The sequence below is a fragment of the Carassius auratus genome, unplaced genomic scaffold (assembly GCF_003368295.1).
Source record: "Carassius auratus strain Wakin unplaced genomic scaffold, ASM336829v1 scaf_tig00216099, whole genome shotgun sequence".
NCBI classification, from domain to species: Eukaryota; Metazoa; Chordata; class Actinopteri; order Cypriniformes; family Cyprinidae; genus Carassius; species Carassius auratus.
Genome location: NW_020528408.1, coordinates 1 through 72089, shown reverse-complemented (window position 1 = coordinate 72089; position 72089 = coordinate 1). Strand labels below are relative to the sequence as shown.

The following is a 72089-nucleotide window of genomic DNA, read 5'->3' as shown; positions in this document are numbered from 1 at the left end:
TTGCTAAATATTGGTGGGGACAAATTTGTCATCTCAAAATACTGATACGGACTAGTACCTAGCGTTCCCCCTAAACCTACACCCATGCATGAGGCTAAAACTTATCAATCTTTTTTCCAGTAGGTTTCACATGGCTATGAAATCTCTTGTGCAATCTCAAATTACAGAGCCATTTAAATTGATTTCCACATACAGAACACACATAGAGTCTCTTGACTGTGTGCCTTTTCAGGTGTATCTTCAAGTGTGATGACAAAGTAATTTTTTTATTACATTGATCACAACTAAACGCCCTTAGTCCAGAGTAAATGCAGACATGATTTTTGAAATTTATATTTTCTGTAAACCTCTTGCCACATTCAGAACACTGTAGTTTCTCTCCAGAATGAGTTTGAAAATGACTTTTCAGCTGTCCTAGATAAATGAAATGATCCTTACAGTGAAGACATGTGTACAGCTTCACTCCAGTGTGAAGTCTTAAGGTTTCCACTAATTGTGAAACTCTCTTCACAATGAGGGCAGGAGAAAGGCTTCTCCCCAGTGTGAATTTGCAAGTGAACCTTAAGGTTTGCTTTGCATGTACAAATCCTTCCACAGTGATGGCATGTGAAAGGCTTCTTGCTTTTGTGAATAATTACATTACTTTTAAGATGTATCTTGTCTGTGAAACTCTTTCCACATAGTTGGCACTTACAATCTTTGTCTCTTTCGTGAATTTCCATGTGACTATTAAGGTGTCCTTTATGTATTTAACCCTTTCCACATTGAGAACAAGTACAAGGTTTCTGTTCAATGTGAGATCTCATGAGTCTTAAGGTTTCCTTTAAGTGTGTAACTCTTTCCACACTGAGAGCAGGAGAAATTATTATTATGTGAATTATCACATGCTTGTTAAGGTCTTCTAAAGACATGAAACGTTTTCTAAACTGATGACATAAAAAGCAGTTCTCTCTTGAGTGAATTCTCATGAGATCCTTTAAAGTCTTGCTTCGAGTGTAAAACTTTCCACACTGATTGCACTTAAAAGGCCTTTCTCCAGTGTGAATACACATGTGATCCTTTAAGGTCTTGGTTTGAGTATAACTCTTTTCACACTGATCACATGTGAAAGGATTTTCTCCAGTGTGAATTCGTATGTGGACTTTAAGGCTTCCTACAAAACAACAGAAATCAAGGATTATATTTGCAATGTTAGAAGTGTTTAACAGTGGCTAAGTTTACATGCACACTTTTTGGTTCAATCGGACAATTCATTCCGATTGATGAATCTGATTGTAGTGTTTACATGAATGCTAAATAAAGTGATCTGGTTGATGCGTGCGTTTATGTCACAAGCTTCAAAACGGAATCGATTTTTTTAGACATGAGCATACTGCTCAAATAGTGAAAGTAAAAAGTGAAAGTGACATATAGATAATATTGAGTTTTTCACTGTTTGCACATAATAGCCACTCTCCTATTAGAAACTGATTATTTGGTGCATGTAAACATAGCCAGTGTAGCCACAGACATTTATAACCAACAAAGTATTGAAGACATTGTAAATAAGAGATACGTTATGCAGTGTTAATTTTGACACGAAATTTTAATTTAGTTTTAGTCTTAGTCTTTTGACTATAATTCTTTTTAGTTTTAGTCAAGTTTTAGTCATCTGATTTGTTTTAATTTTAGTCTTATTTTAGTCGACTAAAATTGCTTGGTATTTTAGTCGACTAAAATTGCTTGGTATTTTAGTCGACTAAAATTGCTTGGTATTTTAGTCGACTAAAATAAGACTAAAATCAATAACAGATTTACTAGACAATTTTTTACAGCTGGTATAGGAAACAAACTTAACCAAAATATATAAAACACAAATTCAACTTTATTTCAACACAACTGTGTCTTTATTTTGATTCAAAAGCTTTTATGCAGCAACAAACACTGTCATGATAATGTAAACAATAACTAGCTGCCAGTTGACCATCAATAAAAGAAAAATAACGTTAGGTCCAGGACCTTAAAGCTTACAGCTGAGCTGAACAATAAGTGCATACATTTAAAGTAAATATTTAATAAGTTGGGTGGATAAAAAAAGTAACAAGATTTTATAAGGTATTCATTTGTCTAGCAATATTGTATGTTTTAAATACTACAATATTGCTAGATTTGTATGTATAATGATAGGATGTGAACATTCATGTTTCACATGACTAATATAGAAATATTTGTGATATTGTCAACAAGTAGAACATTATAAAATATACTAAACATTAGTATTAATCAAATGTATTTATCATGATATTACGTATTAGTATTGTGCTCGCATCTAATTTGAAGAAGGGGCTATTTTACAGTACTTTTCAGTTCGTAATATTTAATGCTACAACATCTACGCACTGCACTATTCCAATTTTGCTTAGCTCAATAAACAAAAGAACATCGTTGTGAAATTACATTTGAGAAAATGTCCGGGTGGCTCGTCTGTAAATGTCTTTTCAAATTGGTTGTGTTCTTGCCACGAATGAGCGCTCTGCGTGCTTTACACTTTGTTTTGTTTTGTTCGTCGTCAAACGTGAAGTGAGCTGAGGACATTTTGTCGCTCTTTTAGACAGTAGGGACTTTAAGCAACAGCTGCGAATGGAACGGCCACAGCGACCGGAAGTTTGCCGTCACACCGCTGTAGCCAAGAACGTAAAAGTCACTAAGCAACGGTAAAACAGAACAGCGCAACGCAGCATTAATTCATTTATTGAGATCCAAAAAAATATATAATTTAAAAAAGCAAGAGAAGGATTGCTTTTGGCGTTAAATGACAATCTTTTGTCAGAAGAGGAGTTTTTAATATTGTATGATGTAAATAAGTCTAAAAACATAACATTTATTTACCTAACCTCTCACGTTGTAGCGACTCCGGCAAATCAGCTGTTCTCCCGTAGTAGACCGTTAAATTAGAACGTCACAAAGTAGCAGTTAAATTCGCGCAGGCGCAATACAACGCCAGAATGGCGTTGCCGTTCCACCAGAGGCTGTTGCTTAAAGTCCCTATCACCTCTTCGAATGCCGACTTCCCGGGAGCTCATAAAAACTGAAAACCTTCGCTTCACGTCTCAATAAGTCAGGCTCTGATTGGTTCTCTTCTCTCATGCAGTCTGTTCTGTTTTGCCGGTTCTTTTGCTCATTCCTCGCATCTCTCCCGTCTGCTGATTTGATTTTCGTCACAGTCTATTTTCGTCTCGTCCTTTATTCGTTGACGATAATGTCAATCAATTTAGTCATAGTTTTAGTCTCCATCAGTGCCTTCTATTTTAGTTTTCGTTTCGTTTTCGTCGGCAAAAATATATTCGTGACGAAAATAATGACGAAAATATTTAGTCAACGAAATTAACACTGACGTTATGGAATCCAGACAGATTTTTTATTATAACATGACTTTTGTTTGTCAGTGAGCTTGTGTTGACATGAATTGACTGATAGATTTTGTTGTTTTCGGTATGTAACCCATTCACAATTTGTTATTTTTTATGCTGCTAAGTAGTACACACTGCAAAGTTTTGGGAGTGATAACCATATTTAAGTTTGGATTTAATTGGAATTGCAATAAGTAAGGTAACAGCTGAAGAAACAGATGGGACAAAAAATAAAATAAAAATAAATATATGTACATTAAGTCTAAGAGATTTTAGAGTGGATTTTGATTATTAAAAATTACCCAGCATTATATCAAAAAATAAAAAAAACTGATTAGAAAAACCAATAAGCTAGGTCAAAATAACCCAGCATGTCCTCTGTCCAATATTTACTGAGTTGGCAAATAATGCTTTGGTTACTTAACATAGCGTCGGTTCCCTGAGGGAACAAGTGTTATGTATGGGAAAACTCATTTTTTCCTTTCTACTGAATCCTGATTTGTTCATGTCTGTGTAGCTGCACAAACCAATGGCGCTTCAGCCTGCCAAAAGGGGCTAGGTTGGCCGCTATATAAGACGGCCCGTAACGCCATTCATATTAAGATCATTAGACAGAAGCGATGATCATCGATTCATGCAGCTTGTACTGCAGCAAGTGACATAACATTCATTCCCTTATCTCAGGGAACTGAGGTTACATTAAGTAACCGAAATGTTCTCTTTGGAACTGAAGGAGTGGATGCCGAGTTGCCATATCCTTCATACTGATATTAATTATATTATTACATGATTTTTATTTGAATATTAATCAAGTTATAGCAAGAGTGAAATGTGTAACCTTATGTGTGCAGTATTTCTTTTCCTCAAGATTAATGTCCACATATTATGTGTGTGTATCCAACCATAATGATAAGACACTCACCACTGCTAGAAAGCCTTGAATTTTAGATAAGTTCTCTGTGTATGTGTGTAAGTATCTGTCTGTACAGAGAGAAGCTCAGACAGTCCCAGGACAAACGATCAACTGCCAGTGCCCAGCGTCAGATATACGTCTTTGGAGAGTTTATCTAGGTTTTGGAACCAGTCAGAATTTTGTTGACTTATCTATTGACGCAATTAGTATCCTCTGTCAGGGTATAACTGTGGTTGATTATGGGTTGTACGGGGGCGGCCTACGAACTCCATCGAGAGTATTGAAGCTGACTTCTGCTGATGAAATTGCAAACTATTTTCTTCAAGTAAAATTATTATTATTAATTGAACTCATCTCTGACTCCTGGTCTTCATTGCGACATATCTGGTCCTTGGGTTTTTAACTGTCAATTCCCCTACAGAACGTTCACTCTCATTCTGTGTGGGAACGAATCCAATCACTCTGCACTGTGAGGAACAATTACACGCTGCTCTGCAAGCCCAGTGTTAGAGCACTAATAAGGGCCCTATGGGACCTAAGGGCATTATCTTGCCCCAAACTTAGCTGAGGGCATGAGAAACCACTACCCACATGGGAGGTTTAAACAGATAAAATCTGTGCTTGAAGGGCGGGGATGTCTTAGTTATAGGATCTGGCAAAAGTGGACAGCGACTGTGGACGGCCACAGAGATCTCACTGATAGATATGCCCATGAGGAGGCCATTCCTCTTGTGGAGTGGGCTCTCACACCAATAGGGCATTTCAGTCCTAACAGGGCAGAGAGCATTCAGTCCCTGCTCGCCATCTGCAGTGGCAAGCACCAATAGGGATATTACTTGTGCTCTAAAGGGAGTAGAGAGCACTTTAGGAACATAACTGTGTCTCAGTTTCAAAATGACCTTGCAGTCGTTGAGCCCAAACTCAAGGCACGGGGCAAGCCAGCTGAACTGAACAGCTCAAATGGGGGCCTTTTTAGGCCCAATGGGACCATGAAAAAGTCCCAACACAGCACAGTCAAAGCGTTCAGTCTCCTTGCGTCCTTCAGAAATTCAACAACCGAGTCGTTTCTGCCATTGGATGGCCGGCCTCGGGAGAATGATCCGCAGCGATGGCTGCCACATATACCTTGAGTGTGGATGGGGTGTGCCCCTTATTCAGCAGCTCTTGCAGAAAAGTCACCACCCAGGACGCGTCACATGAGTACAGTTCCACTTGGCATGCAGAGCACCAATTGAGTTATACTGACCATTTTTGGCCATAGAGCCGTCTCGTGGATGGTGCCCTAGCCTCAAAAATGGTGTTCCTTACTCTTGCTAGGAGCCTGTCAGACTCCTGTCAAGGCATCAGACATGCAGGCTCCACAACTCTGGGCGGGGATGCCAAATCATGCCTTGCCTTGCCCGTTTTTGCATTATTGAGACACTGTTTTCCAAATGAATGTTGTTCAGTGCTTTGGCGCAATGTATTTTGTTTAAAGCACTATATAAATAAAGGTGATTGATTGATTGATTGATTGCCTGGTCCCTCTTTAACAGGATGAGCCATGGGGCCATCTTCCTTGACACTTCTGGAAGGGAAAGCGTTTCGCTGGCCTGGATTGCGGTGTTAGCCCAGGTTCCATCTTCCTCTAAAGCTGATGCTGTGATCGCTTTTCAGGCTGAAAACCGTTCAGGGAACCCATGAACACCGGAGCCAAATAGCCTTTTTGGCAAGACTGGCGAGTCAAGGAAGGCCATTTTCTCAGTGTCCCTGACCAGAGGTGGCGCTCCAGCACCACCAGGCTGGCAATGGTCTTGCCGATCGCTTGGGTTGTGGCATTTGTAAGGCGCAGAGCGAGATCCTGGTGCTCTTGGCCAGACTCGTCCAAACTACGGAGAAGTTTGGCTTGAAACACTTGAAGGATTAACATTGTGTGCAACACAGAGCCGGCCTGTCCGGCTGTTGCATAAGCCCTGTTGGCGATGGCCGAGGTGGTCCTGTAGGGCTTGGATGGATGCGCTACGTGGTCTTTTAAGCTGAGGGCAGATGGTGGGCACAGATGTGTGGCGAACGCTTCCTCTGGGGGTTTGGTGTTTCCCCTTTCATTAGCGACATCAGCGGTGATGAAAGCTGCTGTAGTAGAGGGGTTCACCTGTGCCGAGTAGGGGGCTCGCCACTTTTTTGGTGAGCTCATCATGGATGCCTGGCAAAAACAGGGCTGGGCGCTGGCAGGAGGATTGCTGGCGGGTCTCTGGCAAGAACTATTCGTCTAATTGGCCATGGGCGGGCTTGTCCGGAGCCGACCACTCGAGGCCCAGATCCTCCATGGCCTTTGCGAGGATGCGGAGTAGCTCAGCGTCTGGCTTTTAGACTCAGTACCTGGGGGGGAGGGGCTGCCCAGTGCCATTGGAAAAGATCCGCTGCCACTCTGTTTTTTCCTCTTAGGGGAGGAAAAAGACGGGAGGGCCTGGCAGGGGCATCGCTTTGATGGAACGAGGCGACCCGTGAGCATAAACGGAAAAGGTTCATGTTCTCGCAAAAAGAGCACGAGCCATCAGCAAGCACAGCCTCTACATGGGCATGGCAGAGGCAGGCAGCGCACTTGCTGTGCCCATCTTCATCACTCGCAGCACAACATTTGAAGCAACGCATGAAATTAGCTCTAGTAAATATTAAATGAAATTAGCTCTGATAAATATGCTCTTGCTTAAGATGCCGGTTGCCTGCAGTGATGCTTGCGTTGCAGCTTTGGCTTCTCCAAGGCGGTGAGCAGAGCTTGAGCTTCTTAACAGCTTCTTGATTGCAGAAGAATCATTGAAAAGTTGATCCTCGTCGCGAAGGAGAATGATCTGATGAATGGCGCTAGGGGACGACTTATATAGCGGTCAGCCCAGCCCCTTTTGGCCTTCTGAAGGTTGGTTTGTGCAGCTACACAAACGTGAACAAATCAGGCTTCAGCAGAAAGGAAAAAAAGGAGTTTTCCCATACATAAGGAGAGTGAACATTCGAAAGAGAACCCAGCATTTTTAGAGCACACTTATTCTATTACATGTCATTCTTTGTTCTAGTTATCATTGACTATTCACATGACTTTCATGTTCATTTAATTTAAAATAATTAAAGGCTACATATTACTTTTTAATATTTTAATTACTTAAATTATCATCAAAAATACTCATTTATTTTTAATCCTAAAAAGTTAAAATAATAAAACCGTGTAAGAGTTCAGATAGTTTTGTTTTAAACTGAAACTATTACTGAGAACAGTGACATTTTACTGCTATTAGCAACTACTTAAGTTTGGCATTGTGACAACATAATCTTGTAAAATGACACATAAAAAACATGTAACCCTGCATTACTCATTGCCCACGGTGAACGATTATGGCAGTATTGCACTATTATTTTCGACCATCTTTACATGAATTTACATGACATTTTGATGTTATGATTTTAGTAAAGAACAACTTATATTTGTGAAAATTAAAATATTTACATAATTCACATTTGAATTGTTCGTTCCTCAGTATCTTCACGTTTCACACGGAATGGCTCTGAAATGCTCATGTCTTCACTCTCTTCTTAAACCCCTGGTCAGAGCCTGACTCCACCCACTGACAATATTTGAAAAATGCTGAAAAGTGGGCAGAGCACAGCGAAGATAGAGGGGACAAACCTAGGGCGGGGCTGAGCGAGTGCGGTGTGAACCTGAGACCCGCAGTGATGGCTATTGGCTCAAACTGCGGTCTTAACTCTCGCACCGCGTTTCAGCGCGGGCTGTGTGGAGAAGCCCATTTCCACCTCCATTGCATTGGAGAAGCAATCCCATGTAAAATGCAGTTTGCACACTCCAGCTCTAGGCGGGAACTCGCGGTCTTCCAGGCCAAGTGCATGCAACCAACCATTGCCGCCTAATTTTAAAGTCTGCTGGTAAACTATGCAGTCCAGCAGTGCTGTCGCAACCAGCAACACACCTACGTACCATCCTGACCACTGTACTAAATACAGATAAATCTACGGTAAATGGAAGATCTAAATAACTATATAATTGCTATGCTAAATAGATGCTATAATAGTCTATCCTGATCGTTTCCAATACTCGCAATTCCAACTCCTGACTCACTACAGTGATTTTGACGGAACAAGATGTTTTTATGCTGCCAAGGGCGTGGTAGCTCGTACCAAGGGGCGTGGTGAGCTGGAAACTGCTTACGTCACCTGCCACCGCTTACGTCACTTGCCACCGCAACATCCAATAGGAAAAATCATCTGCAGTAGCCACCATTCAACCTGAAGAGGGCAGCACTCAGACGTTTTTACACCATATATTATAGAATTAAAACACTTTATACTCAAATGTCAAAAAAGTTACTCGAATCAATGAACAGCACTAATAAAGCCCCATTCTTATAGTTCATTAACTAAAAAAAGTTGGTTTAGGGTTTAGTTACTCTTTAATAAACGCCATCTTAATAACAGATGGCAGCTAATCTCAGTTGTTTCAACAAAAATTGCTTTCTCCTCTGTATTTTTGGACATTATGTCATTTTTAGAATGAGGAAAACAAATAAAAGAAAGAAATATGATTCCATACAATTAAAAAAAAAAAAACTGAAGATTTAGGGTTTATGTAACGCTTTCTTTCATTTTTTAAAAACCGTATCAAACATGTTATATGTTCCACATAATGAAAAAAATGTTTGTAAAGACGTGAGTTTGAGTAAATGAGTATATATATATATATATATATATATATATATATATATATATATATATATATATATATATATATATATATATATATATGATGATTTATATATAATTTTTGCCTTTGTATTATGATCTGAAAATGTAACCGTAAAGCGGCACACAGACAAGCACTTCAAATAACATTTAACTGGTTGATTTCATATTACCAGTAAACTACTAAAAATAGATTTAAATACCTTAAATACATAAACTTTAAAAAACACAAACCTCTGTTGTGCCAGATAAAAGTGGCACTGTATCATGACGTCTTAACGCCAGGCCAAAATAAAAGTCCTGTCTACTCCTCTTATCAATCAGAAGGCTGTTTTTGTATATTAATTTCTTTAAGCATCTATAAGATATGCTTACATAAGACCAGATTTAAACATGTGTTTCCTTGCACAAAACATTTATGATATTGTTATTTTTAAACTATAGTCTCTTTACCGTTCTTCTGTGTCATTTTAACAATAAAATGTGTGCCAGTTTTAATTTTATTCTTATTCTTATTCTTATTCTTATTCTTATTCTTATTCTTATTCTTATTCTTATTCTTATTCTTATTCTTATTTGTGGAGGAAGTAAAATAACTATATTGTCAACTTTATTTATATAGCGCTTTAAACAAAAAAGGTTGTGTCAAAGCAACTGAACAACATTAATTAGGAAAACAGTGTGTCAATAATGCAAAATGACAGTTAAAGGCTGTCATCATTTAATTCAGTGATATAATCATCTCAGTTCAGTTTAAATAGTATCTGTGCAATCATTTGCAATCAAGTAAACAATATCACTGTAAATGAACATTGACATACTTAACAGTAGGAACAACAATTAACAGAATGGAATAAATAAAATGAAATATATGACTATTTATAAACTATATGAAAATATGACAAAAAAATAGAAAGATCTGAAAACTGTATAACACCTTGTGCAAATTCTGTGTGAAAGATGGACTAATATGTCAAACAAACAGTTGAAACATCAATTAAGAAATTGTTATCCTAGTGACATTCTTAACTTATGAATTCTTAGTTTGAATATATGCAGCTTTGTCATTTCAGCAGAACCAGTGGGGGTCCGGGATCTTCAAACCACTGCAATAGTGACACAAAAAATAAATGTCCTGTCCTGTCATTCAGTGTTTTCACTTTCTAGTATTCAATTTAAAAATGTTAATTTAATTTAATCTAATTTAATTTAATTATACATTTCTACACATCAAAGTGCAATGCCATTGTTTTAACAAATTTTAACATTTTCTAAAATATTTTCTGCATATATAGAGCAAAATTGCAGGATAATAATATATATATAATAAATAAAAATAAAATAAAAAGTGATTCTCTTAGGACCAAAAACAAACCAACAATAACAACAACAAAAACAGTGATTGCAGGAGATAATGTCGGCCTATAATGCGTTGTCTTATATGGGCCCATAGACTTTGCCCAAAGCTGAAACAGTCTTTTAGTTTCATTTCTGAACCCTCGGTTGTTTAACCCAAACTTGCTTACTCAAGGTATGCTGGTCCCAAAATTATTGTAAGTTCACGGTAAAATCATAATACTTATAGTCAACTCAGAATAATGTTCACGGTTAACATACAAGACAAAGTGATTAATTACTAGAAATGCCACCATGGAAATGGGCCTCAGGAAGAAGTGTGTCATGCTTTCTTCTTCTTTTGTTTAATGGCGAGTTACATCATTAAATTACATTTCCCACAATCATTGAGTTAATGTGCATTTCCCTTTTGTTTATTTATTAAAAGTTTATGTTGCTTGAAGTCGTCTCCTCGATTCTATGATGCACCGTGACATGTGCTTGCTAGATAATAGTTGCATAGATTTATAGTTTTATGTTTAACCATTCTGCTTAATGGTTAAAAAAAATACATATGTGATACATTTTATAAAAAAACAACTGTTACAAAAATGGAAAAATGGCAAATCCACTTATTAATTACAGTACAATAAACAGTTTTATTTTATAATAGGGTTTTTATTAATATATAAAACTATGAAATCTAATATTGTTCAGAAATCTGCCATGCTCACTAGAGTCTCATTAATACTTTAGGTCAAGCTGATAGTTTACTGAGCAACAATAACCTGCTCTGGAGCAGGCTTTCTAGTGGATATCATATGATTCATGCTCACATGCTTATTGATATGAAACTTTATATGATTTAAAGATAAGTCAGGCAATTCCTGTACACAGAGAAATACAGACACAGTATGTTAAAAACACATTTTAGTTCATATTCATGGTGTTCCAAAATAGCACAGTTGAGTATAGTAAGTTGATCTTAAGTTTATCTTAAGAAGTACTAAATAATCATTTTTAGTAAATTAATTACAGAATTAGTGCTCAAAAATAAAGCACTTTAACTACATTATGGAATCTTTCAAACAGCAGACAGGAATATGAGCTTAAAGATTTTGAAGATACAGTTTAAATAAAGATATATGGCATATGATATATGATAAAAAAAGAATAAAAATATCTTTCCCCCTTCCTCCTATAGCTAAAGAGTTGAGCTTCAAGATTCTAAATGAGATTTATCCTAACAAACAAAAGTAAGATTGAAGTTTCATTTTCATTTTTTTCTTTTTTGTGAAATAAATATTGAAACTTTAAATATTTTTTTTTCTTTTTGTGTGATATACGCAATATATACAGTAGTGCAATCCTTTTGGAGAGAAGTGCTGGTTAATAGTCCAGTTGAATTTCCACCCCTCTCTGTGAAGAAGAAAGGCAGGTTTGGTATTTTTTCTTGAAAAGAAAGATATATGTCTCATATGTCTCAGCTATATGTCTCAGATATATATATATATATATATATATATATATATATATATATATAATGTGCTGAGTGAGAACAACCTCTGTACTAAATGAGCTCTAGGAAAAATGACCTTATGTATATAAATCACCTTTTGACTTTAATAAGATTTCCCCAAGAAACAAGCAAGAATTGACTCAGCACCTGAATGGGCTGCCCACAATAAATTATGTTCTTTCAGACAACATAGCACTTTAATGCGACAAACTTGTAATTATAACTTCTCAAATTGGAATTAGGAAGTTTCTGATAGCACCTGAAAGCCACAAACCAATAAAAAAATCAAAATAGAATAAAAGGCCAATTTGCATCATTACTTTTCACATTTGTAATAGCAAAGAATGCCCAAGACATGTCACTCGTGTAGTTTTAATTGGGGAAAATATATAGTGACAACATATTGCTTTGTTTCATAATACTCAATTCATTGCTGTAAACTGAGATTGGTGTCTTTAGAAGATGTATATGTGCTGAATTCTACATAAATAATCCACAACAATGCCGTCCTATGGGCACAGCCATTGATAGAGGCTGCAGCGGAAATTCTTTTATGCTACTGTTTGAATCTTCCACTTTTCAAACACAGAAGTGTGATAAAGGCCTATAGAAACAGTCAGCGTTCTGGCCGATCTAGCCTGAGAAATAAGCTTTTTATAATGCTATTTGAACAAAAATAACAACATTTATGACACAGTTGTCAGATTTCTTTGGTGATTTCAAATATGAAATTTAATCCTAAGTGAAAAGTTTTGTAGAATTTGATGTTTCCCCATTCAAAGAGTAAGGAGTTGCACTTGGATGCCCGAGAGGCGTTTCAAAGATGGCCGCCGAGTGACATGACTTGTCTTAAAGAGACTTTGGTAACAGACTTTAAAACTTTTTTAATGTCAAATCTGTTTTAAATTATTTAAATACAGAGACCTTAAATACCGACTACTGAAGCATAATACTGCATATTATTAACTCAGAGTAAAATGTTTGATCACACTTTATTTTAGGGTCCAATTCTCACTATTAACTAACCATTAACTATGACTTTTGCCTCAATTAACCCCTTATTTGCTGCTTATTAATAGTTTATAAGGTAGTTGTTAAGCTTAGGGTATTGGGTAGGATTATGAATGTCATGCATTATATGTACTTTATAAGCACTAATAAACAGCCAATATGTTAATAATAGACATGCTAATAAGCAACTAGTTATTAGTGTGAATTGGACCCTATACTAAAGTGTTACCAAATGTTTTATAGAGGATATATTGAGTGTTTAATTTTTGTTCAATGTAGCATTTGTTAGGTCTTTAAGTACACTTAATTAGAGACAGACATGGAATTCACCTGCAGCATTCTGTGTTTCTATGGTGCTGTTTAGGAGTATATTTAGACGTGTTTGAGCTGTTTGTTCGCTACTTGGCCAGGATGGAGATATCTCAGGGGACACTGCAGTATAGGATATCACAGTGAATCAGACAGTAATAATGTGATCAGAACTTTCCTAAAACTGACCAAGCTGCAAGAATTCCAGAGTGGGCCCCCAAGATGCATGACCATAAATCTGTCTGGGATCCTAGAGCCAACAATTCTGGAGTAACCAAACCAACTCTTTCACAGCTTCAACATATAATCCTCAGGAAGAAGATGGGGATTCATGTGGGTAACCAAGATTAAAGGTCAAAAAGAAAATGCATCATGACTATCATGAGGAAAACCACGAAGAAAATCATGAGTTACGAAATTAACTGGTTTGGTTTTCCCCGCTCAGTACAGACAGTAGTATCAGGCTCCTTCTAGACATTTTGTTCCTTACAGAAAATGTCCTCAAACTCACAGAATGCCTTTTACCTATACAAATTTATTACAATTTTGCTAAAAGGGCTTACAAATGAATATCAGTCCATTACATAACTCCATATCATGTATGTAACCTACGTATGTATATGACTATATCATGTTCTAATCACTTACTGTTTGTCTTTTTGAATAATTATTGAATAGTTTATAGTTTTATATTCTATATTGTTATGTATGTATTTGATAGTTTGTGACTCAAATGTTTCTATTAATTCTTGGTAAAATGCATTATTTGTGTTATAGAAAAAATATCTAAATTATATAAGACAACATGCTGATTTATGTATAGGGATGAGAAACCTAGCAACACTCTGAGCTAAGACTGTGTTTAATTGGTCAAGACACTAGGGATGTGTCCAACAGCCAAGTTTAAAAACACGACAAACAAATTTTGCTTAAGGCTTTTTGCTTTTAAGATTTGCATTCATAAGTGCGCTTTCAGCATGAATGTGGGCCTGCATCTTTGCTGTTCCTTTGACATCATTGTGAGGTTAGCCTCTAGCCTCGTCTGCACTTTTCTTCTTTATTTCTTTTACTTTCATATCTTTTCTTGTCCATTGAGTGTTTTGTGTTCTACAAGGTGGGAAACCCCTTTCAGCAGTACATACAAAAGGGATTCTCCTAACACAACCAATGCAAGTAAACCTCCAGATTCTGAATTGGCGCATTTGATATAAAATTTCATAGCCTTACGGAAAACTCAGTCCGAAGGTTAAATTAAATGACTGACGGCTATTCAGGTCTAAGCCATTCCATAAATTGCTTTGAACATTTTCACTCTCTTAAAACTCATTATTTCCCCACTTTCTCTCTTTCTACAACTTATGTGAATGTGTGAGTGCATGTGATTATGTGATAAATTTAGATTGATTAGATTAATTTATATGTCTTAATTTTTATACAATAAAGTCTTCTTCATATTAAAAAGTTTTTACAAGTTGTGTCTTATGTTTACAAATGAATTTCTTAAACTGCCGATCTTGTTACCATGCTAATAAATAGTGTTTTCTATATACTTTGAAAATCTGTTGCACAGTTTATGTTATATGGCCCATTCAACTGAACACTGGCAGATTCAGTTGTTCAGGGGTAAAACAGCTATTCTGTCCAAAATCCGTGTGAATATCAAAATTAATTCCCTTTGACCTAATTTTACGTTTCCCTTGCAGTGGAGAGCAATAATCTGTGAGAGGAGCAGAGAGGAAAGAGGAACTGAACTTCAGAAACAAAAAAGAGGCAGCATTGAAAAAAAGTGGAATGCACAGTTTGAGATAAAAGAAAAAAGAGAGGTGTGAAAAAATGAGAATCCAAACAAAAGAAAGATTTGGGTTGTCTAGAGAAGATGATCTGGAGGCATAGATGATAAACCCAATTTTACAACATGTGTCAAACCTCTGCCAGCACCAGCAGCCAGATCTTCTTTATTGATGCAAGTAGATGCAGAATCATGGAAAACATGTGGCCTAGGGCTTGCCACGTGTGGTTGCAGCAGGAAAGCATTTAAGTAGGATCTATTGTATTTGCACTTTATTAACAAAAAACAATAAACTCTAAATAATAAACTTACAAAAACAGAGCAACAACCAAATAAACATAAGAATGGTCAAGAGACTAAACTAAATAGGGAGTTCAGTCTTCACCTCTCCCAGTCAATAAACCATTCTTCAGTATCCAGCTTCACTAATACCCTCTCTGCTACTGAAGGTATCACACCCCTGGTCAGACTAACTGTGGGGCTTGGGCTCCGGGGGATGGTTGGCTCAGTCCAACTCTCTGGTACTGACTCTCTAGAGCCGCGTTTCCACCGCAGGAACTTTACCCAGGAACTAGGGACTTGGTCCGGTACTTGGTGTGTTTCCACCGCAGGAACCAGGAACTAAATAAAAGTTCCGGGTAAAAAAATGCCCCCCAGAAAGTCCCTGCTGGCGAGGTGGTACTTTTTTAAAGTTCAGGAACTTTCGGGGGCGGGACTTTGGCGCTAAACATCCTGATTGGTTGAGTTGACGCAGCATTGGTTGAGTTCAACCACCATTTATTCGGATCAACATTTTCAAAATATTACTGTTATTGTGTCATGAAATGTAATTTTAAAAGTATTTCAGGCGAGAATGTAGTTGTTTAAAACTCAAATCTGTTGTTTATTTATAAAGACAGCGCCTATTTAAAAATGTGTTTCGCCGATCTCTGAGACGGTGAGCTCCACACGATCAGGGAGAGCTCAGTGATCATCTATCCGCCCAGAGGCAGCCTCACCTTGGATAGACCTTCTGATATGTGCCGCTGGCTCTGATGTGTCTTTAGTGGTTAAACATAACATATAATTCAGCTGCGGGGTAAATCTAACAGGTTTTCTTTGGTCTGTATTCAATTTATCTATATGTTAAAATGAAAATAAAAAAGGCAAGTCTATATAATATTTCGTTTCATTGTAATGGATGTATAACGTTACACATATCCCTGAACTAAGTACATTTCTGCAGCTGTTATTATGTTTAAATGAAAACGAAAGGAGGCAGTGGTATTTTATATCCTATTTCGTTTTATTGTAAATATACTGAGGGGAAAATAACAGTAGCCAAAGCCATCTGAGTTCAAGCAGCATTGGTTGAGTTCAACCACCATTTATTTGGATCATTTTCAAATATTACTGTTATTGTGTCATGAAATGTAATTTTAAAAGTATTTCAGGCGAGAATGTAGTTGTTTAAAACGCAAATCTATGGTTTATTTATAAAGACCGTGCCTATTTAAAAAATGTGTTTCGCCGATCTCTGCGACGGTGAGCTCCACTCGATCAGCGAGAGCTCAGTCCTCATGTATCCGCCGAGATGCAGCCTCAAATCGGCTAGACCTTCTGATATGTGCCGCTGGCTCTGATGTGTCTTTAGTGGTTAAACATAACATATAATTCAGCTGCGGGGTAAATCTAACAGGTTTTCTTTGGTCTGTATTCAATTTATCTATATGTTAAAATGAAAATAAAAAAGGCAAATTTATATAATATTTCGTTTCATTGTAATGGCTGCATATACACATATCCCTGAACTAAGTACATTTCTGCAGCTGTTATTATGCTTAAATGAAAACCAAAGGAGGCAGTGGTATTTTATATCCCATTTCGTTTTATTGTAAATAGGAAAATTGCAGTAGCCAAGACAAGCTGACTGAAGTTATCAAGTACGCTGCTGTTTATAGATTTACCGGACTTGCGTCGTCGCGGACATCACACTCCCGAGTCGAATGCACAAAGTCTGAACTAACTACCGAGGATGCACGTCCAAAATCAGCTTACTTTAAAAAAACAAACAAATCAGCAGTAGCCTACTTTGTATTGAGAAACGCGCGCAGACCTACGTCACCAGTCTATTTGCCTAATCTACCCGGTACTTTACACCGCGGTGGAAACGCAGAAAGCAACAGGTCTGGGGGGAAAAAAGTTCCTGGGAAAAAAAGTTCCTGGTAAAAATGTTCCGGGTAATTTCGGTGGAAACGCGGCATAGGTCACACTAGGGCCTAGTCCAACACATACAGTACATGGGTAATTTTATAAACAAAAAAAAAAAATCTTGTCCACATGAAAATGCAAAAAACACGCAATAAAGTATTTTTGTATGGAATGTCAAGAGTATGCCAAACCAACAGTTGGCGATAAAACCTTAACCGTAAAGCCATGTTGGCCAATCACAGACTCGCCTCATGTAAAGAATGGAGATAGCGGGGCACAATCTGACATCAAACAAAGGAGATAGCAGCGTGCACTCAGAAGCCAAAATCTGCAGTTATACAACACTGCAACCAGAGTTTCTGACAATTTTCACACCGAAAGGATTCTTCAAAAAGATTTGCATGTGGACTAAATGATAAAGGGCATAGAAAAGGCTGTGGTTTTAAAATACCCATGTTTGTGTGAACAGGGTCTAGTTCAACTAAGGAAGACAAGAACTAGTCAAAACTAAATGAAAACAAAACAGACACATGACAGAGCCCTTTCTAGTTCTTCTTCTCTTCTGTGTTCTGTTTAACCATAAAATGTGTGCCAGTAAAAGGCAGGGGAAAAAAACATTACAGAAACTTCCCCAAAATGTCTAACATAACTTAACATTAAACACTAACAGGTCTGAAGAATGTGTAAAATAACACTTCATCCCTAAATTTACTCTCATGCAATCCCTTTCAAAGCATGCAGGGAACTACAGATCCACTACCCAGTTAGTTATGTCAACAAAAATTATTCATGTAGTTTTACATGAACTTCAGGATGACCATGTCAGCAAACAGGTCAGAAACACAGAGATAAGTATGTAAAACAGCAGTTTCCATTCTTTGACAGTCAAGCTAAAAAATAAAGATGGCATATAAAAGTTGCGGTCGGTGGTCAGTTTTTTTATGTAATTTCTAGCAAGAAATTAATATTGCATTAATTAATTATTCACTTGGTTTTCACCAAAGCTCTCTATATTAAAGAGCCACACAGATGGGAAATCAAAAATTACCTGTATTACAGTGTATGATGTAGCTGTCCATCAGTGTAAACAATTTGCAAAGTAATTAAACCAAAAAGTACACAATTTATAAAGTTATTGGCTTCTAAAGTAAGGAGTCGACTCTGAATCGCTGAAACGAGTCGTTATAGATTTCAAATCTTTTGCCCATCTCTATGTACGTCACTAGGAACACTTTGCATAATAATCTCCGCTTACGGTCTTGAGAGAAACGGAACTCTGACCTGCCCCACCCCCCACACAGACGCTCTGGTTGGTGTGAGAGCATCATGTCAAGGAGACAGTGTGTTTTAAATTGTAAAGGCAAGTTTGTTTTATTTTCACTGCCAAAGAATGAAGATCAATGGCTTAAATTAATTTTTACCACAATACCAGAGCTGTACAACAAATCCCTTTTGTTGTGTTCACAACATTTCACTGATGACTGCTTTTCTAATCTCAGAGTTCAAAGTGGGATTTTCAAAGCATTTGGCCATAAAAGAGGGTTCATTACCAACTTTATTTAGACCAACAAGCATCTCCGAATCACAACGTGAAGTATGATTATGAAGTTATGTGTTTGTTTTCTCCCGAGCGTCTTATCAGTATGTGTGCTGTCTGCAGCCTGTCTACGCTGATCTTCATGTACAAACACGTCATTAAAATGAAGTGTAACTCCGTGAATACTCAGCGAAGAGACATCAGAGAGATATCTATAGAAAGTTTGACATGTCTTCTTTAAAACTAAACAAGTGCTCCTAACAGATATTCTGTGATAAAGTAATCCATATGAAAACAACGCAATGTCCGTTTTTCACGTCTCCCTTCATTATATCTAATGTGACCAGGCCCCCGCGCTGATTCAAACTGAAGTGCGCGGTTTGAATACACCCACAAAGAAGAAAAAGCAACAAGTTTTTTATTCTACTGTTTGCTTCGCGGGGAGAGGAATAAGACAAAATTCACCCCAAAAAGATGCTAACGCATTGTTTACCGTGAAGTTGTGTGGAAAAACCAATAAAAAGTGACTATGTCAGTTGACCAATCAGAACACAGTATGCTACCGAAAGGTGGGGTTTAAGGAAACGGAATCTTTTGAACAGCTTCGCGCGAACCGTTTGGGAATCTCTGAGAATTGAGGTAATTTTAAAATGATATTTTGACAAAATGACAATGTTTTTTAACCTTGGATGGATTTAAACCTATTGTACAGGACTTATAAACAGTGATAGGAATTTTCCTCTTACTGGCTCTTTAAGCTGTAGATCATAAACTTTTACAGTGCTTCAGAAGTCAGTCCGAAACCAGTTTCACAACATGCCTTCATGCAAAAACTCTGCCTGCAAAGTCATTGCATCAAGGCAGCAAGCTTATATGGAAATTATAATATGACAAAACAAATTTAATTTGTATTGTGTAAATTTGAATTATTGACGTGTCATTTAACAAAACTTTGAATCATCAGAATATTATGTGGCATTTAACATAGTTCTGATATATTTTCAACATTTTAAATTTAAATGAGTTTTAAAGACATGTATTTTCAAACAACAATTTTTTGGGGTTCTGAAATTTTAGACTGCAAATATCCAGTTTTTAAAAATACAGCTTCAAGTTTTTTTGCCGTGAGCATGTGGTTTAAGATCTATCTGATCATGAATCGCCCAGAGGTAGCCTAAGTGATTCTTAAACATCTATGGTTTATATACTTATATGTCAGCTTAGCATTCTCAGCATGTGGAACATTTGTCTAAGCCAGTGGTTCTCAACCATTTTTTTACTCCAAGGACCCTCTCCTCTCTAAGGTGCCCCTAAGGTTACTTAATGGGTTTACTTTTGTCGTGGCCACGACATAATAACTCACGGGAACGTGATAATATGTCGTGGCCATGATATATTAATTTGTGGGAACGTCATATTAACTCGTGGGAATGTGTATCGATATCCTAAGCACAAACCATAACGCACTGGATAGTTTTCCATATCTGCAATAAAATGCAATTGATACAGCTGTAAGTGAGGGTGCTTTTGATTTAATTTGAGGGTTCTTAGCACCCCCGTAAAACTGGGCCTGCCTCTGGCACCATGTTGTGGAGACTCTGTTTCGTTGTGAAAGCAAAAACACTTTGTTTGGTCTTTCAAAATAGGACACAACTAGAAATCAGTGGTTAAGTTGTATTCATAACACTTGTTCTAGAACAGTTCAACCCAAATATTTAGTGTGCAGCACATTTTATGGTGGACTGTTTCCTGATCCTGAGAGAGGAGACTACAATGCCGGCTGTTCTGAGTCACAGTCTGTAAGTATGTTTACATATTTAAAGGATTTGCAACTGATGATTCAAATGTGAGTTTGAGCAGTGTAGTGTAGCAGTTCTCAATTCCAGTCCTCACGCCCCACTGCTCTGCACATTCTGTATGTTTCTCTTATGACTTCACGCGTTTGTTCTATTCGAACGTAAGTGCCCTGCGAAGTGGACATCACAGGATATTCAGCCAGAATTCCAGTTCGAAGCAAACATATATGTCCCATTCAAAGTGCATTGAAGTGAGATGTGAATTAAAATTGTATTTATTAACAGAGGTATATAAAATGTTACACTTGTCCATGTGTGTGAAGACATTGTGCAGCGCAAATCCTTGAATGAATGTTACGAAGTGAAGTTAACTTCAACAGATTTCCCCTGCTCAGGAAGTAGGGAGCAATGAACACTGTGTAAGGACCATGTCAGTGGGGACACATATTCTCTGAATCAGGAGTGTTAACAAAGAGAGATGTGCAAAATATGCAGTGCTGGGGGGCGTGAGTACAGGAATTGAGAACTGCTGGGGTAGAGTATAGCTTTTTGTTTGTTGTATTTCCCCCAAACAAAGACACGGTTTTATGTTTAGGCGGCCCAAGGCAACATGTAAAAACAAAGTGAAAGTCATTATAATCCGTTATGTCCCCACTGGATCCAACAAATGGCTCAATTGTAATGGGTTTTATTGTTTTTGTCTCGCAGTTGTTCTGCACTGTAAACCCTGATAAGTTCACAGAACTCAAAAAATATTTTGTAACAGATTACACAAAAACATTTAAGTGATGTTTTTAAATGTTTTAAGTTTACATAAACTTAAAAAATTTAATTCCAGTTGCCTTAAATTATCTCAGAGTTATCTTAAATAATTATATTTCTGAACTTACAATTAGGGAGTAATTCACTCATAATTTTATCTATTTTTCAACTCCTATAATGTGGGAAATACACTCAAAATTAGGCTTTTGCTGTCCATCCTCAGTCTAACCACAGGCTCTACTCTTCACCACAACGGTAACACTACAAATCCAACATAACATAAACCTTTGTAAAATCTAATATAACACAACATTTATGTATTAACTTATGTCCCTCTATGTTAATCTTGTGTAAAAACACACAAAATAACACTTAATTTCTAAATTTATTTTCCTTGTTTTCTGATGCAAAGCATGCTGGGAACTAGAAAACACAATCATTTTAAGTTCACCTCACTACAACAAATTTTTTAGTTAACAGAACTTATTTAAATTAAGTCCAATGAACTTTCGTTATTATTTGAGTGCAATTAACTAATTTCATTTGATTAATTTCACTGTTCGGTTTTACAGTGTGTTCTGCATCACAGTATGGCAAGGGGTGTAATATTTCCATCACATGCTTGAGGTATTCAGCCAATCACAAGGCACTGGATAGCTGGCCAATCAGATTACACCTCGCTTTTCAGACTGATGAGCTTTGTAAAAAACGATGCGTTTCAGAAAGGCGGGGCATAGAGTAGAAACAATAATGTACAGTATGTGTAAAATAATGTGTTTTTTTAACCTTAAACCACATAAACACATTCAATTACACCAAATACACAAAATAATGTCATTTTAAGCATCATCATTATGACCCCATTAAGTTCTATATTTCCTTCTGTAATATTCACATATATTTTGCATTCCAAGGATAGAAGGATTAATTTTATGCATTAATTTAAAATGTTTTGCTATAGGATATTCTTCGTTACCCCTCCTAATGGCATATTTGTGTTCAGCCAAATCCTGATATAAACTATTTTAAGGACAATCAAGTCTATAAATAACATAGTAGTTTGACAATTAATAAACAGAACATATCTTAATTATATTTTGATCTAAAAATGTTTTACCTTGCACAGCATTATCGCAATGATTACATTAAGGACATTTAAAGCAACCCTTATGTTTATCCACTAACCCTTAACAGGTATGGAGTAAATAGCTATACAAATTTAACCCCTAAATTTATAAATAAAAAAAATAAATAAAAAAACTTATCATTGGAGGATCTGGAAATACTGTTTTCTCCCCCTCAACAATTCATCACTCTGTAAACTGCCCCAATTTTTAAAATAATTTTGCTTCATCTTTTTTTTTTTTTTTTTTTACAAAGTAGACCTTATTAGAATTTCCTGCTGTTGTTTATCTTGTTAACAAACTGGCCCTTATCATAATTTTGGCATGTACCTTTTTTATATATATAATTTCAAACTTGTACCCTTTATATATATATATTTTAGCTTTATCCTAAAAAACTTGCTCAGCACAAATCCTACGTAATCTTTGAAATTTCCCAAAAGGTATTTATTTATCGACAGCAAGAGGCATTGAGAAGCATGGAGCATTGTATTTCTGTCAGTGAGCTTTATAAATATACATTTTTGTAAAAATATGATTTAATGTATGATTTCATACAGGTTCATTTTTGTCACAAACTCCGTCTAGGCGGGAACGAGGAATGAGGAAACGCTGAAGATAACACAAATAAGTCTTTAATAATCCAACAAGTAGACCTGACAAACAAGAACTGAAAGGACTAGGACATTTAAATGCAGTAAAATGGGGGGAGGAATGAGGCATACCTGGAATCAAAATGACACAATCAACATGAGGAAAAAAACTGGGTCACAGGGGGCAAAAACAGGACCAGTGGAGACGATGGAAAGAGGAGAGGGGGCAGTTCGATCTCCAAATCAGACTCCCAGTCTTTGAGGTTCCCCTCCTTGTTTAGACCCTTTCGCCCCGCCATACTCAGCTCATCCTCAGCCGTGGTGCAGGGGATGAAGCTCCTCTCTGCGCTCACACCATCTGTGGCTTTTCTCCCCCGTGGCAGGTACACACCTTGACTGATGTCACAGCCTCTGGACTTGGAACGGAGATCCAATTTTCGCCAGTGTCCACTGATGAATTACGCTCGAGGGCCATCTTCGGACAATGGTTCTCTGCACGCGGTGTTGAGGCTGGCATCATAGAATTTGCAGAGCGTGTCATCCTAATAGGCGGTAAGATGGGCCATAGCCAGAAACCGGTATGACCCTCGCGTGAATTTTCTCCCTGCTCCAGCAGGAGGAGGAATTCCGAGCAGAGGAAAGGATCCATAACAACGGGGACACTATGGAAAGAAAAACACTTGGAGAAAAATGGAAACAAAATGGAGGGGAAACACAAGGAGGTCTTCTGTCACAAACTCCCCCTAGGAGGGAATGAAGAAACGCTGGAGATAACATGAATAAGTCTTTAATTATCCAAATGAACACAATCAGCATGAGGAAGAAACTGGGTCACGGGACAAAAACACACATAGATAAGTCAATAGTCATGACAAATTTTTTGTTTCATACTATAAATTGTCTGTTATTGTATCAATTATCATTGTGATGGTGTCATAACAACATTTAAATGGCACCCAGTAAGCAAATTCTGAGTTTAATTTTGTCCTGACATTAATGTGTCTCATTTTTCATGTTTCCATCTAAAGCAGATGCTGAAATGAAAATAAATAAATTAAAAAAAAGTATTTTTTTGTCCTCATGTAAAAGTTTTTTTAATCTGAAAATGAGCATGTTGATGAATTTATATTGCTGGATGAAACTGTGTACTCACATTGAGTAGGGGAGTATATAATCCCAGATCCTCATCCTGAAAAAGAATGAGTTAAACCATAATTAATAAAGAATATCACAGAAACATAAAACTACATATGGTGAACTTTGAAAGAGTGTCTTTAAAATCTCAAAATTCATCATTTGAAACACATTTTAAAATCAAACATTGCATTACCATGAAAATGGTACATCAAAATTATGTTACAAAATTTTTTCAGTCATGAATTATAAAAATGTAGGTTTGGATCATGCTGAAAAAAATATGAGTGACCGTTAAGAGGATAAGAATGACATGCTGGTGTTGCGAGATACACAGGGACTGTTTTTATAGGCTTTATACAGTATACAGATAAGTTGAGTGTGACTCTTGAAGGCAGCATCATATCCTGTTGTTCTACCCTTTTAAGAATTTATCTTCAAGAAAATAATTATGCCTAATACTTCCATCCACTATATTTTTCTAACTGACCATTAGATCATATAATGAACTGGACTGAACAGATCATTTACCAGCAGCTCGTCTCTTCCTCCGTATGATGAGTGCAGTTATGATGAGAACAGCCACACACATGAACACCAGCACACTGAAAACTACAGACTGACTGAAGAATGCTGGGTCAGATTCAGCCACATCTGAAAGTGTGGTGAGGATAATAAGATGAACAACAGAAAAAGACATTTTTTAAGCTACAGACAGATAGTGGAATAGTGACAAATGATTTGCAGCACAAAAAAAAAAAAAAAAAAATTCAATAAATTTATAATAATAATGTTATTTAATGTAATTTTGTAATATATTGCCATTTTTTCTTAGCTGCTACTCGCAAAATTTTATTGTATTGTATATAATGACAGTAAAGGATATTGAAACTAATGTCTGCTTTGTTGTTCGGTGAATTTTTGTTCTTTTAATGGTTTGTTAGTTTTTCTTTACCAAATGTAAAGTCCAGTTTGTTGTCCAGACTGAGGTGCTTCATTGCGCAGTTGTATTTATGTTCCTCACGTAGCTCTTCTTCACTGATCACCAAACTCTTCCTCATCTGATACGTTCCGTCTCCGTTGGGCAGAATCTGTCCTCCTGTGATCTGATCATCATCCACAGGCTGACCATCTCTGAACAGGGTCAGGTTAATGTGACGGGGGTAAAAACCAGTGGCCAGACAGCTGATCTGAAGCCCATGAGAGTCTGAGAGTGTCTTCCTCATGAGTCTGACTCTGGGTTTCACTACAGAGGAGAATAAGTAGTGTTACTGTTGTTAAACTGTTGGGTTCATTGCATCAGCTATTAATTTATAGTAATCATAAAACAATGCATTAAAAGTCATATGTATTTTCCGTCAGTGTCTCAGCCATTTTTATCAAATGTTTTTATTTATTTATTTATTTTTTAACTTATACTGAAGTTAATCAGGTTGATTCTCTCACCTTTTCTCATCAAATTGCTCTTTTCCATATTCAGGTACCTTTGCAAAACTTTAATGCAAGTAGGATGATACAAATTTTCATACATAAACTTTACTTTATTTAGTTTTGTTTGGTCCCATGATATCATCCATGGCTTTTTTATCTGGATATCTTTTTTTTGTGTGTCAAAAATTAACTCCTCCATATTTTGCCCTCCAAAAGCATCCCAGAAATGAACTGGACCTGGTTTATAATCATTCAACAATTCACACCCAGCAAGTCTCTGTTGAACATATACACCTTCAAATGAAGGAAAGAAATAAAGATTTATTAGTCCTCACTGACACAGCACAACATAAAATGTATTGAACCGAAAATTGAAATGTAGCCTATAGGTCTCACCAGCTGTGTGATTTTGGAGTTTTTTAAGATAAAATACTCGATTTTTCATGCCAGTGTACATATCACCAAACACAAGACCAGCATCACTTTGCTCTTCTTCGAAGTATTTTGCATCACTATGAATGCGATACACAGGTTTCCATGTAACTGAGTCATAATATCCTATTTGCAAATCATCCAGCATCACCACAACACTGAACTCAGGAAATTGTGTTTGTCCATCTATGTATGTAACCAAAGTCATCAATGAGTGAGAACCTGTGGATGCACAAAAATAAGCATATAATATCAATGCAATATCAATTTAGATCATTACGTACAACTACACATTACTGATCACTAAAGAGACAAAGAAACAGTGAGGGCATTTTTATTTGATTAGTGCTTTTGTTTAGTGAACAAGCCAAAGAAGAAAAAACAAACCAGGCCCATCTAACATCTGGCATTATAATGAATGTACATTAACAGCGTGCAGCGGTGATCCAAAGTGTGGGGTAAAGTCCGTTTAAAAAAAAAAAAATCTCATGTTCCAGTTAAACTTAATGTTGCCACATTTTTCAGATGAGATAAAAAAAACAATACGCATATTTTCAAGAAAACAATAACTTATATAAATCGATAAAAAACAACAATACAAATTGATAACATATAATTAATTTTCTATTTATTAAAAGTAATATAACATGGTGGTCAGCTATTATTTTTAATAGTCAATTTATTTTCAGATCATCAGTAATCAAAGTTAACAACCATTGTACCATTCAGATCTTGACTGGTACAATGGTTCAGTGATGACATGACACTTTCCAATGACTTGCATAATTTTTACATGTTTCCCATTAACATTAATTACTATGGAAGACCAACGGTTAAATTGAATAAAACTCAAGCAGTCAGAATAAACTAATTTCACCATATAAAAAACGAGGTTGTTACACTTTTTACAGATGTTACCTTTTTTAAATGAATTTACAAGCTATACTAACAATATCGACTGAAATGTTTATTGTGATATATAAATATATATATTTTTTTTGCTATGTCACAGCCTTATCTAGGCTATATCACTCGCTAGAACATGCAGATTAAGTAATAGTAAAAAGTTTTGTCATGTTCTAAGTCATTTAAAACCACAATTGCGGTCTGGTTTCTACAAGTTTCACTTAGAAGCAAAAATCTTGTTTTCCTCAAATTTTGTGTATAAATTATGTGTAAATATTCCCAAAGTCTCTGACAGTGATATTTTATGCGATACGTGATTGCTAGGTTTCTGTAAATCATATTTCTGTAAATTCCAAATTACTATAGGAAAAAAAAAAAAAATCTTACGTATTACTTACTATTACTAAGTAATTAGAATGTAAAAAAAACATTTATGTGAGGAAGAGTAGCCTAAATGATGACGGAATTTGCTATATATATATATATATATATATATATATATATATATATATAGATAGATAGATAGATATTTTTTTTTTTTTTGACCACCCACATCAAATAGACATTTTACATTAAATCAAATTAAAAAGGCTACAGGAAAGTTATAGATGAACTTACCTGCACTGACGACTTTCCAGCATGACAACATATACACAAACATGAACATTTTGTCAATTACTTAAGGAAAACAAGTAGCCTACTCTTCTACAATGTTTAAAACTGTTTCCAAGTTTTTTCCACTGTCAGAGAAGACGAAAGTTTTTGCAATCGATATGAAGTGCTTTTGTTCCTCTTTAGGCTACTAGCCTGAAAGTTTCACTTCTACAGACCACATAGTTAGATCTCTGTTGATGTCAGCTTAGACGCTGAATAGGACAGTTAGCCTAATAGCCTAACTAAAAAATAAATAAATAAATAAAAATAACAAAAGTACAAAGTAAAATTGAAAAATACAAAACGGAAGCCCTAAGCATTATTACAATTTTTCTTTCTTGTTTTCACACGATGATGACGGCTTAATTTCCACGTAGTCTTAACCTAATCACTTTGTGTGTGTGTTTAAATGGTCTAACAGAACATTCAACACCGCCTTCTGAAAGATGCAGATCAGCTAACTAAAAATCTTTTAGGCTTAGGCAGTGTCATTTTTATAGAATGTTTGGTTGGCTTATTTTATTTTGATAAAATAAAATTTTCAGTTTTTCTTTCGTTTTGGTAATCTGTGAATTACATCATATATATTTCATGAATAGTGCTATTTATTCAAATGAATGTGCTTTTGTAAAGGTGTTCTCCATTCATAGCGTACTATATTTTTGCTATTTTATTTTAGCTTTATTTCAATTAGCCTAATGTTTTTAATAGTTTTGGTTCATTTTAACACTAGACTGGCAAAACATCCATATAACTGCACACAGCACACTTTCAATTTTCCAGCTGTTTCAAGAAACAAAAGATGGTGTCTTGTGTTTGACGGGGGCTACTTGGACGGGAGAGGTGGAAGAAACAAAAGTTTGTCCCAGTGTCTAGTTGGTGTGCCTATGTATAGCCACCAGAGGGCACTCTTCGGAGTTTTCGTTTGTTTCTTCTTCTGAACTTCAGTTCCCATCACCCTTTGCCTGGACTATCAAATCTCATTCATTACTTTCAGCATCTTCTCGTTTACGTGGTTAACTCTTCCTGATATATACCTGGTTTCCTCTGTCTTTTGTTCCTGGTTCATTACTTTCTGTTACATGTTTTCCCTTTTTGTGTATTACTTTGTATATGTGCATGTGCAATGCTGAATGTGCAATTTGATCTTCTTATTTAGGAGCATTCTGTGACAGAACAAACCAGCCACTTCAAGATCCAGCTATTTACTTTGTTTGTTTTTGGACTATGGATATCTGGATATCTCCTTCTGCCACTATATGATTTTAAATACAATAGGACAAAGGGGGTAGACAGGACATGAAGACAGTGGATTGAGGAAGAAATAAAGCATAACATGAGGAGAGGGGAGGAGAAAAAAACAACCCCCAGACTATGCTCCTCTGTAAGGATCTTTAAACGATACGATATTTACCGATATTGAATTTTAAAGCCAATATCGGCCAATAATATCAAGCATCCCTAGTTGTCTAAATATGTGTTTCTGCCCCAAGAGACAGGCGTCTGGGACTGGGATATTATTTGAAGTGTTACAGAATGCCTGCAACCTTTCTGAGAGTCACTAATCAGCATAATTCAACAATGCGTAAACTTTGAACTATTTTGATGGGATTTTTTTTTTTACATTTTTGGGAAGTTACGTTTTTCATTTTCTGCACGACTAACAAAAATGACTGATGGATTGTTTTGGCAAAAGATCTACATGTATGCAATGTTTGTTCTTTGGTGGCTAGCGTGACTTGAAATGTGAGTTATAATTACTCAATCTCAACATACTTGATTAACCTACATGTAGAGTTACTACAAGTTACTAAAAATTGTACAGTAAGTAATTACATAACTCAGTAGACCTACATACTTACTTTGCACCTCTGCCATGCAGGACCCATGTGTTCCCAGTTCAAACCCAACTTAGCACATAAATATGCCTTGCAGGACCCATATATGTGTTCCCAGATCAAACCCATGCCCACTTTGCTCATAAATATGCTATGCAGGACCCATATATGTTTTCTCAGTTCAAACCCATGCCCAATTGGCCCATGCCTGTCCCTTATGGGATATATATATATATATATATATATATATACAGGGGCGTAGATTACGCGGGGGATTTATCATCACGGAACTTCGTCCCCCACACTTTTTCGGGCAGGTGTGTTCGTGTAGAGGTTTTCAAGAGCTGGTGTGAATAAATATAGATTTAAACTCAAAGAGACAGGATAGTCTGCGAATGACCTGAGGTTTTTTCGGACCCAGAAGGCGAAATGAACATCACGGAATGCTAAACACTCTGTAGTGTGTGTGTCTCGCATAGAAAGTCATACCACGAAACTCCTAATATGGACAACAGCGTCCAGCTCTCTCTGTATGAAAACAGTTGTTTTCGGTTTTGTTTTTTCCAAGTCCAAAAAAGCCTGCATTTATTTGATCCAAGTACTGCAAATCAGTGAAATTTTGAAATATTTGTACTAGCCTATTTAAAATAGCTGTTTTCTATTTGAATATATTTCAGAATGTAATTTGAGATTTCAAAGTTGAATTTTTTTTATGCATCATTACTCCAGTCACACAATCCTTCAGAAATCTGCAAAAAAAAAAAAAAAAAAAAAAAATTATGATAATGTTGAAAACAGCGGAGTATAATTTTTTGACAGTTTAGAAGAGCAGCATTTAACTGAAATAGAAATCTCTTGTAAAATTATGTCTTTATCAGCACTTTTGATCAATTTAAAGAATCCTTGCTAAATAAAAGTATTAATTTCTATAATTTATATAAAAAATACTAACAATAGTCCCCCTCACTTTTGAAAAGATGGCTACGCCCCTGTATATATATATATATATATATATATATATATATATATATATATATATATATATAACAAATTCAATCTTATATGAGAGTTCAGTATGTTAACCATGTGCTGGAAAGTACCCACATTTTGCTGTCCCAGTATAATTTATTCTTATTAAATTACATTGAAATAAGCTAAATCAGCAGATTTTTTTATTTTTATTTTGATATACAGTAGTAATTGTGTTGTTTTGTCTGATATGTTTTTAATCTATCATTTATGTATTTGTTGAGTAATTTCCATAACGTAAAATTCTGTTAAAAAAAAAAAAAGTTTCCTAATTTTACATCCAACTCCACCCCGTTACAACCCACCTTGATCGCAGAGTAGGTTAAACATGTTTAGAGATAATTATATTTTATAACTTTTATTTGGGATTAGCGACTATAATGACGATGATGATGATGATGATGATGATGATGATAATAATAATAATAATAATAATAATAATAATAATAATGTCACGTTTATTTATTCTAGCAGATATTTCGTCGTAAATATTCGCTAATGTTTATAGTATTTGATTTGTGATCTTCGGTCTTCTCTCAGTCTGGTGACAGTGCGGGTGTGGCGCAGGTTCCTCCCACCTGTTGTGTTGTGCAGCAGTGATGCTCTGCTCCTCTTGGGAGACACGTAAGACCTTCAGTGTACTCCTGACAACAGCCTGCTGATATTTACAGGAAATATCGTTTTAATCATCGTCTTATAAAGAGTTATTTACTATCATTGTACAATGACTGCGAATCATGAACGAAAGCGTCGAAAAGGAGGATCAACGGAAAGATAACGGTAAGAAATAAACCTGTAGCCTATCAAAAATACCTCATAGTACTAGGCCTACTTAGTGTATTCATGACTCAGAGCTTCCGTCGTGCGCAAACGCTACTTAGTTTTCACTGTGTGCTTTGATTCTTAATTTTAGATGCATTAGTCAACACCGAGAGTTGTGATCCCCTGAAAGAGGCAATTCCAAACTGGACTTGTTATAAACTGATTTTTGATCCGGTTTTGATCGGCGGAAGTCAGAAACTGTACCGCTATGATGGACAGCACTTCAGCGCACCGGTGAGTTCATCTTGTTAAAAGCAGAACAAAAAAAAAAAAAAAAGTACAAAATTAGTTATTAGTTATCCAACTTAATGAGATTTAATCATACTGTATTTATTTACACTGTCTAGTTGTATTCTGCACTGTATATATGAAGCTTACGTAATTGTTGTCCGCCAGCATCCTGAATGTTTCCCTGTGGATGTTATACGAGATCCTAGAATTGCATGTTTTTGGACAAAATTCAAGGAAGCAGATCTTCCAGTCCCCAAATTCAAGGTAAGTAGGCTATTATGTTAATTAAAGGCAAACTTTCAAAATTAATAATCATGTTACTCTCATGTTTAATTGGTATTGACTTTCTTGGTGTTTGGGTTAACGCTGAGAAAATAAAATTTGTAAAAATATTTTTTAATGTTTGTATCTATCTATCTATCTATCTATCTATCTATCTATCTATCTATCTATCTATCTATCTATCTATCTATCTTAATATTGTTATTTTTTTAAGAAAGTTGATTGTGTCTTTTTTTGGGATCAATCCTACCCCAACACAACTAATTCTAGAAAAATCAATACAGCAAATTTAAGATGTAAAGATTGATTCAATAAAATATAATTGTTTTATTCATGAGGTCTCTGAGATCCCAAACAAGTCTTTTAACATCATCTGTAGTATTATCAAACTTAAAGCAATTTCTCAAAAGTATCAAACAGTTGTTAATGTATGCTAATTAACATTTCCTTTGGGTTTCTCACATCCAAAACACAACAACAAAAATAATGCCATATGTCAATAATTTTTTTTTAGGTTGATGAGTATTATGTTGGAGCACCTAAGGAGCTGACATTTGCAAGGCTTAATGACAACATTAGAGATGGATTCCTATCTGAAATGTGTAAAAACTTTGGAGAGGTTCAAGATTTGAAAGTTGTATACAATCCAAAGAATAAGAAGCATTTAGGAATAGCAAAAGTTGTTTTTGAATCTGTAAAGGCAGCAAATAATGCAGTTAAAAACCTCCACAAGACTTCTGTAATGGGAAACAACATCCATGTAGAGTTTGACCCAAAAGGTAAGTACACATCTACCTCAATTTCTTTCTATTATACCTTATCTGTATCTTCTAAATGAAATATATCATGAACATGTCTGTGCAGTCTGTTTTAATTATAGCATTTACTGTATTTGCATGCATTACATGATTCATGATCTTCATTGTTTTAGGTGTGAAGAGGAACCGATACTTCAAGATGCTTGTTAGTGGTTTATATACACCTTTCACACTCCCTGTTGGAGAAGAGTCCTGGGGACCCCAGTCACCATCCTCATTCATCGACTCTTTAACTGTGAGTACAATACCATAAGCGTTGCTAATTTTTTATTTTTATTATTATTAAATTTCTTTGTTGAAACCTTGGATTTATTGTTTTAGTTCACTTGTAAATATCTTTCCTCATTCCAGGAGTGTGAAACACTGAAGAAACTGACATACACATTATCATCATCATCATCCTCAATATGTAATGGTTCCCCTTCGTTGGATTGTTCTACTCCTTTATCCATGGATACCGCCTACTCCAGCATGCATCAGGACACACCTAGTAGCTTCTGGCAGACCCCTCAATACCAAGATACCCCCTGCACCCCTTCTCTGACCCTCAGTAGACCAGGCACACCATCTCAATGTGAGGAGACCCCAAATGAATCAACACTGATAAACAGTGCCTCCAATGTCCCTTTTATTCAATCCATCCCAAACATCTCGCAGCTTCAGCCTGATCATGCGACCCAACCAGCCTTAAGTAAACCTAGCATTATTCAAGGTGCTGTGCAAAACTTTTGGAAGTTAGGTGGAGCGCCTTGTCAAAATGGCAGTTTTTCAAATAGGCAGAGAACTCCAGCACACAATCCTCATTTTATTAACCATGTTCGTAGAGGACACCAGGTCAGACCTCAGGAGAGCAAGTACCAAAATGCATATAACCGTAGGCCACAGCACCACTATATACATAGACCAGTATATAGGGGAGCTCACTACCGCTCTGGATCTGCAGCCAATCAACTGCCTTTTAGAAAATTTCAGGATGCTCCAACCACACTGTCACATTCAGATAAGCTCACAGGCAAAAACTTTACTGGCTCAGCCAACGACCTCAGTGTTAATCACAGATCTGTTGGTGAAAATCCTCCTTCACTTCCTAATTTACATATACTGCCTCAAAAGGCTATTGGAGTGGATGTTGGTCACATTATTCTTGATAAACATAGAAATGTAAATAAGTCAAAAAATAATTTCAGTGGTCCTCAAGTACCTTTTAAGACAACCCATGAGGTGAACCAAAATCATTGTCCACCACAAGGCCAGTCTTCTCACACTTATGCCCCAAACCCGCGTTCTTTCTCTGAAACCCCAGAAGATCTTTCAGAGCCTACAGGGCACAGTCCTTCTCCTGAATCTGAACTTCCTGCTCTGGAATCAAAGCCTGACAGCCTGGACTCTCGCATCCAAATGCTTCTTAGTGGTGGAAGTCCAGTTCTGCTTCTTCTGAACCAAGAAATTTCAGACTCAGAGTCTTCAGCTACTGAAGAGCATGGTCCAGACTACAATCCTCAACCTTCTCCCAAAGCTCCCAGCCCCTCTCCTTCTCTTACCACAGAGGTTGCCCTAAACTGTGACCAAACATCATCTACTGGGAGTAATAATGGCTCTCATCCAAGAGAATGTTTATCTGGTATTGAGGATGTGAGTCTCACTTCAGTCTGTGATGTGGGAAAAGAAGACCATGAACTTCAGTCAGCTAAGAAGCCCAAGGTCATCCCAAATGAAGTTGAAGATGCTTCAGATCAGCCGTGTAGTATACCAGTAATCTGCAGTAACAGGAGCTCTCCTCCGACAATTCCTCAGATGCTACCACCTCCAATCCCTATATCTCCATCTGTTCACTTTCCCTGCCTTCCATCTCCTAATTTACCCTCAAAACTGGGTCCTCCTCCACCAATGGCTCCATTGTTACCTGGATACACTCTGCCTAGTTCGTCTTGCTCATTGTACCCTCCTCCAAAGATCCAACAAGTTTGTAGGCCACCCAACTGGAAGGGTAGCCAAGTACCTCTTCCCATTCCTACTAGAATAACACAAGGGCAAACCTCATTCACACCTCCCTTCCTCCCTCCAACCTTCAATTTCATGACTCATCGCCCACCATACCCTTCCGCTGGATGTTTATCTACAATGTTGAGGTACAGACCACCTTGGCCTCCACCCCCCATGCCCAGGTTTGATCCCTTAGTACCTCCACCGGGTTATGTACCTATGAATGAATCACCCCACAAGGCAACGGTGGATGGAGTTCTAGCTGTTGTCGCTTCAGAGCTACGGGCTATCGTGAAGAAAGACATACATCGCAGAATGATTGAGATTGTTGCATTCAAAGCGTTTGATCAGTGGTGGGATGATAAAGAACAGACGGCTAAGGTGGGATTTATTTTTTTATTTCAGCTGTAGTGACAGAGCGAGTAGTGTCAATCTGTATTTCCATTAACATTTCAACATTGTTTTCATAAATATCATATTGTGCACGTCCAGATATCCACCCCAACTGTTAAATCAGGAGGACCTAAAGATACAATGCTCAGAGCAATGGAGCACAGCTTAAAAATAGGGAATGCAGGGGTTGAAGGCTCTGTATTGGGCACAGGAAAAATAAGTCTGCATGGTGGCATCAAACTACCATCTTTTAAGGTACAAATTTGGCACTACAAATTTTAAGATATACTGTACCACAGTAGAGCTGATCTAGTATGTATTATGCACTTCAGTATTGTCTGCACTATCATATATTTCAGATCAAAAAAGTTTTATGAGTTTTGATTTGTGTTTATGCTCAGTTAAAGAGGAAGGATCCATTAACTGAGGCCTCCGGTGATGTCAAAAGGATCTGCCCTTCTTCTGGTCTTGAGCATTTGGAGGATGAAGGTTAGTTTGGAATGCTGTTTCACTTGGTTTTAAAAAAACCCATGATGTGAGCATGGGAAATTATCTGTTTTCTATGGAATCCTACCTTACTACCTTAGAGATAAAAGATGACTGTGACTTTATATAGTATCTTCCGATCGTGGTGCCACAATGGAGCTTTATTTCTTTTATTTTCTTATTTATTTTATTTTTATTTCTTATAGCACCTGTGTCCACCTGAATTTGCATTCTACTTAAAGTAATCTTGCACAATAACAAAATTTGGTCAACCTTTATTTTGTAGAATCAGAGCAGCAAACAACCCTAGATATTATTGAAGAGGACACAACCAAAACTTCCAGTGAGGACACAATGGTCAAACGCAGGCATTCCAGACCTCTGGCATTAGATAGTGAGGAAGAAGGCGACGAAGAGGTTTCTGACAAAGCAGAGAATCCAAAATCTCATGTGTCTGCTCAGGTATAGTTTCACTTTTATGAACAAAATGTACTTGTGTAAAAAGTAATATTTAGACTGAAATTGTGATCAATTCCCTGTCACAAATGGACACGAGTTTCATGTTGTCATTGTGTTTTTCAGGAGGGTGATGAGATGAAAGTTGATGAAGTACGTCAAGATGAGAAGAGTGTTCCTAGTGGTATCACAGAGGATGAAGATCTCTCAGATACAGGTATTCATTGAAATATTTTATATATATATATTTATATATATATATATATATATATATATATGTATATGTGTGTGTGTGTGTGTATATATATATATATATATATATATATATATATATATATATATATATATATATATATATATATATATATATATATATATAATTTTATTTTCTATATATTGTATGACAAATGTATTGTATGTGTTTTTTTTATATCTTTCAGATACTATCAGTCACACAAGTTTAAACTCATCTGCTTCTAAAAGCCAAGGATACGACTCCCTAGACTCTCCCAGAACTGTCCCTGACTCCTCAGATTCTTCTCCATCTGGTATGGACTCCTCAGTGTCCTCTATATCTGTCTTTGACTCCTCAGATGACAGCAGCGATGATTCCTCAGACTCTTTGTCTTCTGGGGAGGACGATCAGTTGGATGGTGAAAATTATCTTCCTGAAACTCCACGTGAGGACAGAACAATAGAAGAGACTATATGGATTTCTTCAGATGAGAATGAAAATGAAAATGAGGAGATCATTCACACTCCTGTTTACTCGTCTTTTACACAATGGGAAGAAGATCTTGACCCCCCTGTGACCCCTTCTGCTCCAGATTTAATAGAAAGTGATGATGACCATGAATTGTTCGGTTAGTTTATAGATTTTTATATAGGATAGATCTATAGATATATATTAGTGCTGTCAAACAATTAATCGCATTTAATCGCATCCCAAATAAACGTTTTTGTTTACATAATATATGTGTGCTGTGTATATTTATTATGTATATATAAATACACAAACATGCATATATATATTTCAGAAAAACAGTTATGTTTATATATTAAATATATTTATTTATAATATATATAATAATTATATGAATATAAATATAGACATGTAAATGCATGTAAATAGTTTCAAAATATATAATAAATGTGTATGTATATATATATATATATATACATGATACATATACACAGAACACACATATTATGCAAACAATTTTTTTTATGTGATTAATCGTGATTAATCTCGATTAATCACTTTACAGCACTAATATATCCACTAGAGGTCACTGTTTAAACAAAGCCGTGAATCTTTTCTTTATCTGCGTTGTGTTTTTTAACTGATTTTTGTTATTGTATCATTAAAATTATTTTAAAAGGAGAATGTTTCAGTGTTCAGTTATCTGCCCATCAGTTTTTTTTTTTTTTTTTGAAAATTCTTAATATATTCTTATAGTTATATCAGAGCTAGTTTTCTAATCCAACTGGTGTAGCAAAGCATTTAGAAATATTTTAATCATCATTGTGGTCAAATGTAACTTGTGGTTCGGCTCTTGCAGATTTGGATCCAGCTACCACAGAAGACCCAGAGGAGGAACTGAGCGTAACAGTTTATATGCAAGGTCTGAAACTACCTGAGCCTCTCAGATACACCTTACAGGACCCAGTCAAACACTGTTTAACAAACAAACTAAAGCTCCCAGACCCAGCCATATTCTTCTCAGACCAGGAGTCAGAGCTGCCAAGCCCACCATCTCCAACATACAGAGGATTGTCAGGTATGGTTTACTCTTCACTGATCCATTTCACATTTCTATTAGTATGAATTTTTTTTTTTTTACATATCTTTCATAACTTCTTATAATACACTTTTGTCAACATTAAGTTTACACAAAATAGCAAAATTTAGCTAATAAAAGGAAAAGAAAAGGATAGTGCCTTACAACCCCACAGTGAACAAGCCGAAAGCCACATATTTTGTCATTTATATGACATTTGATTTTGATTTTCTAGTTTGTACATATCTAAGTACAAAAATGTACAAACACATGCTCATACATTTACATGTAAATATGATCATTTTACCATTTTCTTTTTATTGTAACTGATTTAACATTTGTCTGACTATTGCTAAAGCGTCTGTATCTAAATAATAATTATGTTATTATATATTAAATAATATATATATTTCTATATTTTTATATATATTTTTACATGCAATAATATATACGAAACTTATAGGGCTGCCATTAGATACATCCTATATATGTATAATAATAGTCAAAAACTAATCTGGTTTTTGCACCAACAACGAAGTAAAAACACATCTACATGCAAAATATTTACAATACAGTATATGGTGTTACATTTTGATAATGCTACTTTTCATTATACATTATTACTGTGATATTGGATAATTCAGCTATGTTTAACTTTTTTTGTATACAATTGTTTTGTAATTTTATATTTTAAACCATTTTTGCATTATATAGACTGTATATTTGCTTATTTGTAAAAAAAAAAAAGATATTCAAATAAATAATCAACAGTTAATCAAGTAGTTGTTAGTTGCAGAATCTGTATCTTTCTGCTTTCAGATGATTTGGAGACACAATACACTTGCGATTCAGAGGACCAGAGAGTCATTACAGAAACACTGGAGGATTCTGAGAACCTCAGACCCATCACACCCACCGGATCCTTGTCTGACACGGACTCTGACATGGAGCTGGGACGCCGATTTTCACCTCTTACTATTGATGAGGTGGAGCTGCCTCACACACCTGGGGGATGTCTGGAAATGGAGGAGACCGAGGATCATATTCTACCTCCGGGACCCCCTACACCCCTACCACCTCCTCCCTCTCCCACAGGCGTCCAGGAACTTTCCTCCTCACCCATTTACCACTGTCCTCCTCTCGCTTCCTCATACCCCACGTATGAGGAAATACCAAAAACACCAGGTCGGGTCAATGGAGCACGCCACGTTTATCACTCTGAGGGAATAACACCAGCGGGATTACTGCAGGAGACCTCACTGAGAATGGGAAGCCCCTGTAACCCCGTCCTGTCTCCATGTGCTGACAGCGGGATCCCAAGGACTCCAGGGAGAGACATGTCTCTATCTCCACCTGTCCGAACCCATAGAGAGCTGTGGGCTAGTGCACTCCCTCATCACAACTCAGAGGTGCAAACTAATCATTCTAGTATAAAAACTAGTCGTGCACCTCATGAGTGTCATGTCTCCTCGCGTCGAACGGCTTGTTTAGACACAGCACGCTTGAAAAGGCGGCGAGAGCGGCTTAAAATGAGAAGACGAATGATTGAATTACAACGCACAAGACAATCCACAAATCTAAATATTAATTCGCCCTTACGAGTGAACAATGCGACAACAAAATCTTCTTCAAATCGGGTTTTGGGGCCTTTGGATTGTGTCTCAGACATTAGGGACGAACAATTACCACCAGAAGCCCATCGGGAGAAGTGTTCAGTAGTAGACAAACGCCAACAGAACGAGAATCAAAGGCTTCAGGTGTCGTCTTATGTGTGGAGAAGGTGGAGAGAACCATCATCTACACGTCGCCTCCTCTTCTCTCCTCGTTCTGAGAGAAGAGAGAAGTTGGTCCTCCATGCTGTGTGGACTAAAGGGGTGAATGAGGAGGAGATCAATCACCTGAAGGCCACTTATGAGAGGCTTGTGGTGGAGGATAAAGAATGTGATTGGTTGAACAGCACACGCTGGGTCCCACATCCTCATATCCTTAGACACATAACACGCGTCATAGTCACAGTACTTGATAATGTATTTTTTATCCAGTGGACTAAAATGTTTGAAAATATATGTTAAAGTATATTTTCAAATCTATTTTCGATATGCATATTGCTCTGGTGTTTGTTCCTTGACTCTGTTGCACCAACCAGCACTGCTGACGACAGGCCAAGAAGATGGCGGGATGGCGTCAGGAATCATGTGACAGGTTGTGCACGCAGTGAGGGTTATTACTTCATCAGCAAGAGGGAGAAGCTGCGATATCTCAGGGATGAACTTTCCGCTTCAGAAGAGTTTGTTTCAGATAAGCAGGTGAGAAAGAAACAGGGTTGTTATCGTTCACTAAAACCTTAACAAAAGGTTTTAGGCAATTGAAATAAAGCTGAAATAAAATCAAATATAAACATTATATGAAAAACTTCAACAAAAATGATGCTGGATTGGAGCTACACGAAATAAGTTGCAGTTGAAATACTAAAATGACTGGAACTGAAATAAAATGTAATCAAAGCTATATAAACCCATCAAAACTAAAATGACAAAAGCACATAAAACGTATTAAAGTGACAATGAAAAGGGAAATTTGAATAAGTAAAAACTAATAAAAATATGAATAAACACAGTTATAGTAATCTAAAAATAATGCTGGAAAGAAAATTATGCTTTATTTATTTGTAGGTCACGATTACCATTCATTTGTAAATAATTATATAATCATGTTTAAAGACTTTAAAAATATAATCCGTTATTTATCTGCATCATGTCTGTGATTTAAAGATGCACTTAGTCATTTTCTCACTTCAAAAATCTTTTAAATGAAAACTAGACTACAAAAATATTTGTATTCTACCATAGCCGACATGTTATGACATAATCATGCATGTTTTCCACTTGACCAATTTACCGTCATGAACAAAAACTTGATGCATCCACACCAGTATGTGTCAGTATAAAGTCCAAGACCAAGATGTTTTCTTGAATATGTCATATCTTGAAACTCATGACTCCGTGCAACTTTAAAAGCATTTTACAGTAATTTGAGATTATGTGCTGATCTCTGCAGGGGAAAAGTGTGCCAGCTCAGATTCCATCTTCATCCAGATCAGGATCAGAACTCCGAGCAGAACAGCGTCGCCTGTTGTCCTCCTTCAGCTGTGACAGTGACCTCCTCAAATTCAACCAACTCAAGGTGAGGCCAGCCGTCTCAAAAACAGCATAACACAATTTAAGAGATTCTGGAATCACCAGAAATCTATTTTACTACTTCCTTTTTTTTGGCATTTTTATTTTCTATTTGGTCCACAAGAAATGTAAATATTTTCCCTCTTCACAGTTCCGTAAGAAGAAGCTGCGTTTTGGCAGGAGTCGTATTCATGACTGGGGGCTGTTTGCAGAGGAGCCCATTGCTGCAGATGAAATGATAATTGAATATGTAGGCCAGAGCATTCGACAGGTGAGATACACAGTACACAAAACTGAACTTAAAACACATATATAGAGATTTTAGCACTTATTTCTGATTTAAAACAGTGAGATCTTTTTCTTAAGCTATGCATGTAAATGTCAATTTCCAGAATATATTTTTTATTTTATTATTATATCCCTAATTCTGCTTGTAGGTGATCGCAGACATGCGTGAAGGGCGCTATGAAAAGGAAGGTATTGGAAGCAGTTATCTGTTCAGGGTCGACCAGGACACTATCATTGATGCAACCAAGTGTGGTAACCTGGCAAGATTCATCAATCACAGTTGCAATGTAAGATCAAACTGATGTTTTTATAATACATTGTCAATATGATAAAAAAAATAATTATTTTTGTTGTTTAGTGTTTAGTATGACTGTAATTAATTATTTTAACATTTTATGTTTACTGTCTTTGTGTTTTTTTTTTTCATAGCCAAACTGCTATGCCAAAATCGTCACTGTCGAAGCTCAAAAGAAGATAGTCATCTACTCTCGGCAACCTATTAATGTAAATGAAGAGATCACGTACGATTACAAATTCCCTATTGAGGATGAGAAGATCCCCTGCCTGTGTGCGGCGGACAACTGTAGAGGAACCCTCAATTAGACAAGGACTCATCCTGCACACTCAAAGTATTAGCAGTAAACATGATTCATTAACTTTAAGTCTGTGAGGAATAAGGGTTTTAAACATATTCACATAAATTCGGAAAATGTCCAGAGCAAAACCTTCAGGGCATATTTGAAGTTCTCTGGCAAAATGTGATTCTCATCATGTCAATTATTAGATTGTTTAGATTAAAGTTAAATATGCTTTCATGAGTTTTATTGTGAAATATAAATGAAAATAAAGTATATGTATTTTTCCAAATAAGTGATTTTTTGTTTGTTTATTTTGCATGCTATCAAACTTTAATTCACTGTTTAGTATTACACTTGGCAATGAATGATTGAACATATACCTTCATTACAATAATTCAAACGAGATTTGATTACCTTATTTTGCAAAAAAGGATAAAAAAGGATTCACAAAGTTGACTAACTAGTGTTGTCAAATAATTTTCAGTTGCTAAAGGAAGGCTGATTTGTTACTAAAAGTTGGTAAATGATGTTGTGATGTCATTGCGCGATGAATTTATTGCTAACACAAAATTGCATCACAACATAAAATCAGAAAAGTATTTTTTGTTAATTCAGATTTTTTGTAAAATAATATGCATAATACATTATTAAAATATAAACAGCTATTTTATTTAGCAAGGAGGGCGGCTATGTTGAATACAGCTTTTAAACCCACATTTCGCTTGTGATGAGCATAATTGTATTTTTATCAAAATAGAAAGGAATACTAGACATTAGGATACAAACACATGTTTGTTCTTTATTCAGTTATATTTATAGTAAATAGATTTTTAAAGACACGAAATATATAGGCACGAATTACGACTCTCGTTGTGAACTGTTGTGGCATTTTTTTCAGCGAGATTTCAGTGTGCTGTGTTAAAATCCAAGAAAAAGGTTCTATTCTCATGAAAGGAATCTTTTTATTGTGCTTCATTTGCAATCAAGGTGTAATTTTGAAAATTATGCATACAGCACGTGTAAAAATACAGGATACGTAAAACAATGAATTCTATTCCAAAAATATCATTTCCACTTCCATATTATAATATAATTTCAACCACAAAATGGTGTTAAACATGATATATAATTTGAGATATAGTGTAAATGAAACATTTCGATTTTTCTAAAGGTCCACAAGGTCAGATGTGTCTGTGGTTGCAGAAACACTTGGGTACAAAATATATTGGCACATGCTTAAAAGCCAAACTAAAAATATGATTAAGTAAAACATCAGAGAGTTTACTATGCATATTTCTAAATATGTGTACCATGCATTTACTGTAAATAGAAAGAGCCAAGTCAGAGTTTCTGTGATGTGCCATTAGGTGTAAGGATGGTGAGGTTTCCTCTGGCATTCTGGTCTGCTTCAATAGCCTCAAACAGAGATTTAAAATTTCCAGCACCAAACCCCTAAAACAAAAAAGGACTGTACTGTAATTTATGTTTTTGTTTTTTCCACATAGTAAGAAATGCTACATATCTATGCATTTAGGAGACATTTCTGAAGAATGCAAATTTATCTATGATGCACAACACTTGCACTGAAACAGTCCGTGAACTATTGATAGATTCTTGCTTACTTGGTGGTTGTGTCTCTGGATGACCTCCAGAAACACTGTAGGCCTGTCCTGTACTGGTTTGGTGAAGATCTGGAGTAGGTAGCCATTGTCATCAAAATCCACCAAAATTCTAAGTTCCTGTATAAAGCAATGCCACACTGTTTTCACATTCTATTTCAGACTTGCTACAGAAAGTTGCATTCATGTGCGTAGACTGTTAGCTGGCCTATTACTCTTTGCTGCATTTCCTTCAACTAAAATGTTTCAATTTAGTTCCTCCTCCTCCTTCTTAAAACACTTTGATTACCTGAACTGGAAATATTGTCTTACCTCCAATATCCTGATGTCCTCAACAATTCTGACTTTGGAAAGCTTCAGCTTCTCCCTGAGCTGCTGGTAGTAAGTGTCAGGCACTGTCATGAACTCCATACCACGTTCCTTTAGGTTACGGATCTGAAAATAGATTCAAAATGCCAAGTAAACTTTTTCAGCATTCTCAAAGAACAACGTAAACCTTTGCACGCTGCCTTCTCTATCAATGGTGTAAAACCTCTTATTGCTGTGGTTTACTCACTGCTGTGATGATGTCAGAGGTGTTCATGGCGATGTGCTGAACCCCTGCACCACCATAATACTCCACATACTCCTAAAAGGAGAAAAATAGTCAGATAAATAGATGCATGCATTGTAGAGTTGAATGTAAGTACAGTAAATGTAATGTCTATAATACATGCCTGAATCTGGGACTTGCGCTTCCCCATGGCTGGTTCATTAATTGGCATTTTCACAGTTTCTTCATAGTTGGCCACTACTATGGAGCGCAGCGCACTGTAGTCAGTCTGCAACTGCTTGTCATCTACAGACCAGAATCTGTGGAACAGCAGGTTCCTCTGATACCTTCATATAAACACGCACAGGTCAATTTAACACAGTGATGCTGATTTAAAGCTGCAGTAGGTAGCTTTTGTAAAAATATATTTTTTACATATTTACTAAACCTGTCAATATGTCCTGACAGTAGAATATGAGACAGATAATCTTTGAAAAAAATCAAGCTCCTCTGGCTCCTCCCAGTGATCCTATTGCCATTTGCAGAAACTCCATCGCTCCCGTTAAGAAACAACCAATCAGAGCTGCGGTCCGTAACTTTGTTTGTGTTCAAAATGTAGAAAAATGTATATAATAAGCGAGTACACCATGAATCCATTTTCCAAACCGTGTTCTTGGCTTGTCCTGAATCACTAGGGTGCACCTACAATAAGTGTTTATATTCAGACTATTTTAGATTGCTTCAGGGGTACCGCGGCGGAGTAACCCAGTACCTTTGTGATTCTTCATAGACATAAACAGAGAGAAGTAGTTCCGGCTACGATGTTCTTCCACAAGACGCAAGCAGTTCTGTTTATTAACCGCTAGAGCATCAAAAGTTACCGGCTGCAGCTTTAAAAATCAATGGCCAAAACACAATTTATAAGGGATCACAAGGTTAGAGTCTTTAAATGTTTGATAAAAATGAACTCTAAAATTTCCCTTTTAAAACAAAATAACTTAAAGTATAAATCACTAATAATTAATTTATTTTTATTCCTTAATCATTTATTATTATTTAAAATAATTAGTGTTTAAGCATGAAAATAGAAAATAGATATCTTGGTTTAAGAATATTTGTTCTGAAAAACAAATCATTTTTTCTGCAGTGTACTATATGTTTAAGTGCTGGACATGATGGCATGTGGTCTGGTTTAGATAATTTTGCTGTTCCCACCCCTCAGCACCCTCTTCTCCTCTTTCTCCCCCTCCTTGCTGTGTCTAACTGTCTCCAGATGGTGTCTCAGACCCTTTGGAAATCATTTTGCTGAGTCATAATTACTATGGTGTTTTCTTGCATAATAATCAGTCGTCCACTACCAAAGATTAAATTGCAGCCATGCCATCTGTCGTCTCCATCTATTCTCTCTGAGACTCTCTCTTCTGATCTTTCCTCTCTGTCTTCACACCATCCTCACCATGGAGACACACTGCTGATCACTGGGGAGGGGCTCTCGGTGTGTTCTGACTGGATGGGATGGATGGGGAGTTTCCCCCTAAAGACTTGTGCTGTTCTGAGCGAGTACCTTCGTGACTTCTTTTATGCTTTTCGGTCTTAACAACCCTGGCACAGAGGTCTGTTGCTGTCTGCCTGTTTATATGTATGAATTTTGAAATAGGTTCAACAATGTGTTTAGTAAAGTTTTATACCACTCCACTACTGGCACCATCTCACTGTCAGGCTGATTTCCAACCACATGGTCAATGAAGTCCAGCTTCCCACTTGGCCTGGGAAAGAAAAATCACGTTAGAGACTAAGAAGATGACACTTATAGAAAACCATCCAAGTGTGATCTGAGATATGGACCTCTTATATGTTAAGATCTGGACAGATCATTTCACCACTGAACAATACCAAACACAAATTAACCATATTTATCATACAGTATTAATACTACACCCACAGTTTTGCTAAGAAAGGGTCGCAGAACAGAGGAGCATGGAATCCTGGGAGGAAGAGCCCATTATATCCTGCCCGCTCTACAAATGTATGAGTGGTATCACCATACTAAAACAATAAGGAAAGATATATCAGAGAAGAATTATGACACACACACACACACACACACACACACACACACACACTACCGTGTAAAAGTTTGCGGTATATAATATAATTTTATGTGTTTGCAAAGCAGCCATTATTCCAATGTCACTTCCATGAACCTTCAGAAATTATTCTGACATGCTGATTTGGTGCTCAAAAAGACATTTCTTGCATTTGAAATTGAAATGTTTGATAAAATATAAATGCCTACTAAAATTTAGATTAATTCAATATATTCTTCCTGAATTAAATTATTAATATGTTTTAAAAAAAGATCCTGACATTATACTTACTGTCTGCAGCACTGCGAGCTTCACCCTGCCGAACTTATCCTCCACAACATGAGGCTCTTTAATGATGATGGCACCTCGTTCTCTCGCTTTCTGTAGAAAAATAAGAAAGCACTGAGTTATTATTGCAAATGATGCCCAGAAAGCACTTTTAGGAAATGAAACATGAGAAGTAACCATTAGCATTCACCTCTACCAGGAAGTCACAGTTCTCTACAGTGAAAGCTACATCTTTGACACCATCTCCATGTTTTACCAGGTGATCTCCCATCTCTGTTCAAGGAAAAGGACAGATTATATAGTATGGTAGACAATCGAATATAAAGAATATTCTACAATGCATTTACAAGTCTTAGTCTTACCTTTATTACCAGGATTCAAGGCAGAGGTGAAGACATAAATTATCTACAGGAAATAGTTATTGACATAAACAGTGATCGAAGAACATGTTCTGAAGATTAATTTGGCAAGGCTCTTACAGTATGTATTAAACGCTCAATCCATAAGTAATGAAGAGGATGGACAGGAGTAATGACACAATTTGACTCTCACCTTCCCCTGTTTCACCACATGAGACACAACATCACGACTACCCGTCTCCAGCCCACGATACGCCACGGGCTCAAAACCCAGCTTGTTACAGTAATAAGATGCTGCCTGAGAACATCAGAGAGAGGAAAGCAAAGGAGAAAATTCCTTATCTGTTTCTACATATCTAAAATTTAGAAACATTATACAAACAAAATTCGCAGACTGATACTTCAAAGCTAAACTTTAGATGTATTTAACTTTCTCTACATGTAGGCTATAATAGTATGGTAATGGCGCCATCTAGTGGCGAGATCTAAGAGTTGCCCAAAATGTCTCAATATGGAACACATTAGTGAGTGGAGGATGGTGGTTTCTGCAGCTGCAGGCTTATTTCTCCCACCCCTGAAAAGAGCCAATAGCATTTCCCTACAGGACACCTCCTCTAATATTCACAAAAAAAATACAATTTATAAACTTATTTTGTTAAAGAATTACCTGTTTGGCATTTCCAACCCAGAAAGTGAGATGATCAAAGCAGACAAACTTGCCCTGCTCGTGCTGTTGACATAAATAAACGCAATTACAGCAATGATCATGATTTCTTATAGGATATAATCTGAATAGTGTAATGATGTTGCCTACAAGTATAATGAGAAGCACATGAAGACAAGTTCAGAATGCATATGGCAGTGAAATATCAGTATATTGGGAGAAGGAATAAGGGCAAGTTATTAAAAATAATGACCTACCTTTTCACCTTTGTCAGTGTAGGATGTCTACAAAAAAAGCAACGAGAAATGAAAGCATGTTTAAATTGTTCAGACAGTCAGTTTGCAAATCAAAGTCATCTTAAAAATGAAGTATTACCATGTTTTAGTGGTTTATGAAGGTAGCTTCTTCTTGGGTCAGTGGCAGAAGTGAGGAGAGGTGAGTGCAGATGCTGCAGATGTGAATTTGTAGTATGTGAGACTCCGCCCACTGGCGCTCCGGAGAGAAGGAGAGCAGCAATCAAGATGCTCTACTGCTGAATATAAGTAACTATTTTATTACACTGTTTAATATACTAATATAGTTTCTAATGTAATCTCATCAAATAATAATAAAATTAGTTTAATATATAAATACTAGGATTTTAAAACTTTGCAGTTTGTATTAATTAATAAGTCCAAAGTAAACAAAGGAATCTCTAAACATACAAAATCAGTCAAATATATCCCCAAATAAGTGATCTTCAGAATTTTATCTCATTTAGAAGATAAGCTGTGTTTTTTATTTTATTTTTTTTATTTTTTTTGAGTGCTTTTTCATGTTTTGTGAAGTTGTTTGTCTACAAGAAAAAGAGGAGGCACAGAGTTCCTTCAACCCTATTGGCCAGTTGAGTTGCTCATGTAGTTTTCCATGCAAGTATGCAAGACCAAACCATTCAGATCTGTAATCATGAAGTTTGACACACTGTTTTCTATCTTTGGTCAAATTTGAATCACATTTAAAGTTAAACTTATCTATTAATTCTTACATTGACAAAAAATATTTCCACCCAGAACTATATTTCCTTTTAAATCAGTTTGTATTTCTATTTAAATGTACACTACTATTTCATTAAACAATTAAATAATTGTTGATCCAGTTATTTTAACTTCCTTTTAATTCAATTAATATATATTCGCCTGAGTTCATTTTAAATATGGTAACAATTAATGCAAATGATTCTAAAGAACTGCAGTGTCATTCTGACGCCCAAAATCCAGACTCCTCCCTGTCACTCCCCTTCCAACTAGAAAATGCCTCTTAATAGCAAACAGCAGGTTTACTGCTCCAGCCTATTTTGAATAGTTAGCAAAATGCTGTTAACCCACTGGGGACTTCATTAACAGTGTTTGAGATGATGCTCAGAACAGTGTTGATACTCAGGACAGTTATATCAGGTGTGATGTAACTTAATTATTTGCATTTACATTTACTCATTTAGCAAACACTTTTATCCAAAGGCACAGGAATATGTTAAATGAATAAGTCTTTAATTTAAGATAGATAGATAGATAGATAGATAGACAGACAGACAGACAGACAGACAGATAGATAGATAGATAGCATATGGTCATATTGCTACTGCTATTGTGAATCCCTGTAGTGTGAAACATGTACTATGTGTTCTCAGAAGTCCAAGCCTACTGAGAGCAGGTATTTCACCTTACACATGACATACTGTACACTCGCAATAGCTGAAATTTACATGAGCAGATATGTAAGCTGTTGATGCACATGAGGCATGTTTCCCCAGAGAACTGTGAGTGACAGTCTGTAGCCAACGCTGATTGGACAGCTACAGTTCTTGAGGGAAATACAGCGCTGTTGGGCTCTCCTAGCTCAATCTGAACTATACACAAGTCATAACAGAGATCAGAGGAGAACGAAGAAACAACAATGAGACAATAAACCACGAGACAAGCTGTAAAAAGATTATGAAACAAGCATGAGGAAAGGAGACAAGTAAAGTTAAGAGAACAAATCGAGCTAAACACCATGAATGAGCCGACAGCAGAAAATCCAGCCATCCTGGAGAAGTGGTTGCAAAAGAGGAGAAGCAGAGAAGACAAAGAGAAGGAGGAAATGAGCATGCAGGTTGAAGCTGCGGAACATGCTGTCCGTGAAGAAATGGAGGAGAAGATTGAAACACCAGAGACGGTCACAGAGAAAGAAAAGCAGGGTAGAGTCCATTCAGTCTTTTCTATGGTGAGGAGTCAGATCAGAGCGCAGGCCGGTTTGGATGGTCAGTGCATGGGCTTACTGGGTGTTGTAAACCAACTCACCAAGGAACTAGAGAAGAACAAGAAAGAACAAGAAGAACCTGGACTCACAGTTGAGATCAGCTCATCTGAGGAGAACGCAGTGGATCAGGTGGCCCAGAAAGACACCGAAGAAGACCGGATGACAGAAAAAGGAGAAAATAGTAAGGAAAGAGAAGAGATATGTGTGACCTTGTTGGAAGAGATATTGTTGAACTTGGAGTCATTAAAGAAGGATTTTAGACAGGAGCTCGCTCAGCTTCGCCATGAGATGCAAAGCTACACAGACCAAGCGCTCTGCGGCCTGGAGACCCGCTTAACTAACTTACTGAGAATACAAGAGCTGGCGCGCACAACTCCCTCGGCTCTTCCGAGAAACCACACAGTCGAATCCACGGAGACCAAGAAGCACAGACCTCCCAGCATGCCTCCTCTGGGAACATCTAGAAGACGAGTGCTCAACCGCACAATGACCACTATCACCCCGAAAACTTGCTTACCTTTGTCCCTGGGGCCCCGCTCCAATTCAGAGCCACTGGGGGGTTGGGGGATTGAGACCGCCAACAGAAACGGTGCTCACATGTTGCTGAGGAGAGACCAGGTGGTAAGTCATCCTCCTGGGCCATTGCCTCCTGCTCTACCTCCTGCACAGAAAGGCAAGAAGGCTTTGCGAAGCAAGACTCGCATTGGTAAGCCAACATGCTAATGGGGTCTGTGATCCAAACACACACTAAAGGGTCCATCAGGGCGGAAACCATCATTATTCGGAACTTTCAGAATCAACGAAAGAGATCGCAAAATAAAATTGTTCGATATGAACAGCTGCAAAGAGAACTAAGGAACAGAATGGTTCTCTTCTGTGTTATTTTGTGTTGTTTGTCCATGAAACTTTTGATGACCTCCAAGAAAAATCCTTCTAGAGGACTCAAAGAGAAGACAAACCGTGGAGGTGAATTGTGTGTATAATGCTGATTTCTAAGACATAGTGACAAAGTATACAAGATGAAGTACAAATTAATTTCTTATAGTTTTATCACCTAGGTGCTATAATTTTACAATCACATTGCACAAAATGATTTTTGTTACTGAATAAATATATAAATATAAATATCATTATATAAACATATATTTAGATACTAATCTATGTATTTAAATTTGTTGACCAACTGCATAAATAAAATATACATGGGTGCACATAAAAAAAAAATTAACTGCTTATATGTTATTTTGTATTTTGGTTAATCTGTAATCAAAGAGGTGATTTTATAAAAAGTGTCAATTAACTTTTTATTTTATTTTAATTTTTTATATACATGAATGTTTTTTATATACATGGGTAGATGTTATGCAATTATACTGTCCGTAATAAAGAAATTAATGATAAAGTTTCTTTAATTTGTTTTATAATTAATTTGTATACATTTGCTTACAGTTCCACTAGAACTTATAATGTGTTCATTGCATGGATTAAATTTGTCTTTTTTTTTAAATTACATTTCAATTACAAAGCTTCTATTTAAATATATATATTAAAAGTTTCCCTAGAAAATCCCCATATCAGATTAAAACACCCTACAACTGCACAAAATAATTTCAACAGTTCTTATAATTATTCATACAGTACAGGGGGCTCTGTGACCCCACAAAACTGGTTTAAGAATGTGGCTTAAAACAAACAAAAACACACAAGAAAACTAAAAACAACAGAACCAGAATAAAACATCAATTTCTATTAAAGTGTCAGATGTTTATGCACATCTTCACATTCCTCTGCAATATTTAGGTACACAAAAATATTATTATTGTAACATAAACTGAAAGGGTGTTAGATCTCAAAGATTTACAAACCAAAACTGAGAATACAACTCACTTTTCCACAAAGCATTCTCCACAGCATTCTACAAAAGAGAGCATAATTGGGATTTTTCAGTCATGACTTGTTTTTATACAGTCTATGGTCATGACGTGATGGTAGCGACACCTGCTGGTCAAAACAATGCAATATCTACAATGATTCAGCCAATTTTAAGCGTTCGCATGAAATTAACTTTATTAATCCTCAGTTTTTAAATATAATGTTCAAAATAAATAAAATTGTGAAAGAAAACGGTGATATTAAATACAGAAAGCAAATCTCATATACAAAACAAAAACACATTCAAAAATTCCACACACTGCAGGCCTGCTAATGTTCTTTTCTCCTACATATGTTTGTATACTTTTTTGCATTCATTTTTGTTACGAATTGTAAAAGTTTGTACAAATGTTTGTACATATTCTGGAAATAGAAAAAAAGTCCGCGCAGGCTTGGATTGCGCATGCGCGTGGCGCCCGTCCCCGTTTGATGACAGCTGTGCGCTGTGGCTGTTGCTAAAGGGAGGAGAAAATCTTACGACAGAGGGCTTTTTATCTCTTTCATTCGCAGCTAGGACCTTGACGGACTGAAACGAGAACTAAACTGTAAAACCCACCCATACCAGTCGCGACTGAATTCAGTACTTCACACCCAGCCGTCAAATTATTCGGTAAGTCTGTTGTACGCTGGCTCGAGCTGCTTGACACTTTAGCGAACTGAGCGTTAGCTGATTGTTGGCCTGCTTGTCTCGGGTCATGTTGTCACCTTTTGTTTTAAAGCCCGTTTTTTGCCAAATTAAGCTTTTAAGAACACATCTGGGTTTCTATGCATATTGTTACCTGAATGAAGATTTCAGTACGCTACAAAGGGGGGTATTTAATTTATTCTTGCGCTATAAAACACGACGATTCTTCGTTGACACACCGACTCTTGCAGCTTTTGTTGTTGTCTTGCACTTCTCATTGACAGTCATGCTCCTGTTATAAATTTTCGGTAAATATGTGCTATAACCATCCCTAAAGGTAGGTTTAGTTAGCACATTTTCAGAAAATTTTTGGTGTGTAAAACGTTAAAATGAAATGGGGAAAAAAATAAGCCAAAATAGTCATATAAAATCCATAATTTAGGAACGTATGATTAAATAAATATAAAATTGATAGGAAATGTAAATACAGGAGTGTCGATGTGATTCAACTGAAGATCGTTACAGTCACGTTGATATTCAGACCAACAGCACAATTGTGAATTTGGGATTGCTTTTATACAACAGTTTATTAAAACTGCAAAATTTTTATATTTCTTAAAGTTGTTATGAAATGTATTGTACAGCATGAAATGTGTATCTCTTTTGTTATAGATGATTTTATCGTGAACAATTCACCTGTGCTTATGTTTCATTTTTGTTTTCATTAAAATGTCATAACTCAGTCTTCTTGTGAAAACGTCAAACTGATCTCTTGCAGATCTTCTCCACTCATATAGTCCACTTAAACCCTGCCCTTCAGTAATCAACTGCAACATCGCATTAACAATTAATGGATAGGACCAAGCCCCGTCCGATTTTAATTTGTTTGATAATCGTGTTCACTTGGAGTACCTCACAACAGAGAAGAAAATAATTGCTGCTACTTCTTTTTCATTGTGACTTTAACCACTTATGAAAATGATCCCCAAATAAGCCAAAGCATTAAGCTTTGCTTGTCACCATGTTACACTCATGGGAAAGTCCCATTGGTGTTAGACTGAATCAGCACTGGGATGCACTGGATGACATAATTAAGAGCAAATACAAAATAAATTTGGGAAACTGTGATCCATTCTCTTGCTCAGTCTCAGAAAAGACAGTCTTGTTTCTCTTAGCAGTTTGCCAAATCCTACAGCTGTGTGGCTGGACTGCTTTTCTGATTTGGTTCATCCATCAACTGTTCGGCCGTCCTCATGTAGCCTCATGTTGTGGGTATGAAGCTCCTCCCATGGCATCTCCTCAACACATGCCAAAGTTGTGACATAAGATCAGCGGTGCTAAGAAGTGTAACATATTGGAGTTTATTTGATGCAGTAGCTATTCTAGTGGTGCTCTGCTCATATCTCTACACCTTCTTTGCCTTTTTGTATAGTGATAGCTCAAAAAGGAAGTCTCATGATGCCAGTTTACTCCTAACTTTACTCCTGCCAAATGTCCTGGTTTTGTTGGAGTGTTATGTACTGATAAACCATTTCAGCTTTAATAGGTGTTCTGCATTTTTTAACAGACTGCAGTTTTGTGTCATGTGACTGAAGCAGTGTACAAGCTGTTTCTGGGACGTTCTGTAAGGTGATGCTGAGGTCAAGCAGGATGTGTTTTTCTAGCAGGGTCAGGAGTTAGGAAGTGTGAATCTCCTGATAGTATGTGTGTGTGATAATGTGCATGACAGAGGGTGCATTGACACATAAAGTAATGTCATAGGGGCTCTTAATATATTTTTCTCTTGGCGCTCTGCTGTTGGTACTTAACAAAACTGAGAAAATGGGCAATTCTTGAACCTCATGTGCTTGTAGACATACTAGAATGTGCTTCATCTTTCTCTGATATTCCTCAGACTGAAACACAGAGACAAAATATATTTTATGTTTCACAGACTAAAGTTTTGAATGACATTAGGTTAAACACATTTTTGGGTGAACTGTGCCTTTGTTATGCCCTGAACACACACACACAGGCATAGTTAAAACATTTCTTAGGTTAGATCTGTGCCATTATATATTGGATTCCATTTAAATTAATGCTAAACTAAACTAGTGTTGAATTAAAATAGCCCTCAATTAAATACCCAGTATGGGCCAACTAAATATCTGATATTGTTAATTAATTTAAATCTCTAATATTGGGCAATAACAGTTGTGGTCATGTTATTCGTATGTCTGTTATTTACAGATTTTTTTTTTTATAATTAAGCAAAATAGTGAAAGAGGCTCAATGTATGGCCACTTCAAAAAAATATCGAAACATAGTCTTAGGTGAGAGAAATGTTTGTTTGTTTAATTGAGGAATCATTTTGTTAGCCTTTCTTTACATAATTGGCCACTTTTTCAGATCTGTCAACAACTTCCCTATCTAAAACTTGAGAGGTGTGATGATGGTTTCTGGGAGCAGCGTACAATTGTAATTCACAGGAGTCTTATGTCATCTGTGTGTTGACTCTAGTCATATTATATATATATATATTTTTTTTTTGAAAGTTTTGATTCCTCATTTGGTTATTCGCAGTTATGCTATTCCATCAGCAGTACATTTTTCTAGGCATAATATCGCCTCCATGTCTTGGCACAGCTGTTTCTTAGACCCATTATATTTGGTGACTGTGTGAAATCTCAAAGATGACTGATGCTAAACTGTGCATGTGGTTGTTATTTTATCTCATAACAACCTCAGAATTTTAATCTCTGAATTTTTGCCAGGGTCCTCAAACTTGCTTGGTGCACTATTTCTGTAAACCACAGTGATATTGTTTTGCGTTGTCTAAAGAGAGCAGAAAGCCTCCTGGTTTGGAGACATTTCCGTGCAGTACTCCCACACCCTCCTGTATGCTTGGCTGGTGTAATGAAATAGATTTCTCAGAAAGACTTATTGCTTGGTTGTGGGATTTTCAGTGGTCAGTTAGACACCAGTAGAAGCAGAAAAATGCAGATCTGAACACACTGAAAGGGCTTTCAGTATGGCCAAGTTGTTATTAGAAATGTGTTTGGGATGCCTAGTCATAGAGAAAGCATCCCATTCCTTGTCACATCCCTATTCACATTAGCTGCCCTCATTCCTCACATGTTATCTTGCTGTATTCATAATGGCCAGGAAACATTTATTTTCCACTCTGATTTCTCATCTGCTCAGTCACTAGTACATCCACAATGCTGTCCAGTGCCGAGTCAGATGGCATTCACTGCTGAATGGAGTGTGTGGGTAGTTTCTCATGAGCGGTCCGGTCTGCATTGCAAACATGTAAAAGTGCCTGATGTTGCATTCTATCTGTGATTCATATCCCACACGGCTCCACACTGCTGTGTTTTAAGGGCACTGAGAGCACCGCCTCAACCAGATACAAAGAGGAAGAAGAAATGAAAAAGGGATCCTTGTTAAGGCACCTAGCTAACCTGAGAGTTACACGCAACTCACACAGAGTGTTTCCGGTCGGTCTGTCTTAAACCGAAAAGCTTAGACTGTTAATCTTGTCAGCAAATACATAAAACATAAATAATTTAAAAGTTTGGGGTCAGTAAAATGTTGTTTTTCAGCGAATACGCATTGTTGATCAAACTTGTTGGAAGGCATCAGAATGATACAAATTATTCTGTTCAATTATTTCTGTTCATCAAAAATCTTTAAAATCGCAGTTTCCACAAAAATATTAAAGTATTTATATTGAACACTGCATACAAGAGTAATTTTAATTTCATGTTCACTTAAACATCACAATTTGATTTCAATACTGTTAATTATAAATGTTTCTTGAGCCGCAAATCGACATATTAGAATGATTTCCGAAGGATCCTGTGACATTGAAGACTGGAGTGATGGCTGCGGAAAATTCAGTTTTGCCACCACAGGAGTAAAATACATTCAATATTTTATAATAGAAAACGGTCATTTTCAATGGCAATAATATTTCACAATATTATTATTTTGTCTGTTTGTTTAATCAAATAATGCACAAGACAAAAGATTGTACAGTTCTGAGAAAGGTTGATGCTGTTAAACAAGTCTAATGCAGTTTTAATCTCAACTGTACTCTTGTGTGAGCAGAAATCTGTGGGTGCACTTGAGTGGTGTCGGCTTGTTTAGTGCAGGCATGTTCAATCGTTTCAATCAGAAGAAACTCGGGTAGCCTATGGGAGGCGAATAACAAGGAAACAGTCACTGTGACAGAATTGCACTGTACTTGAATATGACACAGCAGTACTGAATCTTATGTATCATATCAGCAGCTACCAAAAAGAAAGTGTTAGTAGTTGTGCTTGGCCTCTAACAAATGTTATCTACACATCCCTACTTTAAACCCCTGGGCTATGTGCTTGATGACATTTAAATTTTTGATAAGAATACTCTAAGCACACATTCATCTCTCTCTCTCTCTCCATTCCTCCTCCGAGTGCGTCTGCTCTACCTGCTCAAATGCTGTCAGATCTAATCCAAACACTGCTCTTCAGAATAGAGGAACCGAAAAAAAGGACCTTCCTCCTGTTCCCAGTGCTTTTGGAAAGTGTGCCTTTCTCTGTGTTGCTAAAAACAGCATCGGCTTCAGTCCAAAACCTGAAAAAACTGAAAGTAGACAGATCTCTTGGTTTTAGTTGCTTGTGTTTATCACTGGTGTGCTGATATTGACAGCAGTGTGTTTTTTTTTTTTTCTCACTGGAGAACCATCCCTGGGATGTTTTAGAGTAAAAAACAACACTACTGCTTAATAACTCAAAACTGTGTCTTTGTGTATAAGATGTAAAGCGTTTACATTAAAAAAAAAAATAGATGCATTTATGTTCTTCTGATCTTTTTGATCCTCAGAATGGGACATCTGTGTCTAGAAAATGTTCTCAACTCCTTTAACTTCCCATATCAGAAATTTGGCATTGGAAGCAGTATGTTAGTTAAAAATGTCCATTTTTATTTCTCTGTGCTCCTGTTATTATATTGAGTCCAGTTTGTACTTTGGCTGAAATATTATTATTATTATATATATTTTTTTCCCCCTTTTATTAAGTTTATTTATTTGTGGACATGTAAACATGTCATATCAATACAATAAGTACCACTTTTATTACAGTACCATTCAAGAGTTTGAGGTGGAGTTATTTTATTTTTTAAAGACGTCTCTTATGTTGGTCAAGGCTGCATTTATTTGATGAAAAAACAGTAGAAAACCGTAGTATTGCAAAATATGATTACACTTTAAAATAACTGTTTTCTTAATTAATATATTACCATTAAAAAGATAGTTATAAAGGACAAAATTCATTTAAAATAAAAATGTTTTGCAAATGGTCTGATTATCTGTATATGTGTAATGAAAAAAAAATCTTACTAGCCTCAAAACTTCATAGTGTACATAAACATGAGACCATATGACAAACTAAGCAAAACTTAGATATAGAAAAGTAGGCCTATTTGATATGTGCTCATCTCTGCACTATTTATAAGCTTTCTGACACAAAGCATGAAAGCCATTACATCTACCTTAAACTTCTTAGAATAGAAGAAGTAGGTATTTGAATGGGTGGCCATTTCCTCTGCCCCCAAGGCTAAATCTTCACATACCACTGCATTCAACCACAAAGCACAGCGAGTACAGTGATGTGCTGTATTTGGCAGGATGACAAGAGTTTGAGCTGATTCAGGAGTGAGCGGTACAAGAGGCCTCTGCAGATGTACTCATATTCTGCTCTGTGTTTGTGGGCTGCATTTACGGATGTGAAGGGGCCTGGGCTCCATCAAGGGCGTCTCTGGGCTGCTCTTCGTCCCACATTCTCCTGTCTAACTGTGCTTTACAAAGACCTCTTTGTGCCTGAGGACTGGTCCAAGAAATTATTCAGATTTTTTGCATTTTGTCTAGTTTGTGTGTGTACGTTAATACTTGTGTGTGTGTGAGTGTGTGTGTGTGTGTACGTGCATGTGTGAGATTAAATGGGTGTTGTGTGGGTGTTTTCGGTTTGTCTATATCCCTCCATTATGTGAGAAAGCAAAGGCGACTAATGTGATTTGCATATTATTTTTTGGCCATTCATGAAGCATGAAGTGTCTGTCAGGTCGCAGTAGCATGCTTTGTAATTGAGTTGTCGCTGCAATATGCACACTTTGCCCTTACAGAGTTTCTCAACCAAGCTGATAAATTTTGTTTTTCACACTCTGAAGTTTAGATTTTCTTCTAATATTTGTATTTTAACGAATAAATGTAATAATAATAACACTGTTACATATGTGTAATAATACACATTTAATTGTCACATAGTTTGGAACATTGCACTATGATTAGTCATTCACTGTATTATTTTGGGATTATTCACATTATATTGACTGTATAGATCACTTGCATGTTATGGAGTTTATATTTGAGTAACATCAGCATTAGAAATTTAGTTTGATCTGCGCAGAGTCCTAAAATACATTGTCGACCACCAAGAGCCAAAAATTGCACACTCCATCTCTTTTAATTTCTAAGAAGCACTTGACTGTTGAAGGATTCTTTCTAAAAGAGTTTATGTGGTCCTTGCTTTGTCATTGCTAATACGTTTTTTTTTTTTTTTTTTTTTTTTGTGTGTGTGTGTATTTAGCAAAGTTTTACTGCTGTATAATCCTGAATAATCACTGGTGCTTTTGTTTACCTGTAGTGTAAAATGATTTTGGCATAGTTTGTTCATGACATCTGTTCTGCGCACCGTGCAAATAAAGGGAAACTATGCATTTCATGCCTTGCTTCTTTTTATGGCAGATTCACGAGGTTAAATTAAATGCATCAAAGCTAAATGCATAGTTGCCATCACTGTGAGCTGACTGTGGGTAAAAAGGTGAAGTAATTAAAAAATGCTTTACTTCAGCATGCCCTTTTGGACCTTATAAAATTCAAGCAATTTTCTTACACTGTATGTCTGTGTTTATACTCTGGTAAGTTCCCTGTATGAAAATTGCTATTTTCTCTCCCGTCTCAGAGGACATAGAGCTGTCTTCTTGTTTAGGTGTGAATATTTGTCTTACACCGATGGATTTGCACTATTCAGCAGCTCTGTTTATTGATGCGATGTAAATTTAAGGTATGCTGTCCAGCTGTTATAATGAGGGTTTACTACTGAATCCCTGTTGTGAAATCTCATACCACACTAATGACACTACACTTCAGAAGGAACCAAACTTGCTGCTAGATGAATACTTCTGCTTACTTCCCAGAAGTATTTTTATCTCTTATTTCCATGCTGACGTACTGGGATGACTGGTGTGACATGATGTCCAAACTGTGTTTATGCAAAATTATAAATGGAGTCTGTAAGTACAAGAAACTTGTGAACAATTGAGACAGCAGGGAACAATCAGCCTGAGAAATTAGCCAAAAGAGCTTTATTTTTGGTCTGTCATAATTTTGTATAGGAATTTGAAATTGGCATGCATAGTGTTGTCAAAAGACCCGGTACTTTGGTACCAAGTTGGTACTAAAAATTTTAAATGTGACGGTACCAGGTTTCTTTAAGTACTGGTAGTACCGAGGTCTGAATCGACACGCTATATGTAAACTATTCTTTGTTGTCTTCTCTTGTCAAAATAATGGAGTTCATTTAGAATTATTCATATTTATTTTCGAACAAGCAGAAGACATACCGGTTTTTCCGGTAGTGGGCGGAGCTAATGCGCAAATGGCAATTTCATTGGCTGGCGCTGATCTGGTACCGTCCCTGTGTTGATTTCAGCAAATCAGTTTGACCGAACGCATACATTGTGATTAATATTCATGAACCCAGCACCTCATCAATTCATAGTGCATTGTATATACATTAGTATGATAGTAGAATTATTAGTATTATTATTTTTTAATAATAATTAATGATCTATTACTTTTTTTTTTTCACAGAAACCCTCAATGACCAAACATATCTTAAGCATCACCACCAGTCTTAAGTTCAGTTAAAATGACAAATATGCATTCATTAGGCCTAAAAGTTAATTTTTACATGAAGACGTGAAATATTTGCTAGAAATATTACTATTATTTAGTACAATGTATGTGATACTGCTACTACTGTTGAAAAAATTTATAAAACTTTATTTTTAAAAAAAAATAAATCACAATATTTCTTCCATGTTTTAATTTGAATAGCAAATCCCCTTTATTTACCAAAAATAAAATGTTTAATTTCATAAATTAAAAGACAAATTAAATTTGGGTGAAACTTGTTTACTGTTTTTCATAATTATATAACTTGTAGAAAAACTTTAAACACAATTGTAAATAAGTATAAAGAATGGATCACAGATCTTCATGCAAACTATTAGTTTACAAAAACCTTTAGACTCTTTAACAGGTACGAAAAATTAAACACGTCACGCAACTTAGGAACTTAATACACTACGACGACATATTTAACGGACTGTCTTTGAAAACACTGATATTCAGGTCACTGCAAAATCTCTAGTTGCTTTATTCTAGTTAAAAGGTTCATATGATGTTGCTAAAAATAACATTGTGTTGTGTATTTGGTGTAATGCAATGTGTTTATGCGTTTAAAGTAAAAAACAAAAACAAAAAACACATTTTCCACATAATGTACATTATTGTTGTTCCTCTATACCCCGCCTTTCTGAAACGAGTCGATTTTGCAAAGCTCATCAGTCTGAAAAGCGAGTTGTGCTCTGATTGACCAGCTATCCAGTGCGTTGTGATTGGCTGAATACCTCCAAGTCTGTGATGGAAATGTTACGCCCCTTAACATACTGTGATGCCATGTCCCGGCACATCCAGACAAAACCAATAAAACCAATTACAAACTATGCATTTGTTGCATCCAGTTGGGACATATTACTTATTATGATGACTTGCACTGTCTTTTTATGCGTTGCGTGTCGTGCTGTGTAAATATAAAACAATGTCTGCATTTGTGATGGAAGAAATGACAAATAACAAACGCTACTCTACAATGCTCAAAACTCGCATTTGAATCATCAGTGGCAAAATCGTTAAATATAAAACCGATGTGTTCAACATGATAGACAGACATGTGGGGGTGTGTTAGAACGAGTCATTTTAGGTAAGAGTGGTTGACGCTTAACTTTTTTAAAGAATATCTCTTCGGATTTGAGACTTTAGTCTAAGCAAATTTACAAATCTTCTTTATGCACCAAGAGCTTGTAACACAGAGAAAGGAAAACTTTAATTGCATCATATGATCCCTTTAACTTAATTTGATCTTGAATCTTCAACCGTAAAAGCACATTCATTTGACTAGAATAACTGTAATAGACAGACTCTACTTCCATCACTCAGCCTGTTTCTTAAAAAATGAATAAAATAATGATTAAAGTCTCTGATCCAAATGACATTTTATTGTCTTTTGATCAGTTTTCACTGAACCCTCTTGAAAACATCTGTTTATTTATGCAGTTTTTGTATATATGCTAAAACTATTATTTTTAATTGCCTGGTGATTGTGATGTCTTCTGTAGCCTGGGACATACATAATACTGCTCAGGTCTTGTTGTCTCTAATCCTCCCAGTTCTTTTACTGAATTTACATTAGTATTTACATCATGCTCTACTGACTTAATGCTGTTGTAAATATTCCTGCAGTACCGCTGATTTGCTTGTCCTTCTGTCTACCTTCAGCGCCGTGGCTGAGCTGAACGATGGTGAAGCCAGACATTCACACTCTGGCCCACCACCTGAAGCAGGAACGGCTGTACGTGGCGTCAGAGAAGCAGCTCATACAGCGGCTTAACAACGAGGTGCTCAAGACAGCAGAGAGGCTCTACCGCGCAGCCTGGATCGCCAAACAGCAAAGGATCAACCTCGACCGCCTCATCCTCACCAGGTGACTGCACTCCAGACCAGTAAAACTAGCAGGCTCTCCTCCTGATTTTCTTTCATGACTCATTACCTGATCAACTGAACCGGAACAATCGCTAAAATCACATTGTGGATTATCTCAGTGGTTGAAACTAGGGAGAGAGCCAAATGCGCATTCTGGCTTGGCAAGTCCTGACATCGGATTGCCTAATAAAATAATAATAATTTCTTTCTTTGTGGTACATGAAATACAATTATAAATATAAAATCCTGGATTCCTGTTCACTTTCCATTCATGGAAGAGAGAAGTCTGTACATTCTCTAGAAGTTCTCTTTTTTGTGTTAAATGAATCCATTAAGTCATACAGGTTTGGAACATCATGCAGTTGAGTAAATTACTTCTGGGTGATTTATTGCTAAACCTCGACAAAGGTTTTCAAACTTCTTTTAACGTTTTTGATGCTAGAAACATCTTTAAACAACATCTAAGTTTGTTCAAGACAGCCACTTTGATATTCAGTTGGGATTTTATAAGCTTGTAACTGGCTGAATTGCATTTTCACATTCATTACAGTACATCTCCAGCGTGATCAGATTTAATCACATGATTCTGTGCAGTCCACTTCTCTGAATGCATTCTTTCCTTTCTAGTGCGGAGGCCTCTCCTGCGGAATGCTGTCAGCATGCCAAGGTTCTGGAGGACACACAGTTTGTGGATGGTTATAAGACACTGGGCTTTCAGGAGAGCATCTACGGGGAGTTCTTGGGCCGCTTGAGGGAGAACCCACGACTGGTGGCATCTTGTCTGGTGGCAGGAGAAAGACTCAATCATGAACACACACAGGGTGTCATCTACACGGTCTTCACCTCCCTATATGGCAACTGCATCATGCAAGATGATGAATGCTACCTGTTGCAGGTACAAAATAAATATATGCATATGCTTTTTTAAAAGTGGTTCATTAATATTTAAGAAATTTTCAATCATTTGACAATGGATTAAAAAAAAATACATGTGTAAAATAAGCATACTTATACTTTAGATTACAGTATTTTTCACAAATAAATAAATATTTAATAAAAATATAACTAAAAAGGAAGTAAGCACTGTAACCGATCTCCATATTCTGGGAATGTGTGAATTGGAAATCATATTTTTCAAATAAAGCCAGGGTAACACACATTTGACATACAGCACACAGTGAAAATGCCAAGATTATGACAGTGGGCAAATGCATATAGCACAGCATAATTTGAAATCACAAGTTTAAAGTTTAAAGCATTCAATTCACACGGTCCGACCGTCACACATAGAACACGCGGATAATCATGCTGGATAAAAATGCACACTTTACAAGATCTCAAAGCTGTATTCGACTAATTTTGCAAAGTTTGTGATATTAAATGTTCGTTTGTCATTTGAAGATTTGTTTAAATGACATAAATGCATATTTGCTTAATGCTGATGGCAAGCTACAAAGTATTAACGTTTGCCTATTATTAACGTATATTAATTAACGTACTTATATAAAGGCAAATGTTATAATACTTTTTGTATACATTAATTCCTTTGTGTAACTGTTCTATATGATTATTAGACAGACTTCTATCCATATTAGACAGATCTGTTAACCACAACAGCGAACAAGAGGGAGAGTGTGGGCACTGTGTGCTCAGATGCTGCCGATCTCAGTGCCTTCAAAATCAGTCACTGATTATAGCCAAAGAGTTATCCATTTTAACCTTTATTAGACTCTAAAAAATAACAACTTATAATTTAGCTTGAAACAATATTCACATAAACCCATTATAATAAATGCCTTATTTACCTGTGCCTTTCAGCAAGTAGGGAATATACAGAAATAGAATAAAGTTATCAGACACTAAATTCTAAATTAAATATAGATAATCCTTAAATATACAACATTTCTTTTTCTTTTTTTAATTAACAGACTTCACAGCAGCTGTATTATTAGGTGTTTTAGCTGCTATTATGTCTATTAATTTACAGTAGCATGAAACATGAGTAGTCGAGTAACTCAAGTATTTTTTAATAAAAAATTGACTAGTATAAATCAGTAGTCGTGCAACTCCTAAGGGGTAGGTAACGTCGATCCTGGAGTGCCGCTGTCCTGCAGAGTTTAGCGTCCACTCTAATCAAACACACCTTAACAAGCTAATCAAGGTCTTCATAATTACTAGGGCTACAGACAGGTGAGGTTTTTTGCTGGTTTGGAGCTAAACTTTTCAGGACATGAGCACTCCATGACCGATGTTGCCTATCCCTGGATTATTTATACCACATACCACATTGTGCCTTTCCTTGCTTTGTCCAGGTTCTACGTTACTTGGTGGAATTTGAGCTAAAGGAAAGTGACAACCCTCGTCGTCTGTTAAGGCGAGGCACGTGTGCCTTCAGCATCCTCTTCAAACTCTTCTCTGAGGGCCTATATTCAGCGAAGCTTTTCCTCACTGCAACCCTCCACGAGCCCATCATGCAATTGCTGGTGGAGGACGAGGATCATCTAGAGACGGATCCAGCCAAACTGATCGAGCGCTTTACCCCGGCCCAGCAGGAGCGTCTGTTTGGGGAGAAAGGCACAGATGAGTACCGCAGGAAAGTTCAGGCTGCAGTGGAGGCCAACGAGGCCAAGCTGGTAGCCCTGGTCAATACCTTTATTGGCTACCTGAAGCAGAACACCTACTGCTTCCCACAGAGCCTGCGCTGGATTATGTCTCAGATGTATAAGACGCTGACACGGGTGGAGAGGTTAGAGGTCGGGGAGGTGAGGACGATGTGCACCGACTTGCTGCTCACCTGCTTCATCTGTCCAGCCATCGTCAACCCTGAACAGTACGGCATCATCTCAGATGCACCCATCAATGAGGTGGCACGTTTCAACCTCATGCAGGTAGGGGCTAATGCTGTTGCATCAGTATTATACAAAACAACTGTACTGTGAGGGTCTTTCCTCATCTGCTGTCAGCTAGAAATTAAAAATGCTGACAGTAGACAGTAGATTATGCACTGTTTTATTTGTACCAAAATATATAGCATTAAACATTTAAAAAATTCATCAAAACAATATATCTATTAAAATGAAACACTTACTGTAACTTGAACTAATCCTACAAGAGTTGCTTTAAGTCCCATAAACCAATTTTTTTACAGTATGGTATATAGAGGGTCATGTACAGAGCAGAGTACAGTTTTCAGTTCGTTTCAAGTTTTGATTCTGAAGTTAAACATTGGTGAATTCTATGACTTGCAGTTCAGTCAGTCAAAATTTATTTCGTTAAAATAACCAAATTATAAGAATAATTTATTCATAAATTGTCATGTGATTATTTTTGCTTTTTCAAATCACCAGCATGGCTGACACTACAGAAAGACATCTAGTCCTATAAGTCAATAAAACCCTTTTCCTGACACAAATATTTTTTGTGGTTAATGTCTGGCTGTGATATTAATATGTTCTAAAAAATAACACCTAATTTGATGTTTTAGGTGGGGCAGTTGTTGCAGCAGTTAGCTATGTCTGATGCAGATGATGGTGATCCTCGACGTAAAAGCAGCTTATCCAAGTTTGATAAGGTAAGAAACAAACCCAGATTTCTGAAGCTCCTTTTTTTTTTTGTCTTTTTCATCTTGTTACTATATGAAGATTAACATAGACTGTTTGTGTATTGCATACTGGCCAGTTTAAAATGTAATATGATAACAATAGCAACATTTCAGTAGTGGAAACCAACCGACACCAGTGAAATTTCATGATTCTTAATACAATCTGACCATAAAATTTTATATGCTATTAAACAAACTCCTTTCTTTTAAAAGTTAAATCATCAGTTAAAAGTCATCTGGGTATTCCATATATACAGAACTGCACAAAGTATTACGCAAATAGTGTTATTAGTGCGTTGGTAGTACGCTATTCCAATCATAACCAGGAAATTGTAAATGGTTCATTAACATGTCCCATCACTCTTTTTGAGGATTGACTCATTGCACATCTTTTTTTAGACATGTGTTGCTGCCTTTTTGGATGTCGTCATCGGTGGAAGAGCTGTCGAGACTCCACCTATGTCATCAATGAATTTACTGGAGGGCCTCGCACGGACGGTGGTTTACATGACTCATAATCAGCTTTTAGCTTTGGTAAGTAATGCAGTGAAGAAAGAGATGTGTGGAAAGAAGTTAAAAGGAATAGTTCACCCAAAAATTTAAATTGTCATTAATTACTCACGCTTGTGTCATCCCAAACCAGCCAGACCTTCGTTCATTTTTTTTAAATTAAGGTATATTGATGGAATCTGAGAGCTCTCTGACCCTACCATAGACAGCGAGGATATTACCACGATCAATGCACAGATATGTAACAAGGACATTGATCATGGTAATATCATTGCTGTCTATGGTAGGGTCAGAGAGCTCTCCGATTCCATCAAAAATCTCTTCATTTGTCTTCTGAAGAAGAAGAACAGGTTTTATGAGGGTGAGTAATTAAAGACAGAATTTTCGTTTTTGGGTGAACTTAACTTACCTTTTAACTTCATCTGAGTTTTATGATTACATCATCAGAAGTACAAAAGAGCTTAATTGGTTGTTCACATGATCACAGTGAAATCACATCCCTATAAAATATTGGTCTGAAGTTTCGTAATAGGTTGCACTATGACTTATATAAATTCTTTTGCAGTTTCAAATCCTTTTCCTGCCTGAAATGTTAAGGCTTCATGAAAATGTTTATAATATGATTTTTCTGAGCAGTTTAGCAGACAGTTGGATGTCCTAAACATTGTCATATTCAAACTAGTCCACTTTCAGTAAACTAAGATGGTCCATTTAAATTGTAATTTACTACAATTCTAGAAAATATAATGTGATACTAAAATGAATGTGTTTAATCACCTGCATGTAATTCAGCACACTAGGCCTGTGACAGGCTTATGCTAATTATATGATGATAAAGCAAAACTTCTAAAGACACTTTTTGTGATGCCAAATCAAAGGCATTGGAATTATTGTAGCAGGATTTAATTTTCTTCATTTGAGAGCTTTTATTTAGTATTGATGTGCAATAATTTGCACTTCATTTAATTAATCAGTGTCATGTAATTCATTTAACTTGAATAATCACTTTTTATTAGCCCTAATCCAAACACATCTCAGCGCTTTTACAGTACTTAGCTGTTACACAAGATTCAGATCAATGAAAAATGACTCTTCTACCTCACCCTCTTTCAAACCTCCGCAGAACATGTCCAAACCCGTCCCATGAATATAGCAGTAACCGTCATACTGCATACCTTTACAGTCCTAATGCTTTAACTCTTCCTGTCCAACACTACCAAGAGCCAATAACCCTCAGTTTCCCTGTGTTTTTCTTCTCAGCAGGAGCAGCAAGATGTTCATCATCACACTGTCATTTACAGAGCCAATTAGCCCGACTCCTATGTTGTTATTGCATTAGACTCACTGTTTGAAATTCACTAATGATGATGGCTGAATAATGAGGCCCACCTGCTTTAATTACCAGCACTGATTGAGAATGAGTTAAAAAATTACCTAAGAAAGCTCGTTGTACATCTTTGCAGGCCTTATTTCACTGGATATGAACTTTAAGTGATTGCTTGATGGCATGTTTGTGGCAAAGAAAAAATAAATGTCTTTATCCTCATTTGTGTGTTCAGATGGACTTTGTGCGTAGTGTCACTGCAGGAGATCAGCTCAGAGAAGAAGACCACCTGGCTCTGGAAACCCTACTAGTCAATGTACCTCAGTCCCGCACGACAAAGAGCAACAGCCTGGAGCTCACGCCCTCTAACACGCCCCAGCTCTCTCCAGTGACCACACCCGCCAACAAGAAGAACAGACTCCCTATTGGTATTCTATTCTACGTTAACTTCACCACATGTTGATTGCTGCAGATTCTTTGGAGAGAGCGATTACAATTAGTACAGTCGAGTATAATTTGATTCAATAATAAATTACACTTTATTCTGGTTCTTTGAAATTGTTAAAAAAGGACTGGATAAATTATTTATTCCTACGGAGTAAGTCAAGAAGGGTATCTGACTTACTTTTGAACTGTAAGTATGAGTATCATTACTTTCAGTGATGTTCATATTGAAAGTGAGTTTTGTGCACTAAGGATGTGAAACTTAAATGTGATACTCCACCTCAAAATGACAATTTTGTCATTAATCACTTACCCTCATGTCGTTCCAAACCCATAAAAACTTTGTTCATCTTCGGAACACAATTTAAGATATTTTGGATGAAAACCGGGGAGGCTTGTGACTGTCCCATAGACAGCCAAGTAACTTACAAGGTCCAGAACAGTATGAAAAACATCGTCAGAATAGTCCATCTGCTATCAGTGGTTCAACCATAATGTAACGTTAATACTTTTTATACGTGAAGAAAAAACTAAAATAACAACTTTAGTAAACAACTTATCTCCTCTGTGTCTCTCCACATTGCCGTTTTGAAGAACATCCGCTGAATGTAGGCAGTGTACGCTCTTCTGTGGGGTGGTTTTCATTTTGTATTTTGGGGTTGAGTATCCCTTTAAATCCATGTTATTAGTAACTGGTTGTCTACATGATTGTGTAGTTGAGGACGCACACTCGCTATTTTTAAATAAATTATATTTTAATAATAATATTTTATTTACTGGTGACTAATTATATTATGATGGTAATAAGATAATATCACTACTAATACTTCTAATACTACAACAAATTTCAAAGATTAAATAAGATTATGAAATACTATTACTTATAATAAGATATATAAGATAATGCTACTACTATTTATTGTTATTTTGTTTTCAAATAAGAGGGTGACAATAACAACATGCATACAGTACATGCATACACAAATGCATACATACATAAATAAATAATACATATTTTTAGAATTCAACAAAAGATCTTAGCTGGCATCCCATTTATTCTTCGCAGAGACATCTTAAAATGAAGTTAGAGGAAAAAGTCCAAGATGACTGAGGTCAAAGAAATCTTGATTTAAAATCAGAAAAAAACAACAATCATTTTCTTTCAGTATTAAAGTATTTAAAAAGTTTAATCAAGGTAATTTGTTTTTTTCAATTGATGATTTTGGCCAAGATATCTGTTTTTTTTTTTTTTTTTCTTACATGGAACATAGTGCTGTAAGCTTAGCTACATGTTGACCTATATTAATATATAGCAATCAGTTATGAGCATGGGAGGTTTAAGAGTGGAGTCATAAGCATGCTGAAACAGCTAATATCTCTTCTGTACAACTCACTTAGACATGGACACTGGTTAAGTGGACTTCTATTTATTAACTACTGTCTGTTCTTACACTCATTTACTGATCTTTTACACACTGTTTATCTTATCCACCAACTCTCTGTTTTCCCCGTTCTGCCTCTTCCACATTTTTTCTTGCCTTGCTGCCAATAATCTTCAGGACAACAGTTGGCAGCCATAACGTGTTGGGAGCCCTCTGCCACTGCCCTGTCTGCTCATATACCCTTAGTAACCCATTTGGTGGGTAACCCTGACACACTGCCGTGACCGACAGTACAAATACCCCTGTCCAGCCTCTCACTGCTTCACCCATTCTTTTCCAGCGCTTGCTGTGTCTGCCGTGTGTGTCCCTGCTATGCATTTTACTTCTCACTGTTAGCACATCTGGGCTACGTTACTTGCCTCAGCAATATAAATGTAGTTGTAGTTGATCAGACAAGCAAGACTGTTTATGAGTGGCATAAATTTTGTCATAAAAGATGCCCCTGCACCTTTTCCATCATACTCCACACTAGCTGTTTTCTTCATTGATTTGTTTGCTCTTGTTTTATCCATTCCAGTTCATTTTTTACACATTATAATTCGGTTCCATCAGCCATAAAAAAGAAACAATCCAATTTGTCTTAAAGCAGTCTGGAACAAAACAAGTGTTATCTGTAAAAGCTATTTTGCCACAGTCTCTTAAAAGATTATGTCTTAATAATTATTAATAATTCCTTACATTTTATATATCGCTTTTCTAAGCCACTAGGGGGTATCTCCTCATCCACCACACTCTTGTGTTATTGTCGTGGTTTTTGAGCATTTGTGAGTGCTGGTTTCTCATGCAGGCTTCTGCTAACACGCTTCTCTAACCCTGCTCTTCCTCACCCAGCAGGCTCTCGCAGCCGAAGCCGATCAAACGTGGCTCAGGAGGGCGAGAATGAAGCCAGCTCCCAGGAGTCTCTGCAGGAGGTTAACACCTGAGGAAGTGCTTGTCATCTCGCTGGGAACCTCACTGCAGACCGTACCTGGATGATGTCTGAAAACGAGGTCAGAATCTTGTCATGCTGTGAAGGTCTAATTGTAGTAGTTGACAGGTATATTGATATTGGAAAGTGACTGCTGTGTCTGTGTGTAGGTTCTGACTCTGCATCTTGGAGACGGTGGACAAGGAGATGTCCCTGTTGATGACACCAAACTGCACGGCAAACCTGACAAAACGCTGCGCTTCTCCCTCTGCAGTGACAACCTGGAGGCATTTCTGAGGGTGTGTTTTTAACCAGACATCCAGCAGATGTCTCTCTTGTACATAAGCTGACCCATAACCACCTAGTCTTAATGTAGCCAGACCTTCAGACTGACAGTTGAAGGTTTGAAAATCCATGGCAGCTTTTATTGGATAACGCCCGGCCATGAGGCCGTTTGACCAACATGTCAAACAACCAATCACCATTTGTTTCTTCAGCGTCACGTTTCCAGGCGTGGAAATGTCGCCACAATAACAGTGTGTAAAAACTCTCAGATGTATTTTAAAGATTCTATGCTGGAAACTTTAAATATTTCACATACTTTTATATGCCCAACGTTTAGTTGATCCTGATAAGTGCTAGTCGTCACAGTAGTAATCACGACAGATTTCCTCTTTCCTGAGGGGGTTTGGGTTTTGGGAATCTTTGTTTCCAGGCGGAACATTAAAGAATGCCACACACCAGAAATTCTGTCAAATTCAACTAATCCGATGACAACTTTGACATTCCTGAAGTGTTCCCTTTTGTGTGCTATATGCATCAGACTTTCAGCCAGCGGTCTGAGTCTGAGACTTATATCCACCTGACATTTTATTTTCTATTATTACCTTGTGTAATAAATTACTTATAAATGTTATATAATATATATTTTTTTATTTAATTCAGTTTTTCATTTAATTTTTTATTTAATATAATTTTTTATTTATTTCATTTTATTTGTTAATTTTTGTTTAATTAAATAATTAATTTGATTTTGTTCTATTTTATATTTCATTTAATTTTAATTCATTAAAAAAAAAATTCTTTACATTACAGACAGAGACATTAAGCCCAGACATGGATATTAACTGTGTTTAAAAAAAAATTGTGTAAGGACTGTTGTTGCAATAAGTGTTCTTTTGAATAATACCATCAACTAAGTTAGTAGTAGCTTGTTAGTTAATATGAATAAATGTGCCTCTTTGCAGGGCCTTCTAACCGCTCCAATTCAGTTTCTTCTTTGGACCTGGAGGTGGAGTCTGTGTCAGAAGGAGGACCAGGACCGTCTGGTAGCAATGGTGCAGAGGCCTTGCAACTACTGGAACATGAACAAGGTGAATGTGTGTTTTAGAGTATTTCACCATCTCTCGCAACAAACTAAATATGATTTGTTGTGGAATTTTACAGTTAGAGTGGTTTATCTTCATTATTACTCTGGGTTGTTCTTTATGTAGCCACTACACAGGACAATTTGGACGATAAGCTGCGTAAGTTTGAGATTCGGGACATGATGGGGCTGACAGATGACAGGGACATTTCTGAGACGGTCAGTGAGACTTGGAGCACTGATGTCCTGGGCAGTGACTTTGATCCCAACATGGATGAGGACCGACTGCAGGAGATGGCTGGTACGATTACAGTTCTGCAAATACTGCAGATTGCAGTCATGGCTACAGTTACAATGCTATTCTTTTTTTGTAATGTGGTAGTTTCATACAGGTCATATCAACTTCATATAACCTTTAGCTGTTCCTCTCTTTGCAATTGAAATTTCACTTTGGGAACACATTTGATAAGTTCGAAAAATGACAGTGAGACAAGGTTCATATTGGCATAATGGTCAGCAAATCCATTACTGCCACCTTGTGGTTAGCTGAAAAGT

At 36.6% G+C, this 72089-nt stretch overlaps 3 protein-coding genes and 1 pseudogene across 3 annotated transcripts; 2 read left to right on the top strand and 2 right to left on the bottom strand.

Moving 5' to 3' along the window:
- Nucleotides 1-24164: 24164 nt before the first annotated feature.
- LOC113097059 (class I histocompatibility antigen, F10 alpha chain-like) lies at nt 24165-27668 on the bottom strand. The gene is made up of 6 exons (XM_026262286.1): nt 27511-27668; nt 25951-26208; nt 25570-25848; nt 25079-25369; nt 24655-24777; nt 24165-24178 (listed from the first exon to the last, which is right to left on the bottom strand). Exons 1-6 carry the CDS (start codon nt 27557-27559, stop codon nt 24174-24176), a joined length of 1005 nt encoding a protein of 334 aa, XP_026118071.1. The 5' UTR covers nt 27560-27668; the 3' UTR covers nt 24165-24173.
- Nucleotides 27669-31150: 3482 nt separating this feature from the next.
- On the top strand, nt 31151-41872 carry LOC113097050 (histone-lysine N-methyltransferase SETD1B-A-like). The gene is made up of 18 exons (XM_026262278.1): nt 31151-31193; nt 31327-31469; nt 31632-31730; nt 32263-32527; nt 32680-32801; nt 32918-34930; nt 35042-35197; nt 35344-35431; nt 35715-35890; nt 36011-36101; nt 36325-36747; nt 37447-37665; nt 38485-39645; nt 39805-39971; nt 40723-40848; nt 40993-41112; nt 41279-41416; nt 41559-41872. Exons 1-18 carry the CDS (start codon nt 31151-31153, stop codon nt 41730-41732), a joined length of 5724 nt encoding a protein of 1907 aa, XP_026118063.1. The 3' UTR covers nt 41733-41872.
- A 698-nt stretch (nt 41873-42570) lies between these two features.
- On the bottom strand, nt 42571-47771 carry LOC113097062 (4-hydroxyphenylpyruvate dioxygenase-like). Its single transcript, XM_026262292.1, has 14 exons — nt 47632-47771; nt 47514-47540; nt 47260-47322; nt 46786-46890; nt 46596-46638; nt 46424-46506; nt 46237-46326; nt 45801-45904; nt 45547-45624; nt 44043-44205; nt 43883-43954; nt 43639-43761; nt 43330-43446; nt 42571-43159 (listed from the first exon to the last, which is right to left on the bottom strand). The coding sequence occupies exons 1-14, from the start codon at nt 47632-47634 to the stop codon at nt 43049-43051; spliced, it is 1182 nt and encodes a 393-aa protein (XP_026118077.1). The 5' UTR covers nt 47635-47771; the 3' UTR covers nt 42571-43048.
- A 4121-nt stretch (nt 47772-51892) lies between these two features.
- LOC113097053 (GTPase-activating protein and VPS9 domain-containing protein 1-like) lies at nt 51893-71856 on the top strand (annotated as a pseudogene).
- Nucleotides 71857-72089: the final 233 nt, after the last annotated feature.

Excerpts from the sequence above, each read along its gene's own strand:
- LOC113097059 (XM_026262286.1), bottom strand. The coding sequence starts at position 27,559 with ATGTTCATGTTTGTGTATATGTTGTCATGCTGGAAAGTCGTCAGTGCA. Across the intron at positions 26,209-27,510 it reads CTGGAAAGTCGTCAGTGCAG|GTTCTCACTCATTGATGACT; the intron begins GTAAGTTCATCT and ends GTGCATCCACAG. Across the intron at positions 24,778-25,078 it reads CAAACTGGACTTTACATTTG|ATGTGGCTGAATCTGACCCA; the intron begins GTAAAGAAAAAC and ends CCACACTTTCAG.
- LOC113097050 (XM_026262278.1), top strand. The coding sequence starts at position 31,151 with ATGAACGAAAGCGTCGAAAAGGAGGATCAACGGAAAGATAACG. Across the intron at positions 31,194-31,326 it reads GGATCAACGGAAAGATAACG|ATGCATTAGTCAACACCGAG; the intron begins GTAAGAAATAAA and ends TCTTAATTTTAG. Across the intron at positions 39,646-39,804 it reads ACGCTGGGTCCCACATCCTC|CAACCAGCACTGCTGACGAC; the intron begins ATATCCTTAGAC and ends ACTCTGTTGCAC.
- LOC113097062 (XM_026262292.1), bottom strand. Across the intron at positions 45,625-45,800 it reads GACCCTTTCTTAGCAAAACT|GCCAAGTGGGAAGCTGGACT; the intron begins GTGGGTGTAGTA and ends TTTCTTTCCCAG. Across the intron at positions 44,206-45,546 it reads ATGGTGCCAGTAGTGGAGTG|GTATCAGAGGAACCTGCTGT; the intron begins GTATAAAACTTT and ends GTTTATATGAAG.